Source organism: Ochotona curzoniae, unplaced genomic scaffold, assembly GCF_017591425.1.
Source record: "Ochotona curzoniae isolate NIBS_2020 unplaced genomic scaffold, NIBS_Ocur_1.0 contig_2599, whole genome shotgun sequence".
NCBI classification, from domain to species: domain Eukaryota; kingdom Metazoa; phylum Chordata; class Mammalia; order Lagomorpha; family Ochotonidae; genus Ochotona; species Ochotona curzoniae.
The window spans coordinates 4,424,609-4,496,697 of record NW_024465520.1 but is presented as its reverse complement, the minus strand read 5'-3'; the positions used below and the strand labels follow the sequence as shown (position 1 = coordinate 4,496,697).

The 72,089-nt window shown below is 37.1% G+C and overlaps 1 pseudogene; it reads right to left on the bottom strand.

Moving 5' to 3' along the window:
* Positions 1 to 43,025: 43,025 nt before the first annotated feature.
* LOC121152771 lies at positions 43,026 to 43,127 on the bottom strand (annotated as a pseudogene).
* Positions 43,128 to 72,089: the final 28,962 nt, after the last annotated feature.

The window sequence follows — 72,089 nt, the reverse complement described above, 5'->3', positions numbered from 1 at the left end:
TTTTACAGTTTTAGAAGGATGGTTGCTGAATTTCAGGCCATGAAAATTCGCATTTTTTGATATTTATTGTCTATTGCCCTTCAGAAAAGTTCTAGCAACTTTCAAATATTTAAAACATTTTTGTGAATATTTGTTCTTTTTTTTTTCACAAGAAAATAATTATTTTAGTTAAAAGAATTACAGAGTGAGGGAGAGACACAAAGAGAGAGAACTTCCATCCACTGATTCATTCCCCAAATGTCAGCTATAGTTAGAGCTGGGTAGGTATGACTCTGGCAGCCAGGAGCCTCTTCTGGATTTCTGTCATGAGCACAGAGGCCTATCAGTTTGGGCCATCCACTGCTGTTTTCCCTGGTCACTATCAGGAAGCTGTATGGAAAGTGGAGTAACTGGGACTTGATCTCATGCCCATAGGGGGTGTCAGCACTGTAGGTGGAGGATTAGCTTGCTCTACCACCACATCTGTTGCAATTGTTGATATCTTTTGCTCACTTTGCTATTCAGGTGGCATTTATAAGTTTTTATGAGAGTGCCTTATACGTTAATGATGCTTCATTCCATCATCTAAATTGCAATTAGATTTTTATTTCAGTATAAAAAGTAAAACTTTTGTAAGTTTCACATGTACTGAAAAAATTGGCCATTCTCTTACTTTTTCATTCTTTGATAGTTTTCCCTGCTCTCCAGGTGATCAAAATATTTATTAGATTCCATCTGTTTCACATTTTACACAAAAACGGATATTTATTTTGAGATGTGATTAGTGTCTTGTTAAGTATTATCATTAGTGGCACACTAAGTCTGTAAATATAGAGTGAGTTAAGTTTGTTTCTCTGCAAATACTGTAGAAGAAAGATAAGGGAGTGAGGGAATTCTAACTGTCTCCTTGGTACTGTAGCTGCAGAACACATAAAATCTATTTTTTTTATATTCATAAAAATACCAAAGTAGTAAAATAAATGTTTTATCCCTCAAGATTAACTTGACAAAACTTGGGTTATTTATTCTGGGCTGTACCCTGCAGATGGATAATGGAGGCATGTTTCTGTGCTCCATTGTCTGCCCAAAGTTGGTAAAAACTTGATGTTGAAGTTCCTACTGACATCATTCCTTTTTGTTTGGACCCCAGCAGAAATGAAGAGGGTTTAGCGAAAATCCCTTTTTGGCTGGACTCCATGGATATTACTTCTTGGCTATAACTCAAATTCTTTCTTTGGATCCAGGTTGTTCTTATATCATCACTGGCCCCTTACCTCGGTGTCTTTTTTCTTAGATTTGCCTACAAAGAGAGTCCTGGTATTTCTCTTATGTAATGAAACTATATCAAAGTCATTGGTACATTTGGATATGTGTGAATCCCATCTTGGACTAAGGTTAGAACTTCCATTTGAAAACAGGATAAAAATTTGGAAAAATCTTCCTGTAGAATTGGTTTTGATGTAGGTAACATCTGTTAAGGGAAAAGTATAAGTTATAAAAAGGTGAAAAAAAAATTCCCGTAAGATGTGTGTATGTGTACGTGAATATAAGCAGGATGTCACAAATTTTGCTGAAAGAGATCAGAAGAGTAATGTAAATGAATGAAAACAGGAAAGAGACATCAGGGATGGTGGGGCTCTGTTGAACTGTGAAACATAAGGACACAAGAAAAGGGTTGCAGACAAATACTTTTAAGCAAAAAGGTTAATCCAATATTGAACAAACATCCAGTGCTTCACAATAACCAGGAAATGCTGAATCAGTGTATTATTCCTATTTCAAATACTGACAATAAATTCATGCTTAAAAGTATTTGGTGATTCAAACAGAATAATATTTATAAGCTGGACTTGACCTGTTAGCTATCATTGTTGGTTTTGATTTAACCACATTTCCTGTTAGGCAGGCCAAAATGATATGTATTTATTTGTAAAATTACCAAACCAATATTCATGAATATAAAGTGACAGAATTATCAATGAAGAAAAGGAAATTGCTAAACTAATATAAAATTGTATTAGCAAAAGTGTTGACCCACCATTCTTCAGAAACATTCAGCTTTCAAATTTCACTATGATTTATAGAATGGAAAGAAAGATGAATGGGTGAGAGGAATGAAAAACGCCAGTTTGAGTACCAAGGAAGAGCCGGACATTTATTGACGAGGGACCCTGGGGTCTTCCTTGTGATGCCAGACTCTGGAAGATAAGTTTTCTAATAAATGAAAGAACTTTGAAACAGACTCTCCTCATGTGATCAGCTCCATGGGGTGTCTCTTGAAACAGGATGTGAACAACTGGAACTCAAATGGGGAGACCTTAGAACGGAAATGAAAAAGGGACTGGAGTGCCCATAAATCTAATATTCAGAGTACCTGAGGGGGCTATTTCAATCAGCAAAGATCAGTCTTCCCGAGCAATTTATTGTACTGACTCTTTCAAAAATAGACACTCTGAGCGTAAAGGGAGAGCAAAAACACAGGGTTTGCCTGTCTACTCTGAGACTCAGTAATGAATATTAAAAAAAAAACAAACATGAGTGATCATCATGCACAGGTGTGTGATAATGTCTCTCCAGGACAAACTTCTCCCTTCCTTTCCATCTGTTTCTGTACTAGCAGCCTGGTCTCTCCAGGGGCTGTTTTCTCTTCCGAATGTGGTCTGGTTAGGAATGGAGAAGTGTGCATTTTGCACTTCTAGCTCCTCCCCTTTTATGGGGCACATATTAAGTTCTCCATACATTAAGTCACCGATCTCCATTTCCAAGGGAAAATCCTACTACCCCTCATCCATGTTCCTCTGGACCAGTAGTGGTTTAAAAAAAAAAAAAGTTCTAAAAAATCGTTACTCTGATTCTACCTTGTGGTATGCTGACAGAATATAAAACACTCCTTAGAGACCGTGAAGCCTTTACTCTTGTCTGTGTATGTCATTCTTTTGTTTGGTTTTTAAGGGAGTAAGGAGATATCTGCGAATAGAGAAAGAAAAGGAAGACACAAAGAACACGTTACTGCTTCATCTATCATTTACTAAATGCTTGTTAGGCACAAGAAACGGTGATGAGCATGGAACATATATCACCTTCTTGGAATCTTTGCAAGAAGCGCAGATACATTTTTTCATCTTGCACATAAGTGAGGTGAATAAGTGAGGAATGTAACTAAGAAATCTGCTTCAGCTGGTATGTAGGAAGTCCTCTTTATCCTCAAAACTTTTACAGGCTTAATTACTATAAAATTATTCCAGATTTTCTTTTCAAAGGATCTCAATAGCATGAAATTTATAATGGGTTATGAATATTCTGTCCCTATTGAAAGACTTTCTTATTTATGTGGAAGTTAACAACAAACAGAAGATACATTGTCCTGCAAATTTAGAAGGTCCTTGGTTGGATATTGTGGCTGTCAGAACATGGATATATGATGTATGTGCCGAATGAATTAATGAATTTAAAAATTTACCTTTTTGACACACACACATACACACACACACAGATACTATATTCCTATCTGGTGACCTATGCTGGCAGGATAAGCATAAAACAAGGAATGCAGTTCATGTAGTTTTCCCAAAAAGGGACAGCAGGGAAGTTGGGATTAGGAGGCAGAATGAGGAATCGAACACTGGCATCTTAAGTCCCATCTCAACTCTTAGGGCAAACGCCTACCTCTTTGTGGATTTTGTTATTAAGAACCATCATATAGTTGTCAGCATAGTTACTTCGATGCTTGCATGGACATTGATAAAATACTTTAATAAGTATTGATTTTATTCGAGTAAATGAAACAGTTAAAGGAAGATGGAATCCTCAAACCTAAGGCAGAGGAAGAGAAAGAGAATAGAATATTGGTGGATGATCAGGAACCCAGAACAGAACAAACTTCAAAGGACATTGCTAACCATTTTCTGAGAACAGCAGAAGTAACCTGTGGATATGAATAATAAAAGAGAAGGGTGAGTCTCGGGGATTAACCCTGCCAGCAGGCCCCAAGGTCACTGAAAGTGAAGCAGACAGTGCCTTCGGCCGCAAGAACCACTGGAGACAAGCTGGTGAGGAATGTCTGCTTTATTACACACAGGTTACAAGTAATAAAGGATAAGGAAGGGGAGGGCAGGAGGGATCCTTCCAGCAGACCCCACACCCACCAAAGACACTGTAATTGGCTGTGTGACATGTCTATGTCCCTAGATCTTCTGGTGGTGTCAGAGGTCATGTTTAGGTATACTTCCCTTGACCTTCTAGCCATGTTGGAGGTCACACTCCACATTCAGGCCTGAAAGCTGTGTCTCAGGCCATGGGGAGGTTTACGCTTAAGCCACGCCATCCAGGCAGCAGGTTGGGGCCTAGGGGTGAGTGTGGAAGCCATAATGGTAGTTGAGTGATAAATGAGTGAGGGCATTGCTTTGGGAAGAATCTGGTGAGTGTACTAAATGGGGAAGTAATGAGGAGAAACCCAATCAAACACCAGTTTAGATGCACAATCAAAGGTAGGCACTGGATAATGTTTCTCAATGATTAACATATTGGCAAGAGTGGAAACGAAGAGTATATTCAAAAGATAATTGGATGGGGCTGGTGCTGTGGCATAGCAAATGTGGGGAGCATTTTGAATCTGGTAGCTCCACTTCTAAGAGTGAGCCTGGGAAAGCAGCAGAGGAGGATCCAGTGCTGAGACCCTGCACCCATATGGGACTCCTAGATGTTATCTGTTTCTGGCTTCAGACCAGCTCCAGTCATTGTGGCCATTTGGGAAGTAAATTAGCAGGTGGGAGACCTCTCTCTCTCTCCCACTGCTTTCATAACTCTGTTTCAAGTAAGTAGATAAATATTAAAAAAAAAATAGAAACATTTTGGATAACAAAGAAGCAAATATAAAATGAAGCAATAGGCATCTTCAGGACTCCCCTGTTTATAACATGTATATCAGATTATAGAATCAGTATAGATAAAGTATGTATAAAAAAGAAGCAGTTGTATAAAGAAAAACTGTGACATCATTTATTTGTAAGCAAAAAAAAATCCACACAGTCAGAAAGAGTGGGAAAAAAAAATCTATCAATTAGCTATATATCATTGATCTATCTAACATGGACCTATCTGGACATCACCGAGTCAGCTCCCGAGTGCCCACAGCTGTTGGGACTAGCCAGACTAAAGTTGGAAGTGGGGAATGTGATCCAAACCTTGCACATAGATGAAAGGAAATGAAATACCTGAGCTGTTACTGCTGTTTCCCTGAATCTGAACAATCAGGGAGCTAGAGTCAAGAGCTGGGATTGGAACTTGCATACTCTGACTTAAGGTTCAACTGTCCCAACCACCAGGCTAAGTGCCCACATTCAAATTTGGTTTGTGTTGTGCTTCTATTGCTACACCATTTTCATTGGAAAATAATGTATTACTTAATTCTATGTTAGGGTAGAATGCACACTGAGAATTTCTGCATAATTTTATGAAGCCTTCTGAAGTACAAACATGATACATGATAAAATTCTGTCACAGTGTACGCGGTATTGTAATATTGTCTTTTTCTTTCAATTCAATGTGTTGTTTAGCAATTCTATGTATCAAATTGAAAAAAATGGAGTGGAAATTTAGAAAATGTTTTGTTTCGAGGAGAATCCAGATGGCAGAATAGGGTAAGGACAAGTTTAAAGAGATGGAGAAACATTAGTCAGTGTGAAACAGAGGGGGCACATTCCAGGAAATAGGAGAGGACAGAACAACAGCAGAGGGGTACCTGAAGACAGACAGAAACAGGAAAGCACCGGACACAGTGGTGTGCTGTTGCAGTGACTAAATGAGAAAGCATTTCAGTGACTGGTGATCTGAATGACATTGGCAGCCGAAACTCCTCACTGAGCTCAGTGCTCTGCACTGGCCCCATAGGAAAATAACAACGACAATGGCATCATATGGGTCAAAATAGGTTCATGTGGCCCTCAGACCTAACGGCCAGCAGGTTCCAGTAAGATCTGCACCACCAACAACCTAGCAATATAGGACACCTGGTGTCTCCCTAATCCTGGGACCTGCTCCAACTGCAAATGAGTGGAAGGTTGTAGAAAGGTGCAGCCTCAGCACAGGGTCACAGTAGGTGGAAAGTGGTGAGCCAGGAGCTGGGGCTATGGAAACCATGGTGGAAATCTGACATAAGAACCCAGACCTTGAACTCGCTGGAGAGAGTGGCACAACTGACTGCAAACAAAGAGCCATGGGGCCCCGGCGCGGTGGTGCAGTGGTTAAGGTCCTCGCCTTGCATGCCCGGGATCCCATATGGGCGCTGGTTCTATCCCGGCAGCCCCGCTTCCCATCCAGCTCCCTGTCTGTGGCCCGGGAAAGCAGTCGAGGTCGGCCCAAGGCTTTGGGACCCTGCACCCGCGTGGGAGACCTGGAAGTCTCCTGGCTTCGGATTGGCATAGTATCAGCCGTTGCGCTCACTTGGGGAGTGAATCATCGGACGGAAGATCTTCCTCTCTGACTCTCCTCTCTGTATATCCGCCTTTCCAATAAAAAATAATAAAAAATAAATCTTTAAAAAAAAAACAAAGAGCCATGTATCAACTGCAATAAGTAAAATTGAACTGTAGACCTGTGAGTGACACAGCTTAGAAGCCTGCCCCAGGGAGAAGACTGATAATCAAAAGTACAATGACCAAGAGCAAAAGAAGAAGAGACAAAGGCACAATGAATATTACTGAAAACTCCCCTGCAAAGGAGGAAACCCTTTGCCAAACTCAGAGTTAACTGAGGAAGACATCGAGAGAATGGGAGATACGGAATTCAAAACACTCGTTTTAACACTTGTTATCAACAACGAGAAGCACGTAAAGCAGGTATTCAAGGAATTTAAGGAATATGTCACACTAGAAATGAATCAAATGGAAGATGATATATAGAAATGAAGAATACAGTGGAACAAATTAACAATACAGTGAAGAGTTTCCAAAATAGAATGAAGGAAGCAGAAGAAAGAATCTCCGAATTGGAAGATATTTCCTGTCACTAGGGGACAAACAAAAAGCTGGAAGTAGAGCTGGATCAGGCCAAAAAAAAATATTCAAGAACTGAAAGACACTATTAAAAGGTCAAATACAAGAGTTATGGGAGTCCCAGAAGGTGCAGAAGAGAAGCTGGTTTTAAAAATGCATTTAATGAAATAATAAACGACAATTTCCCTTATCTAGAGAAAGAATTGGGAAACAACATCCAGGAGGGGCACAGAACTCCCAACAGGCTTGACCAAATGCAGCTTCAGCAAGACACATGATCATCAAGCTCTATTCAAATGAACATAAGGAAAAGATCCTTAAATGTGCACCTGAAAAAAAATCAACTGACATTTAAAGGAATGCCAATTAAACTCACAGGAGATCTCTCACAGGAAACTCTACAGGTAGGAAAAGAATGGAGTGACATATTCCAGATTCTAAAAGCAAAAAATTGTCAGCCCAGGATAATGTATTCAGCAAAGCTTTCCTTTGTCTTTGAAAATGAAAGAAAATTCTTCCACAGTAAAGAAAAGTTAAAAGAATATGCCTCATCCAATCCTGCCCTATAAATGATATTTCAAGATGTTCTCTTGACAAAGAAGAATAGAGTCTACCAAAACCAAAGACAAATGCAGCAAACATCCCAGTAAAATGATAACAGAAGACTAAATCAATAATCAACCTATTGCTACAATTACAGAATCAAATTACCACCCATTCATATTAAACCTGAATATAAATGGCTTAAACTCATCAATCAAACATCACAGATTAGTATACTGGATTAAAAAGTAAAATCCATCTATTTGTTGCCTACAGCAGACACATTTTATCAACAAAGATCACTGGAAACTGTATCTCATGGATTTGTTGTTGTTGTTGCTTTCATCTCTTCAAAACACTTTCTACTCATTAAATTCTTCAATGACTCATACATCATACAGTAGCATCATTTTCTTCAAGAAGGTTCTTGAGTTTCTTTTTCATTTCCTTTGTAACACATTAGTCATTCATTTGCATGTTATTTAACTTCATGGTGTTGTTAATTTCTTTTTTTTTTCTTCCTGTTGTTGATTTTGTTTTGTGGCTTTTTATTTAAGGGGATATACAGTAACTGTGAAATGGAAACTAACACATCCAGATGTGAGGATGCAATGCAGTATGCATCTGTACTTTCAAACAAAGATGGACTCCCAATGAAACTGTTTACTATATCTTGACAATAGGATGCTGGACCCTTTCTGTTGTTCATGCCTGCAATGACGGCGATATGACTGTGTATGAAGAACTATATAATAGTAATGATATAGGGGAACTCAGTGAGGAGGGGTGGGACTGGGAGACGGGGTAAGGAAAATCCCAAGGTCTGTGGAACTGCATCATAAAATGATAATAATAAAAAGAAGCTTAAAAATGAAAATGTTTCAAGTTTCATTAAATCATATACATTTGCTTCACTATTAATTATTCCCGTAAAGCAATTATAACGAAAACATAACCTCTCTTTTATTTTAGCTTGTTTTCTCTGTCTTCACAATTCACTAATCTTTTCCTGTCTAAATTGAATTAGTCAAATATATTTGTATTTTAAGGGGCTACTCAGTGTTGATGGGATCAATTTCAAGAATTATTTGCTTTGAAGTAGAAAGTTTCCTTTTCTTTTTAATGTATTTAATATTCATGTTAATTAGCTTTTAAAAAGATTTATTTTTATTCAAAAAGCACATTTACAGAGAAAGAATAAGAAGGAGAGAGAGAGAGCTTTTCCATTTACCGTTATACTGTCCAAATGGTCATATAGGCTGGAGTTGAGACAATCCAGAGTCAGGAGCCAGGAGGCTGCTGTCTCCCATTGGAATCTAGCAGACCAAGGACTTGGGCCATTTTCCATTGACTTACAGTCCACAATCCTGGAGTTGATTTGAAAGTGGAGCCAGCCAGGCCACGAATTAGCATCAGTATGGGATGTTGGAGCTGAAGGCAGAAAATTAACCTGCTATACCATCACGCCAGCTGTGTATTAATGAGTTTTATTGTGTAACAAATCAAATCCAAACTTCATGGATAACTTGCCTTACAGTTCTATCACTTAGCTGGGTTGTTTTCTGGTCTGGGCTAGCTTGATGTGAGATATTCATCTCATCTCTTGTGGCCTTCTGTTCATCTTGGTAGATTGGCTGGTGGCTGAATGCTGCAGAGAGCCTCTCATGCAGTTTTTGACAGAAGAGGCATGTTCTCCTCTGTGGGACTGCTCATTCTGTGGCGGGCTGGCTTACGCTCATTATATAGTAGCCCCTGGGCCTGGGCACAAGATAAGAAGGCAAGTTCCCAAGCAGATGTGCTTTATCAGCCTTCCTATCATAGTTTCTCATGTTTAAATATCTGAAACAAGTCACTGAACAGTGAAGAGGATCTCTAAAGGGGCTTAATATAGGACATAGGTAGAGGGAAGAAATTAATTTGTGACTACTTTGCTATGTGCTTTAAGCAAAATATTTTTCAGATAGTCTATGTGCATCCTTGGGATGCTATCAGACTTGATAATTTGTAGGCAGGTAGGGTCTGTACTTGGCATTTGTAGGCTTAGGGATATTTGCAAAGTCGCAAGCTTCAGCATATGGAGGACAGAGAGCAGACAGAGACTTGAGCAGATGTGGTCTAATAGAAAGAACGTAGTTCTTAGGGACTGGTATTGTGGCACAACTTGTTAAAACTCTGTTGGTGAGGCCTGCAAACTGTATGAGTGCTGGTGTGGGTTCCAGCAGCTCCACTTCTGCTTCAACTCCCTGCTGAGTTTGGAAGAAGGCAGAAGACCGCCCAAGTGCCTAAGCTCCTATCGCCTGTGGAGAAGATGGAGATTTAATTCCTGGTTCTTAGCTGAAACCTGGCCTAACGCTTACTGCTGAAGTCATTTGAGGGGTGCACTGGCAAATGGAAATCTTGCTCTGTCCTCCCTTTCTTTCTGTAACTCTGGCATCCCATTTAATATATAAATGTTTTTCAGAAAGACTATTGGTTTTCTCTGATCTGTGGCAGCTAATGCACAAAGTGCCAAAAGTATTAATGTATGTGAACACAGTTGGTATCTTGAGATTTGCTTATTGTCTACATTCTATTTGCATCTCAATACCTCTGTCTATAGTCTTGAGGGATAGTGGATTTTTACTTATTTTTTTCTGTTTGCTGTTTGCTGAAATATTTACTCAATGCAGTACTAAGTTTGTGATTCCAAAGTGAGCTAAAAATATGCTATTGTAAAAATTAATAAAAACAAAAAGAAGGAAGGAGGGTGGGTGGGGAATGTTAGCAGAAGGGAGAGTAGGGGAGTAAGAATCAGGATGCTCCTAAATATGCAGTATAAAATACGTGCAAAGTTTAAACTTTATATAAATGAAATAAATCAAGACTAACAAGACTATTAGTTAATAACAGATTATTATTATTAAAGAGATTTGGATATAAAGGATACAGCACAAAAAAGGAGCAGAGGAAATAGAGTCACTATGTATATGCTGAAGCACGATTCTGAAGATGAGAACACCTTTGGGTTAGTCCTCTGCTGGTAGCCTGAGATTCAGACCATGCACCATGTGACTGTGGCAATGGGTACATCTGTATTTTAGTGCTGCCTCTGGTCAAGTCTGAAATGTTGGGGTGCCCAGAAAGTTCAACAGGAGTTGATTCAACAACAGGTGATTGCCGCTGAAGGTTCTGGGAAGCTGCCCACATTCCCAGATTCCCTCTGTCTTGTTTAGTTAGTCAAGAATTTCAGGAAAAAGAAAAGTGGAGGGCACCAGAATCAAGAATAGAAGACTCTTCCAATCACACTAGTCACTCCTGTGAACTCTGTTCTCAAAGATTCACATCACGGCAGCTGGCAAAGCTGAAACAATGATAGGACACATCTGTAACAATTTAGGAAATAGATAAATGGTTCATAAATTTGGCTGAAAATTTCCTTGGGGACCCAAATATAAACGGCAGCCTGATAATGTCGATAATGAGTTGTGCACTATGTATTTAGAAAACTTGGTGAATTTTCATGGACAACTTGGTAGTATGTTTTACTGACTGCTGCACTGATTTGCGATTTTTCTTGTGATTTTTATTTTATAAATGGTTGTATTGTCAGCAGTGATAAAATTCTATCCTCACAGAATAGGAAAGTTCATTTCTGTATGAAATCGCCCAACAATGTATATATTATTTAAAAATATATTTTCCCAATTTGGAGAAAAGTTTGTGCATGATTTTGTTTCTTCAGGATATGGGTAATTTAGGGTCAACATGGCCATGGCAAGTGTATTATTATTTTAACATGTTATATTATAAGGAACCCTTATCCTGTCCCTGAAAGTCATAAAATTGTAGCTATGGTGGAAATGGCACCTTAACCTTCCTTTAATTTCTAGATCTTTGAAATAGAAAAGAAGTCCAATTTTCTCAATGTGGATAATCGTTGTACGTAACATCAGTAATAATGTATTATTCAGCTTTAATAATAAAAAGTTAATGTGGAATCCTTTTCTTGAGACATGGTGAGTTAGTGACCAATTGAAGATGTATTATAAAGGGAAAGATAACACATTGGAGAGGAAGACAGATTAAGGAGCAAGAGGGCTTATCTTGTGTCAGCAGGAAGCTGATGGAGAAAAATGATGTCCAAGAAAATGTTCATCATAGTAGAGGAATTCAAAGAAAGTACAAATCATTGCCATAATGACACCAAATTAAGTCATCCTGTCCCTTTCTAAGTACCCGTGTAATTAGGACAGGTTTGAAAAAAAAGTTTTTTTTTTTTTTTGGTGGTGTTAGTACAATTACTATAGAAACACAGAGTTTTAAAAACTGTATATGATTTAGGTAGCTGGTTGCAATTTTAAGTGTATGGTGAAGAAAACAAATGAAAATATTTTTTATATAAGAAGAAGGAGAGTGAGAATTTAGTGATGTTAAAATATGAGTTGTATCTGTAATTATGAGCTCATAGCTGCCAACAAATTTCTTAATTCTAGTCTAAAAATCATCTTCTACCCCATTGTGAGAAGTCATTTGGATTGCTGCAAATTTCACTTAGAGTGTGGATTTTTATCTCCAATACTCTTCATCATTCAAAGTAACCAAAGTTTCTGAAAGACAAAATTCAAGCGGAATTTTCAATAGTTCATGGTTAATAGTTTTTCTATGTCCTAAAGGAAGATAATGACTGTTTAAAAGGTTTATTTTTATTGGCATGTCAGATTTACAGAGAGCAGATAAGGAGAGAAAATGTTCCATTCAATTATTCGCTCCTCAAGTGGCCTCAGTGGCTGGAACTGAGTCGATCTGAAGCAGGGTCCCAAGACTTTGTTGCATCTTTCCAGGCCACAAGCAGGGATACGGAAGGAAAGTGGAGCAGATGGGATACGAACTGGCATCCACATGGGATCCCAGCACATTGCAAGGCAAGGACTTTAGCCACTAGGCTACTCTGTTAAGGACATCTTTTTTTTTTTTATAAATAGAATATGTACATCTAGAAAAAATTTGAAAATTAGGTTTATAATCAAGTGTTGTTTTCACCTTCAAAACCCTTTTGGTTGCAAAATGTTGGGCCCAGTGCGGTAGTCTTGTGGCTAAAATCCTTGCTTTACATGCCCCGGGATCCCATATGGGCATCAGTTCTATTCCTGGTGGCCTTACTTCACAACCAGCTCTCTGCTTGTGACCTAGGAAAGCAGTGGACTAAGGCCCAAAGCCTTGGCAACCTGCTAAGAAGAAACTCTTGGTTCCTGGTATTAAATCAGCACAGCTCTGGCTGTTGCGGCCACTTTAGGATTGAATCTTCAGATGAAAAATCTTCCTTGCTGTCTCTCCTCCTTTCTGTAGATCTGATTTTCCAGTAAAAGTAAAGAAATCTTTAAAAAAAAGTCTTAAAAAAATAACCTGAAGTAAACCAACACAAGAAGCTGTTTTGTTAGCTGTTAACGCAAACATGATATCTGACTAGGTGATGCCTTTTTGGATTGAGAGAGCATTGGTTATAGAGTAATACTTGTTATACTGCAGATTAGGTTCTGTTTTACTGCCCAGGGATTAAAAACAATTTTAAGAATCAGTGATTCTATATATTTTATTTTTTATTTGAAGTTAGTATTTACTGTCAAATATAATAGAGCAATGTTCATGATCTTTTATTTATTTTTTAAAAATGTATTTACATCAATAACAATGAGAGAGAAAGAAAGAATCTCATCTTGTGATTCACGTCCCCAGTTCAGACATGATGGCTGTGACTGGGCCAGTTTTGAATCTTGGAAACAGGAATGCAATGTAGGTCTCTCAAGTGTGTGACAAAAACACAGCTATATGAGCAATCAGTGCTGCTTCACAGGGTCGGCACTGACAAGACACTGAGTCACACCAGGACCAGGTGTCAGACTGAGAAACTCTGAGGTGGGATATCCGTGCCAGTCATACATTTTTTTTTATCTTGAGAATGAATACTGAGAATGAAAGAAAATATTATTTCTGAAGTTTTGAAACACTGGTTTGGGGAGAGAGAGAGAGAAAGTAAAAAGAAGGCTGAGTGTTTAAAGTGACAACCCCGCTCTTGAATAATGAGCCCCATCCTTCGAGAGATGTTAGTTTATCAATGGGAGCGGTCTTCATGACCTAATTATGTCTTTCGTTGTTGTTGTTGTTGTTGTTGTTGTTGTTGCTGCAGACAGAGAAGATTATTTGCGAAGGGAGCAGGTGAACTGGAAAGGGAGAGGGAAGGGGAAAGCATCTCTGGAAAGGAAGCCAGGAGGTGGGGTGACTCTGGAAAGAGGAGGAAGAGAGAGAGAGAGACACCCCTAACTACGTCTTAAAGGCCACACTTCTCAGCCTCATGCCATTGGAGATTAAATTTACAACACAAGAATGGTAGGAGACACATTCACGTTATAACAGTATAACAGTATCTATTTTTTGTTTTTAAAGATTTAGTATTTTTTTTTTTGTTTGTTTTTGAAGCTATAGAGGGAAGGTGATACAGAAAGAAAAGTCTTCTGTCTGCCGGTTCACTTCCCTAGTGGTCACAGTTGCTGGAGCTAAGCTGACTTAATGCCAGGAGTCAGGATCTTCTTCCAGGTCTACCACATGGATGCAGGGTCCCAAGGTTTTGGGTTGTACTCTACTGCTTTCCTAGGCCAGAAGCAGGGGGCTGGATGGGTAATGGGCAACCGGCATATGGGATCTTGACATATGCAAGGCAAGGATTTAGCCACTAGGCTATTGCCCCAGGCTCAGCATTATTTATTATTCAAAAGCATTTCAATCGGTGTTAAGAAGGTGAAAATAATACAAGGTATTAAATCATAACAACCCAACTAAGTTTAAAATGAGCAACTGTCTGTTTTTGTTTCTTGAAGTTCTACTCTTTTTGCGAGATCCGCTTTAAATGTTGTCTCCTTTAGAACCTGCTCTATTCAGCACTAGCGTGCTTGCATGTGTAAGTATTACTTTTTGTAAAGCTAATTACATACATACCTATAATTCTTTCGAAAATCATGAGTTCTAAGAGATCGGAATTATAGTCTATACTGAAGCATTCTCTGATGAATCAGACAATAATTACTGGAAGACCAAATGCAATGAACATCGTTGAAAAGAGAGCATTAGGAATTCATGTATAAGAAATAATTTGTGGTATGCTCTACTCCTCTGCTTCCAAGAGTATTACTGGCTTTCTGGTCTGTGCACGACATGGCAATCAGGAAGTACAGATTTCTACTAAAGGTTAAGAAGTTGCTTGCTCAGATGTTAGTTCACTCTTGAGTGTTCTCCTAAGTGAGGCTTGACCACTCTGACTTTTTCCAATTCCAAAGCCTTGTTTTAATGTCTATATGATGATAATGATGATCTATGACGATAATGTCTATATGACATTAAAGCAAGGTCTTATGGAACACCATTGTGCTTAGTATGTTAATACTAGAAAAAATTTTCTGCATGTGTACTTAGTATGTTAATATTAGAAAAAAATCTTCTGCATGTGTGCATGCTAATCTGACACTATTTTACTTAGTACAAATTTGGAATGCTTGCAACACTCCGTATAAAAAGCAAACGCAGGTAGCTAGAGATAAAAAAGATATGAACAATATACCAGCCCTCGCGTCAATGAATGACTAATTGCAAGTACAAGCATTATCAGTGACCATAATGCTGAGATGTTTGACCAGCATTATAAATGGTATTTGTTGATTTCTTCCTAATTTTCCTATTTCTCTTCAAGCTTTTTTCTCCTTTCCATATTACTCTGTTCACAGCCTGACAAAAAATTTGCAGAAAAAGTATCCAAGTGATGGGCTCCCAGCAGGTGCTGGATCAAACAAGCCTTGTTGTTCGGCCCTTGGGAAGGCTGCATGGATCAGAGGAATCCAGGGGCTGCCCTTCAGATGACCTGTAGTAAAACTGCTGAGGACATGCTCAGTTTCTTTCCATGGATAAACAAAGTGTAGATGAGATATTTTTGTTGGCTCGAATAAAAGAACTTATTTTATATACATGCTGCCTGTCTGTACAGTTGATTGAAAATGGCGTGAAATGAATCTGGTCTAATAGATACTTGTAGAAGAATATTATTTAAATATCTAGCTGTGTGAAGGTCAATGTTTTATCTTTTGATCTTAATAGGGATATGTTGTTTTCAACAGAATATGAGATTTATAAAAAAGCATGATACATTGGAACTGTATGATAAAATCACCAGCACAGTGACATGCAATCTGAGAAGGTCACCGTGAGCCTGCCAAAGTGCCGTGTTAATTTGTATTTTGTTCTTACGGTTTTAGCAGTGTCTGCTGGGAAGTATGGTCTTTGGTTCAGAATGCACTAATATGTATCTTTAAAAATATCAAATGTATTCTAGTTTAATCTGATCTTTTTGAAAAGTATAATTGGATACATATTTATTAATCATCTATTTGTAAGTTATATTGTTTAAAGATTGAGAATGCAATAAATATTATCTCCCTACAACTTAGAATTCATAAAATAACAAATGCTACCAAAAGTAAAGGAAGATAAACCAATATATATATATTTTTTCTATTAAGATGATAAAAGCCTGAATATCTTTATTATTTGGGCAGTTTCACATTCTGTTTATTTTTCACCAAAGTAAAAGGAATACTTGATATTTTCCTAGCCTTATATATATATATATTTTAAAATAACGTTAATATGCTGTCACTTTAAAAAACAAAATAATGACATAAAAATTAGATCTTTACTTTGTTTACATAAACCATGCTTATATATGTATGACCTTCACACAGCTAGATAATTATATATATGTATAATATATGTCTAATATAATATATATAATATATACAACAATAATATATATAATATATAATATATATAAAATAATAATATAATACTATATATAATATATATATAATATAATATAAGCATGGTTTATGTAAACAAAGTAAAGATCTAATTTTTATGTCATTATTTTGTTTTTTAAAGTGACAGCATATTAATGTTATTTTAAAATGACATACTTTGCAAACATTAGAACCATTATTTAGCGCAATAGAATACCTCCTCTTTAGTACTACAATAACTTTGAAACCATAAACCATTAGTTCTTCAAGTTGAAAGGCAGCATAATGATGTTCTTATCGATACTGTTTTACTATTTTAGTTACAGAATTCAGCTCTGTGGAGATGATTGTTTTGTAAATCTCCAAATGTAAGTCTAGAACATACTGTGAAATTAAAATTCCTCTCTTCCTGTGGCGAAATAAGGCTATACACACTTATTTGTCCTGAAGTAGTTTTAATATCTCTCATAATTCTTATGACATATTAACATTGTGTGCAATATTAAGCTTCAGGTAGATTTTATGTTTATTACTTTACAAAACAGTGATTAAATATATGTTGGATATATAGTCTCTTGTAGATATGTGGAAAACTAAGATCAAATGTAGATTAAAACAATGAGGAATGGATAGCTTATATGTAACATGCAATTTGCCTATAATGTCATTTATATTCACTATTTTAAAATATTTTCATGTTTATGCATGCCTCTTCATTTCACTGAAATCATGGCAAAGTGCAGATCAACAGAAAAGTGTAGTGTTGAGTTTTCTCTGTCTTTCAGTGTGAAGAGAATGCATTAAATTTGAGGTGATCTGTGCTTTCAGGGGAATCAAACTAGTTCAAAATGCAGTTTTCAAAGCGCATATTGTCCCAATTCATTTGTTTGTGGAATGATGTGACACATATATGGTCTCAGCATAACGTAAGGTTTGCTATCCCCTTCCGTAATTTCCAGTTGTAATCATATTGAACGAACCTGGAACTGCTTTTAGTGGTTTGCTTTTACAATAAAACTTCCGGAATTCTGCCAACTTTGGAAGAAAACTGCCAGAATGATAGCTCCTTTTGAAATTCATGCCACTCAAAAAGTTTAACATACATAACTACAACTTCAAAAGTATTTGGTAGACTTCCTAAGAAGGTATTTCTGATTATAAAATATATTACACTGTGGGGAAGTATTAAGCAAATGATTTCTTTTAATTAAAAAAAAATTCCTCCTGTGATCTTGGTTGTATCAGTAAAATTTACTTTAAAGATAAGACAAAGTTCAACACAAGACCAATTTTAGAAACATTAGCACTGAATTTAGTCACTGCTTCATATCTGATAGTTAAGCATGCAGAACACTTGAGATGAAATAACGGATCCTTATTTTAAAGATCTACTTAAGTTTCATTATTTCATTTACCGCTCAGGCATAATTCCCCCAAGTGTTTACAGGCCAGACTATCACTCCAACTGATGTGTTCCAAGCTGAGCAAGTTCACCCTCTCGTTAGGGCCACTGATTGTCTGGCTCCTATCTCTCAGTTGGATAGCACAGAGGGGAAGTAGTTGCACTCTGAAAAGGTCTTTTAGGATTTGCAGGGAAGGATGACAACCATATGGAGTTCAGAACATATTCACCTGACCTTAGGATCATGGGGGGAAGAAGGAAAATCTCAAATTTCATACATAGATGAGAGTCTGTAAGTGTGATTTAAAAAGGACAGTGAAGAAATAGTTTAAACATAGAGGTGTATTATCTGTGTTGTAGTTGAGAACTGTACATGAGCGAGCTTTCTGATGAAGCACTTCCTGTGCTTTTTGTTTATTCTGTCTAGGAGCTTTGTACATATTAGAGGATTGTTTGCAGGTTGAAGAGAAGCTTTAAAGAAGTTTAGCACTGGAGTGAAGGATCAAGAAAAAAAAACTTATTCGGAAATAAACTTTCTGGAAAATGTATGCTTAGCTCAAATCTCCAGTTATGAGACATTAACAAGCAGTCTAGGCAAGTAGCATTAGACACCTGTTAGAAATGGGATTTAATCAATTGAAATTAAATCAGCATATGGGTTATCTGTACCTCCATTCATATGGAGTTACTCATAGCTAATAGCTAAGACAGGGAGTCAAGTTAGATGTCTAAAAAATAATAGATTTGTGATTAAAAAATTGAATAAAATTGTTATATATATATTTATACAATATAATACTACTCACATGTAAAGAAGAGTGGAAATCATGGCTTATTATTATTACTATTATTTACAATGAGTTGGATGCAGTTGGAGACCATTATGTTTACTGAAATCAACTGGTTCCAAAAGGACAAATACATTTTTTCCCTCTTTGTGAATACTAATATGCAGGATACAAAAAATTGCAATGTATATGAGCAGTAATTGACATTGTGAGATCCTATTAGTTTTTATAATCCTTACTAACATTCTTGAGAACGATGGGTTTTTCCTACTAACTGCTTATGGCAGTCTATATTTAGTGGAGGGTTAATATCTCGTGATTATAAAGTAAATTCAAATTATGCACTGTAAAAAATTAAAGGAAAATTAAGAAAGGAATAAGGTAGGAGCAAGAGGACTGAGGCAGGTATAGCAGTGTGAGAAGTGTCATTTTGCTTTTTTTAAAGGATTTTTTTAGGATTTATTTTTAGTGGAAAGAAACACAGAGAGAAGGAGAGACAGAGATAAGTATCTTCTGTGCTCTGGTTCACTCTCCAAGTGGCCACAAGCACTGGAGCTGAGCCAATCTGAAGCCAGAAGCCAGGAGATTCTTTCCATTCTGCCATGAGGGTCAGGGTCCCAAGGCTTTGGGCCAACCTCCATTACTTTCCCAAGCCACAAGCAGGGAGCTGGATGGGATGGGGAGCAGCTGGGACATGAACCAGTGCTCATATGAAATCCTGGCACATGCAAGGTGAGGGAGGACTTTAGCCATTAAGCAATCACATTGGGTCCTCATTCTGCTTTTAAAATTGAATTATGAAGTACATAAAATTTGTTCCCTTTACCTAAATGAAAAAAATAAAAGAAAAATACTATAAAATAAAATAAAATAAGATAAAATAAGATAAAATCTAACTAGTTCACTTTACCAGGGACTGAATGTGTCAGAAATTCTGAAGGTTGGCTTAGCAATCTTTGAATTGTCACTTTCCAGGTGATTCTAATGAATGCTCAGGTTTGAGAATTATGGTTCTCTATAATGTGACTTGGACTATGGAATATCATTTATCATGACAATGACACTGAGTAGCTTTATACAGTTTGTTAGGACACTGTGAGGGATATTCTGTTTTGGTGAAGTGCTGATTTGGACAGCAGCAGATTTGCGTTTATTTCCTTCTGAACCATAAAACAAATGCATAAGTTTTCAGTTACTTTTTAGGCAATCATCATCATGTGAGTTTTATAAATATTTTAGAAATATTATGCAGATTTCTAAAGCTTTTGTTGCAGCCTGCACCTTGGTATTTCTGGAACCTGGTATTTCAGAAGAGAAATCACACAGCAGAATTTTTGACCCATTGCCCTTTCTTCCAGATGTTCATGTGCACCCTTTGGGATGTAGCTCATTTCAAGGTCTATATATTAGAAACAAATTGCACATTTACACCGCCAATAATGAACTGAATTCCATCAAGAGCACCCAGAGCCTTTTGTGTTTGTCTATGTTCAGCATTTTGCTACTTTGGCAATGAGATAATAACAGCAACACCTTAATGGTAGTAGAACCATGCTTTCACCATGTGGATTATACAATTTAGCACTGTGTCCTTTAGATACATCTAAAAGCTCCAGCTTAAGAAGATGATTAATGAGGTTAACTTGAACTGGTCATGGACCACGTCATTGATTAAACATTTTCCTTCATCCTGATTGGCATCTTATTCAGGAAATATGTGAAGGAAAAGCCATTCAGTCACAGTGCTTAACTATTAAAAGGGTATATGGAATAAAAGATAATATTGTCAATGTGCCAAGCAAAATTAGACTTATAAACATAAAGTGAAAATTGTTAGCTTTATAGTCTCCAGTCAGTGAAAGTCATTATTTATTACCTCTAAGCCCATTTGATTTGAAACATACTTATGAGTTTTATATGTTGACTTTTCCTTAAAGAAGCCAATAGACTGTAGAAAGATTATTCAAGAAAACAATATTTGCTATAGTATTCATAGTTTTGGGGAAAGGAGAGTGTAAATTCCTACATGGATAAACAAAGAAAGAAAAAGAAGTTGGAAGTGGAGTGGATCAAAATGATTTTGGCTAGGGATAGATATATAAATCACAATCACACCCTGTTCTGTATATGATACAGTGAAAGCTATGTGAGTTAGCTGCAGCATGAGTGGAGACAGCATGGGTCGATTATGTTAATGAACATCTGGTCATTCTGAAAGCAACTGGCCAGTCACCAGTTAGTTGAGTATCAGATGGAATTTTATTTGTTTGAAGACTAAATCCCATCCAATCTTTTAAAAAAGGGCCTCTTAAAAGGATCACTTTGTGTAAAACACAATTAATCATAACTTTGAAAAGGCTTTTGCTGGTTAGGAAAGCCACTGGTGTTGGCCCTGCAAGAAGAGAAAAATCTAATTCTCATTTTGTGACAGCTAGCGTTTCCCATTATCTGATGCTTCCCAGCTGTAGGAGAACCTTTCAATCATTCGACAGAGAGAAATCCCTCAAGGTTATATGATAAATTCTCCTAGTAAAAGTTATAATTAACAGTGGAATTAATGCTGACTGAACAAGGCAAGAGAGTTTGTGTTTTAGGAGAGGTTATTAATGAATTGCTGTTGGTTCTCACTTGAGCTTCAGCTTCTTTTGGAAGAGAATATTTGGGTAAGGGCCCTTTACCATCTGGAAAACAAGACCTCCTCTTGGATCAATCACCTGTCTTTATGTTGTTTGAGGCAGACAACACACCCCACCATGCATCTACTCATCTCTTACCGGCAGTGAAGACTAGAGATTCCACCAATAATTCTGTATTGATAGAGTGCGTGCAGAAGTGGGCTCGTTATTTCTAATCGAAGATTTTGTGGCTTTTATCTCGATTTGCATGTATTCTTTAGTCACAAACTGATCTACAGAAAGGGAGACTTCATGATTTACATCAAAGTGACAACTAGAAACCTATTTTTGTGCATAGACTCGTTGGTTTGTTCACTTAGAATAGGAGGTATGCCTGTTTGTAGTGATGTATTACATATAACGTGTTAACTAAGTCAAGCAGAAACAAGCATGACTACCTTGAGCAAAGGGAACATATTTTAATATTAACTGGATGCTTTGTAGGCTCCATGCACAGCTCGGCACAATCTAGAGAGGATATCTAGCTTGCGGCTTCTTTCTTAGGAAAGAGGAGAGCAGGAGGAGAGCAGAATGCACTTCTTTCATTCTTGCTTTTCACGAGTTCCTTCAGGGAATGGTTCTTGTCTCATTGAAGGGCTGATCCAACTGCAATACACAGGGTGCCTGGGATCTGCAGGTGACACATTGATGCTGATGTGGTGTAGCACCAAAGAATCTGTGGTAGTGTGATATATGCCAGCCAGAATGAAAAATCACAAGTTCCTGAGAAGAAATGGAAAAATATGTGTAATTAGGAAACATACAACATCTCATTGGGAAGCTTTTCTCCTCTAAGAATCCAGTCCATTAAATGTGGCAGAAGTGACTGTATTTCTATCTTTCTTTTTAATTATAATAATAATTATTATTACCATCATTTTATGATTTAGTTCCATAGGCCCTGCAATTTCCCTATGGTTCATGGAAGAAATTCATAAGAAAAGAAAAAAAAGAACTTTTTTTAAGAAATGAAAATTTAAACAAAAGTATCAAATCTGTGAGATGCAGAAAAAACAGTATTGACAGAGACATTTAGAACATCAAGTATTTACAACAAATTGAAATATCTCAAATAAATGACCTAATAATGCATCACAAGGACTTATTTCAAAAGAAAAAATGTACAGAAAGCAAGAAATGATAAAAAAAATCACAGCAAAAATAAATGGAATTGAAGTTAAAAAATCTACAAATTGCAATAAGGTAGAAACATTTTTTAAGAAGATGCGCAAAACAAACTTTTAGCTAGCCTAGCAAAGCAAAATGAGAGAAAAACCAAGTAAAATTAGAGATTAAAAAAGAAAATTTCAGGTTATTTTTTCTTGCTGAATGGATCCTTTGATCATTGTGTGGAGCCCTTCATCTCTTTTAATATTATTTATAGCAAAGTCTGTAATGTGATACAAGAATGGCTACACCATCTCATTTTTCCTTTCCATTAGCTTTCAATATCTTTTTGCATCCTTCCAGTTTTAGGTTTTGCATATCTTACTTGGTAACATGTGTCTCCTGTAGGCAATAGAGATGACGTTTGTTTTTTTGATCCAGTCCGGTATTCTTTGAGATTTTATTGATGAATTTAATTCATTTATATTTACATTTAACTAGTTTCATTTACATTCAAAGTTAATATGGACAAGTAGTAGTTTGGTCCTGTCATTTAACAATGGATAATTCATTGTTTTATTTAGTGTTCTTTTGCTGTTTATTGGGGTATTCTCCATGTTTATCTTTGGCTTTCGTAGGTGCTATTCCTTTTCTCTGTCAATAGAACATCTGTTTTTTTTTTTTTTAAGATTTATTTATGTATCTATCTATCTGTTTATTTATTTATTGAAAAGTCAGATTTACAGACAGACGGGATTACAGAGACAAAAATCTTCCATCCACTGGTTCAATTGCAAGTGGTCACAATGGCTGGAACTGAGCTGATTCAAAGCCAGGAGCCAGGAGCTTCTTCCAGGTCTCCCACACAGAATCAGGTTCCAAAGGTGTTGACCATCTTTGACTGCCTTCTCAAGCCACAAGCAACAGCTGGATGGAAAACAACAGGGCAACTGAGATACAAAGTTTTGCCTTTATGGGATTCTGGTGCATACAAGGCAAAGACTTTAGCCAAGAGGCTGCCCTGCCAGGTCCAGGGCATCTTTATGTATCATTTGTAGGGTAGGTCTGGAAGAGGCAAATTCTTTGGGCTTTTCTTTACTGTGGAAGAATTTTATGTCATTGTCAAAGACAAAGAAAGCTTAGCTCAGCAAGGTATTCTGGATTGACAAGCTTTTCTTTGTTGAATCTGGAATATGTCACTCCATTTTCTTCTGGCCTGTAGAGTTTCCTTCGAGAGTTCAGCAGTGAGTCTGATTGGTGCTCCTCTATTTGTTGACTGATTTTTACATGTGCGTATTTAAAGATCTTTTCTTTGTATTTAACTGAAGAGAGCTTGATTATCATGTATTGTGATGAGGATCTCTTTTGGTTGATCCTGTTGGGAGTTCTGTGCTCCTCTTGTATGTTGGTACCCAATTCTTTCTCCAAACTAGGGAAGTGTTCCTTTATTATCCCATTGAATACATTATAAACCCAACTTCTTTTTCTGTGCCTTCTGGAACTTCCATTTCTCTAGTGTTAGGCCTTTCAGTGGTGTCCCTTAGTTTCTCAATACTTTTCTTAGGTTGATTCAGTTCCTCTTCCAGCTTTTTGCTTGTTTCCCCATTGTGGCAAGAAATGTTCCAGTGCTTTGGCCTTGCTCATTCTATTATTGAGGCTTTACACTGATTTTTTTCAACTATGCTCCATTGTGTCCTTTATTTCTGATAATTTGTCTTGATTTTGCTTCAGTGTTAGTTCCTGTGTGACATATTCGTTAAATTCCTTGAACTCCTACATGTGCTTCTTGTTGATAAGATGCTTTTTAACAAGACTTTAAAAATGTTTTCATGTACCATTTCCTTGATGTCACCCTCAGTTAACCCTGAGGTTGACAAAGGCTATTGCTCCTATGTGGTCGAAGCATCAGTATTATTCATTGTGCCCATGTCTCTCCTTTGCTCTTTGTCATTGTTATTCAAGTTAGATGTTTCTTTTTAGGGCCAATTGCTAACCTGTATTGTCCACTGGTTTTATAGGTCAATTTTGCTGATTGTGTTTGGTACCTGGTTCTTCATTTGCAATCACTTGTGCCACTCCCTCCAGCAAGATTCAGTCCCAGGCTAATGCATAAGGCTTCTACCACAGTCTCTGTTGCCCTGGTTCCTGGTTTACCACTTTCCACCTCCAGGGAATTTGTGCTGTGGCCACATCATTGCCTGCACAGCCTTTCTCCCCTCCTGGTTCAAACAGTGTCCAGGATCATGGAGATGCCAGCTGTCCTAAGTCACCAGGTTGTCAGCCGAGCTAGTCTTGCTGGAACTTTCTGGCTATTAGTTTTTAGGGTCACCTGGAACTATTTTGGATTGAAGCCATAGGATTTCAAGTTCATACTAATTTCTCTGTAAGACCAGTTCAATGAGTTGAGCCAGAGTATGTTATTTCCTTTCTTAGCATCTGTGCAGCTCACTGTTATTCTTTCAGCCTCATTTTCCACAGTGTGCAAAATGGTAACTGATGTGGCAACAGTCAGAGGTATGGGCCTGCTGGCCATTAGGTCTGGGAGCCACTTAGACCTGTCTTGGTTGGAACATACAGGATGCCAAGTTTGTACTGTTTTTCCTGTGGATCAGTGCAATGTGTTGAGTTAGAAATGTGCTGACTCCTAGCTTAGCACATGCTATTGTCCTCCAGCCCCACAGCCTCAGTAAGCAAAATGGTGCCTGATGTGGCACTGGTGGGGGTGATCCATGAAATCCACCCTGTTTCTATAGTCTTGTGCTTGAGCTCTACCACTCTGCTTCTGTTCATGGTCAAGTCAAGCAAACTAGCAGGACAAGCAGTTCTATGATTGGGTTGACCTCCTGAGCACCTAGCTAACTCCCCTTCCCACCTGGCTGCCAGTGATGCTCCAATCACCAATCGCCAAACGCAGTTTGTATGTTTGGTCACTTCAACACTGCTCTGCCCTATCTGCTGCTTCTCCGTGCCCACGGATCTCTAGGTGTCCCTCTGCTGTCAGCCTTTTCTCTCCTACTTCCAAGGATCATGTTTTTTCTGCTTCACCATGACTAATGATTTTGTGTATGTTTAATCATATCCTGACCCTATTCTACCATTTTTTTCCCCACAAATCATAGAATTTCATTTTTAATGGCTGAATAGTATTCCATAGAGTTGATTTACCACAATTTCTTTATCCACTCCTGTTTTATTGGATATCTGGATGATTTCCGTGTCATCACTATTGTAGATTGTGTTGCTGTAAATATGGGATTATGGGTCACTTTCTCATATGCAGAATTTGTTTCCTTTGCATATATTAAAAAAGTGGGATAGCTGAGTCATATGGTCAGTTGTCTTATCACTCTCCATACTGACTTCCATAGTAGTTGTATTAGCCTACACTCTCACCAACAATGAAGGAGGAGAACTCTCCCCCAACATGCATGCCAGCAGGTGTTTCTAGAATTCTGAATGTAAGGAAATCTCACTGGAGTTAGGTGGCATCTCAGTATGGTTTTGGTTTTGATTTGTATTTCTCTGATAGCCAGGAAGCCTGAGCACTTTTCATATGTCTATTAGCTAATTGAATTTGTCCTTTTGAAAAATGTCTGCTCATTTCCTTGCCTATCTGTTAACATGGTTGTTTATTTTGTTGTTGTTGAATTTCTGAGCCCTTCCTTAAATCCTGGATATTAGTTCCTTCTCTGTTGTGTAGTGTGCAAAAATTTTCTCCCATTCTGTTGGTTGCTGATTCACTTTGTTGATCATTTCCTTTGCTGTACAGAAGCTCAGAAGCTTTTTAGTTTGATTTTGTCCCATTTGTCTATTTTGGCTTTGACTGCATATGGTTTTTGTGACTTTTCTAAGAAGTCTTTACCTAGTTCCATCTTTTTCATAATGGTTCCTGTGTTCTCCTCTAATAGCTTAATTATTTCTGGGTGCATATTTAGGTCCAAATTTACTTAGGCTGATTTTTGTATAAGGTGAAAATAGGGGTTCTTGTTTCATAGTTCTTAATAAGATTTGTTGAAGAGACCTACTTTTTTTTCTGAATTATTTTCAGTTCTTGTGTTGAAGATTAGTTGGCTGTACATGTGTTGGCTCAGTTCTGGGGTTTCTATTCTGTTTCATTGATCTTGTCTATTTCTGTACCAGTATCAGACTATTTTTGACTACCATTGCCCTGGAATATATTTTGAATTGTGGTTACTTCAGACTGATGTCTATTCTTCAGGATAGTTTTAGCTATTTGTGTTCTCTTGTGTTTCTAGATGAATTTTCCTATCATCTTTTCCAGCATTGAGAAGAATGTTGTTAGGATTTTGATTGGGATCACATTGAATCTGTGTATTACTTTCAGTTATATGAACATTTTGATAATGTTGATTGATTTTGTCAATCCAGGAGCATGGTAGATTTCTCCATCTTTTAATATCTTCTATTTCTTTTTTAAAAAAATATTTTGTGATTTTTATGTTAGAGGTCCTCCACATAGAACCATAGAACTGTTTGTGACTCAGTGACAGGTTAAAAATACCTAGAATAATGTAGGTTTTTTAAAAATTGTTTATTTAAAAGGCATAGTTACAGAGAAAAAAGAAAGGAAAGAGGGGGAATGGGAGAGAGATATATTCCTATGTGTATAAATGTTGCTGTAAATGCAGTATACTATCAAATTTTGTTTTCATTGTTTATTAAGCAAATTGATACAAGTGCCTGCTTCTGTAGCTTTAGTGATTTTGTGACTCTTTGAAACTTTATTATGAGTGAAGTTCAATAATCTTTCATTTGATTGTTGTTTGTGGCTCTTGCCTGTTTACCCAATGGACTATGGTCTTTTACTTTCTGCTTGTTACATTTAGTAGAATACTAAAGCTTTATTTATAATTTAAATTAAAATATGTTAAGTCCAAAATAACAAATAAAATCTTAGGTTGGAAAATCCAATGTGACTATTCGACTTGGTGCATGCTAATTTGAGGTGCTACCTAGTGCTGGAATAGAAGAAGTATTCTTAAGCTAGTGGAAAATAAGCAGACTCTTTAGAATTTGCAGAATCGCTATGGAGGAATCGGGTTACTAGAACTAATCCCTCCATGTGCAGTCATCAGCATCAAAAAAATTCCTGGGAACTACCTACTTGCCTAGAGAAATTGAAATTTTCAAGTGCTTCATTGAAGCTTCTCAGATAATTATTTCAAGGAAATTCAATATCAATACTGTTACTCTGAGAAGTGATAGGGTAGAATTAAACAGAATCAAGTGGAAGTCCTTCTATTGGAAAGTATACTACGTGAAATTAAAATTGTGATAGAATGAAGCCAGCCTGTGGCAAAGAGGTACTGGGATCCCATATGGTCACCAGATGGAGTCCTGACTGCTCCATTTCTGCTCAGCTCCTTCTGATGTGACTGAGAAAACAGCAGGGGATGGCCCAAGTCCTTGGCCCCTGCACCCAAGTAGGAGACCTAGAAGAAGCTCCTGGCTCTTGACTTCAGCCTGTGGCAGCCCCAGCTGTTATAGCCATTTAATAAATAAACCAATGGAAAACCTTTCTATTTCTATCTCTCTCTTTCACTTATGCCCTCCACCTATTTGAAATTCTGTTCTTTAACCAGATGAAAAGAAATTAAAAAAAATACATGACAGAACATACCAATGACAAAATGAATCAAATGGGAAAAAGATTTAGTGATTCTAAAGAAGGCTATTTGAAAAAATGAAAATGATGGAGAAAAAAGGATCAAAAGTAATGAAGAAAACTTGTAGCAAGAATGGGACAGAAAGGAAATAGAAAACATTGGAGGTGCTGGGATTCAAATGATATTTAAGAGTGTCTAAGGAGTAGTAGGCAAATTCCAAAAGATAATCACAGGAAACTTCCTGAACCTAGAAAGAACACCATTATCTGAGCTCAAGAAGGCCAAAAGTCACCAGTCGTGTTCAAATCAACCAAGCCCATCACAAGACATAATGTGATCAAGAACTCTAAGATTAAGGGAACATTCTCAAATTTATGAAAGAAAATGAGCAAATGACAGACGGAAGTCGGAACCTGCCTGGCTGGAGGATTTTTCAGAAGAAAGCTTATGGTACTAGAGGAAGTGGGATGAGATGTGTCGAAGGGAAAAAAAAAAAAACCTACCAGCCCAAATCAATGCATCTAGCAAAGCTATCTGTTAGATATTAGTGAAAGGGAAAGACATTTTGGGAAAAGCTCAAAGAATGTATGTATCACTGTTATTGGAAACATAGAGGAGAATTCTTGAAACTTAAAAACTTACTAACAAAATAATAGCAGAAGACAGGAAATTCACTAACCAAAGTTACTATAAATCAGTTCAAAATGTTCTAATGATATAAATCACTTGTATGTTCACTACTAAGAACAAAAGTTATAATTCCCTCGTTAGAGATGAGGAAACAACATATGGAGGGGTCAAAAATAACATCAAAACCTCAAAACGTGCGAAAGAATTGAGCTGAAATGCATAGTTCTGTTTAAGGATTTCTTTATCTTTGTTTTACGTTTGTGCTTTTCCATATCTTTTTAATCAACATGAAGTTGTTATTGTTTCAAAATAGCTTGTTATACCCAAAAGTTTTTAAGACTCAGCATAACCATAAAATAAAAGCCATTAATACACTTTGATACATTAATACAACCTTGATTAAAACATGTTGACATTAGTGAGGGTTAATCTCCTTTCCTCAAAGTCCATCAATTGAAATATTATCCTTGTTCAAAAACATATTCATAGAAACTTTTAGAATAATGTTGCCCAAAAATCTGGGCATCATTTTTTTCTATTTGTTATACAAAGTTAGAAGTTCCCTGGTGCTTGAATTGGATACAAACGGCCTTCTCCACCTTAGTCACCTGGCTGTGTGCAGAGTCCTACAGTACGACTCCTCACCCCAGGGACATTTGGTGTAACCTCGTTTTGGTTTGTATATGTGAGACCCACAGGGGAGTATACCATTATGTATCAGAAAGGGCTTGTGTTTCTTTTTCATATTGGTTCTGCCACTATTGCGAGATGTTGGGTCCATTATTTTGAACTTCTGGTCCTGGGCTTCCCTATTCGTAACAGCAGTTTGTTGTTTGCAATGCGTCTTGCATCTTTCAGGTGATACATCAAACATGGAGGTCTAAACAGAATCGATTTGTGTCGTTAATTGGTATGTGTAGTGACCAGGAAATAATTCTTGAAAAAATACAGTCTTTCTTTTTCTTTTTTTCTCTTTTTTTCTTTCCTTTCTTTCTTTCTTTCTTCCTTTCTTTCTTCCTTTCTTCCTTCCTTTCTTTCTTCCTTTCTTTCTTTCTTTCTTTCTTCCTTTCTTTCTTTCTTTCGCTCTTTCTTTCGCTCTTTCTTTCGCTCTTTCTTTCTCTTTCTTTTCTTTCTCTCTCTCTTTCTCTCTTTCTCTCTTTTTTTCTTTTTCCTATTGGAAGGCAGGTTTCCAGAGAAAAGGTGATACAGAGAGAAAGATCTTCCATCTACTGGTTCACTCCCCAACTGGCCGCAATGGTTGGAGCTGACCTGATCTGAAGCCAGGAGCCAAGAGCTTCTACTGGGTCGCCCATGTGGGTGCAGATTCCCAAGGCATTGGGCCATCCTCCACTGTTTTCCTGGGCTTTAAGCAGGGAGTTGGATGGGAAGTAGAGCAGTTGGGACATGAACTGGTGCACATGCAAGGCGGGGATTCAGTCACTGAGCCATTGGGCTGGGCCCAAAAGTAATTCTTTAACTGAGATTGTATATCAGATAAAGCTTAATTTTCTAATCTAGTTTCTAATGTTTTTCATGATTACAGAATATGCATCATGTGACTACAGCCCTTGATGTTTAAAAAAAAGCTTGTGAGAAACTTCAGGTGAAGAAGCAACTTGATAAAGCAATTATTACAAAATGTTAAAACCATTGAACTAGGCCTATCTTCTGTCTACTATTAAAGTCTAATACATACTTTCTGCCAAGTTCGATTAGTATTAATTAAGTTTTAGGAATTAGCTTTTGAAATTCAAAGAAGCTATGGAAGTACACTGTAGATTTCAGTATATGATCTGTTTGCAGTCACTTCAGTGCATAACTATCAAACAGAGAAATGTTTGGTTTCCAATCTATAATACTCCTTTCAGGATTTTCTTGTGTACCTGATTTTCCTATCTAATGCCACTTCTTAATGGATCCTGTTACATTTACTTTTCAAGTTGCTTAAAGTTGATCACAAAAAATAACTATTCATACTCCTAAAATTCAAGTTATTTAAGCAAGATGAGTGTATCTCTTTTTAAAAAAGATTTATTTTTATTGCTAAGTCAGATGTAAAGAGAGGAAGAGGAGAGACAGAGAGGAAGATCTTCTGTCCAATGGATTCACTTCCCAAGTGGCTCACGATGACCAGACCTGAGCTGACCCGAAGCCAGAAGCCAGGAGCCTCTTCTGGATCTTCCACGCAGGTGCAGGGTTCCAAGGCTTTGGGCCATCCTCGACTGCTTTCCCAGGCCACAGGTAGGGATCTGGATGGGGAGCACAGCTGCCAGAATTAGAACTGGCGCCCATATGGGATCCCGCTGGGTTCAAGGTGAGGACTTTAGCCAATAGGCTACTGCACCAGTGAGTATATCTCTTTATGCAATGTGACCTCATCAGAATATGTTACAGTGTGCTATTGAAAGCAATACTAATTATGTGAAAAAGCATTTGGAGCTTTAAAGTTTTGTCTGGTGTTTTAAATGATTTTGTTGTTACTGATGGAAGTTGAAATGGTCAAGTACAAAAGGACTTCATGAAGTCAGAATTTTTGAGAGTTATTTATTTGAAAGACAATTACTGTCAAAAAAAAAAAGAGAAATAGCAAGAGAGAGGGAGGGAGGGAGGGAGAGAGAGAGATAAAAAGAGAGAGAGAGACTTCCATCAGCTTGATCATTCTCCAAATGACAGTCACCTGGGCCAGAGCAGGTAGAGGTCAGAAACCTGAAATTCCTTCTGTGTATCACATATGGGTGGGTGCCAGAGGCCCAAGTTCTTGACTTAGTTCCTACTGCTTCCAAGTGCATTTGCAGGTAGCTGAATCTGAAGTGGAGCAGCTGGGACTCAAAACTGGTGCCCACGTGGGAACTTGACATAATATGTGGTAGCCTAGCCCAATGTTCTACAATACCAGCCACAGATGGTGACATGTGCATAAGAATATATATATATTTAGATTCTTTTAAAGATTTATTTATCTTTATTGGAAAGGCAGATATACAGAGAGGAGGAGAGTATATTTTTAGCAAAAATACAGAGATATTGTGAGTGTTATGTTATGTGAGTAAAGCTGCTGCCTGTAACTTCGGCATCTCCTGCAGGTTCTAATTCAAGTCCTGGCTGTTCTGTTTCTAATCCACTAGCTACTAGTGCACATGAGAAAGCAGTAGAAGATGGCCTAAGTGCTTGGACCCTTGGGTCCAAGATCCAAAAGAAGCTCCTGCCACTTCGCTTTGGCCTAGGACAGTCCTGGAGCCATTTGTGGAAGGAAGCAGAAGATGGAGAAACCTTCCTCTCTCCTCCTCTCTCTGTGACTCTGCCTTTCAAAGAATTAAATTAATCTGAAGAAAACTCCAAACTCCAAAATATGAATACCCAAATGTGTACTTCAGCTTTTAGCACTGGATTTGGGAAGTTCTGTGCTGATTTCTGTAACACTGCCATACTTGGATAATATTTACAACTCCACCCATGGGATTGATTTAGAGCTAGCTTATGAACCACATAAGAAAGTTATTTTTCTTATCTTGTTTCCGTATCTAGTACATTTTCCTTTCCATATTCCTCATAGTTGCTATCTTCCCCATTGCAGCCAGATCACGCACTTTCCTCGTTTTACAATGTCCTTGCACATGAACAGCCGAGAGAATGAAGACCCACTGTGGATACACTCACATGTGCAACTTCAAATACAAACTACAGTGCTCTAGATTGTAGAAAAGGTCTTTCAGGACTGGGTTTCTGGCCTAGCAGTTAGGATGTGTCAGAGCACTTGGACTCACTAACTTGCTCCACTTCTAACGCAGCAGATCTTTGCAGGAAGTGCTGTTGCTCAGGTGGTCAATTACTTTATTACTACATGGAAAACTGAGGTTGAGTTCCCAGCTCCCGGTTTCAGCCAAGGCTATTGTAGGCATTTGTGCGAGAGAATTAAGAGATGAAAGTTGTATTTGTCTACCTGTGTGTGTGCCTCTCACATAAACCAACAAAAATTTACTGAAAGGTTTCCCTAACTGAACTACATATAAACTGTAAATGTTCTAAGTTTAAGCCCTACCAGGGAATTTTTTTTGTCTTAACCTGTTGACCTGGGATTTTTAATGTTTTATTTATTTTTCCTTTAGAAAATCTGGTTTTCTCTAAGGTGTAGACCAAAGAAATACAAATAACTTACTGTTGATTCAAAGAATCATAAAAATGTGTAGTTTGAATATAAGAATCATTGTCAAATGATGGATGTACTATTCTTTGATTTTTTTTTTCTAGTCTTTTTTCCCCCCTAGCTTCTTTGTGGCTCTACAAAGAACAATAATGATCAGGAAAAGGGAATGCCAACTGCTTCAGTTTGCGTGTATCTATCCAGGTCATGCGTTTCTCTGTCTTATATTCCATTGAGGCAATATCGCAGCATGGATTCTGGATGAAACAGGCAAAAGATAACACAGAACACATCAAACTAGAATAGGCCAATTAAAAAAAAACCTTATTAACAAGCAATTAAAGCTCAGTAGCTTTTTCTTTGGATGGATGTGTGTGTAGTATTCAGTGAAGAGGTTGGCAAGTTGAACTCATTCTTTCCCCAGCTGACATTTACTGGAAATGCCTGTGGAACCCTGGGAAAGAGTCAGAAGCCAGCAAACAAATGGTGTCAATTCATCCTGCGTTATAAACTAGTGGCTTTTCTAATGGATATGAGTCTTAATTCTGTATTTGGTTAATAAGAAAGCCTTGGTATCAATGCATCAAACCGTAAAGTAATAACTTCAGAAATGGTGTGTCAAAGGCAGGGCACACTGTGCGAGTGAACCAAAGCGAGCCTTATTCATAATGGGCTGGTCTTATGGAGAACCCGGGTGGGTAAACTGCTGTCTGGAAGTAGACTGTTCAGTCATGTGAGCTAAATGAACAATTCCCAGGCACCGGGGTACTATTAGTGCATGGAAACAACGTATTTACTCTGGGCATCCTGGTGTCCTAGCACACCCCACATCGCTATAGCATCACACATAATAAAATCATATGGTGCCAAGAAACCAGCTCTTAAACGTTTCGGCAGTAGCCCAGTGAGGTGGCAGGGATGCATGGTAGCTCAATCAGCTGATGTGCTACTGCAGTCATAGCAGAAATGGCATCCTTAGTGTATGTAAAGCAGAAAAAGGACAGCGAGTTAATCCCTGCTTACAAGTCCCCCAAGTCTTTTACACGTTGTGTGATTTTGTAGACATACTCCTTATGTTTTTTTTAAAAAAGATTCGTTTTATTTTTATTGAAAGAGAGGAAGAGAGACAGAGAGGGAGGTCTTTCGTTCAATGATTCACTCCCAAAGCGGCCTCAACGGCCGGAGCTGTGCTGATCCGAAGCCAGGAACCAGGAGCCTCCACCGGGTCTCCCATGCAGTTGCAGGGTTCCAAGGCTTTGGGCCGTCCTTGACTGCTTTCCCAGCCACAAGCAAGCAGGGAAATAGATGAGAAGCAGGGCCGCTGGGGTTAGAACCAGCATGCAGATGGGATCACAGTGTGTGCAAAGTAAGGATTTTAGCTGCTAGGCTACTGCACCGGGTCTGATTTTGTAGGCATACTTCTTAGTTGTGGCAAAAAAGGAAAAAACAAAGTAAAAATTCCCTTTATTCTTGTAAGTCAAAATCAGGGAGAAATCGAGAGTTTATCAAGGTAGCCCTTATTTATTTTGTTTCTGATAACTTGCTACCTAAAATGTTTATTAATAACAAATTTAAAAAGAAGCAAAGATTCATAAAAATAAAGAATCACGGGTTTTGGACCACCATTGTGGCATTAGCAGGTTTGCCACCACTTGCAAATTTGTATTCCTCATGGGATGTTCAGGTCCTGGCTGGTGCAGTTCTGATGCAGCTCTATGATTTTGCATCTGGAAGAGCACCAGGAGATGTCCCCAGGACCAATGTGGGAGACTTGATGAAGCTTCTGAATCATGGCTTTGGCTTGGCCCAACTCTGGTCGCTTTGCCAATTTGTTAATTTGCCATTTGGGGAGTGGACCAGTGGATGAAAGATTCATATATTCTCTCTCTCTCTCTCTCTTTTCCCCCTGTCTCTGGTCTATAACTTTGCCTTTAAAATAAATAAACTATATCTTAAGAGAAAGAATCAAAGTCTTTATATATCATGCCCTTACTGACCAACTACCTATTACATTTTTTAAAACAAATTCTTTTAAATAAAGCTGATTGTGTTAAGAGAAAAAGAGTGCATGGAATAGAGACAAATGCATGGCAGGCTGAAAGAGAAACAAGTTATATTTGCTAAGAAAGAAGGATTTATTTTATTGCCATCTTGACTAGTTGGATAATACTCATGCTGATTGTATTTTCTATTCTCTTACAAAGTAAAACTGAAATGTAACTCACCCTTGTTTAGTTTCATGTTTAGAGTAAGCCAAATTTTATTCGTAGCCCTGCTTGAGAATGCTGGGCATACTTGAATTTTAGGATATGCCGTAAAAATAGCACAAGAAATGGCCTGGCATAAGCAAGCTCGCTCTGTTCAATAAAGGAAAATCACAAGTCATGTTTTGGCTTTTTATTATGAAATGGTTTTATTCATCTGATTCCATGGTTTATGTGTGAACTTTGATCTAGCTAAAATTTAAATGTTAAAAGTAGTATCCAAATTTGTCTCATCGGTAGATAATTTCTGCATGAATAAGAAAAATATATTCATATATTCATCCTTGAAAGATAGTTCAAGACAAATGTTATAAAATTATGTTGGCTGAACTACAAGATGCACACTTTGGGATTCTTTAGAGCTGGGACATGTTAGAAGTAATCATCTTGATTTTCTGCTAAGCACTAGTCATGCTAATTTCTGCCATCAACAAATTTGATTAAATTCAAAGAGGGTAAACAATTTTTTTTTCTAACTTGCAACATTCTTAATGTTTAGAAACAGAAAATTTGTCAACCAGAAATAGGTTTTCCTAACATTTCATTGCAAGTAAATCTTTTAAAAGATTTAAAATAAAAATATTTTTGTCCACATTTCCTTCTACTTTCAGGCAGGTGCCTGTGCTACTCATCTTAAGTTCTTCACTTTCCATTTTCTGTTGTTCAGATACAATGGCCTTTTTTTCTTGTTCACAGGGATAATTATATGCGTCCCATCCAAATCACGTAGATTCTAAGACTTGTGCCAAAACATCTGGTCCGGAAAGTTGAAAAAAACATCGGTGTCAAGGCTTATTAAATTTGAGTAGATTGACAAAATATTTGATTTTTATTTTGCAAATTAAATTAATAAATTACTTTTGTAGCATTTTAATTTGCCATATTCCATTGCTTATCCTCAAAATCAAAAATACGCATTACTCAGTGTTCATTTGGAATGGTCTGTGGAGGCCATGTGTGTGGAATACTCCAACCTGTGCAGCGACAGACACACTCAAGTGGTTTGGAGGGCCGGATGTGGAAGGTATTATTTCTGTGTCTGAATTGCTTGAGAGCTGCTTATGGTAGACAGACTTTTGAGAAGAAATCTGCAACTCGAATGTTTTCAAATGATGCTTGTATGTAATTTAATACATACATCTTTAAATTTACCAATGACATTTTAATAAACACAGACTTCCTTTTTTGACATTTAGTAAAATTCCAACAGTCAGAATTTGGTGTTACAACTGAAGAAAAGATAACAAATATGTTTAAAAGATTTTATTGGAGAGTTATATTGAGGCAATTTACTTCTTTCTGCTTAAAAAATAGTGCTTTATTATGTTAAAATCTATACCAAAAAATAGACACCATCATCTCCTCAAATAAGCAGGCTTGGAAAGGATAACGCAGACGTTAGCTGCAAAGCACATTTGCAGCCAATACAGTGTGATGAGAAGGAGAATTCAGGATTATGGGATGTGCAATCGAAGCCATTAGCCATATGGTGCTGTGTGAACAGGGCCTCTGTGACGGAATAACAGTTGCATCTTTTCTGGTTTATTAAATAATTATGCAATAGCAAGCTGCACTTTAAAAATTATTGGCTGTTTTTTTTTTTAACACATTTCTGTTCATCTTGATGCGTTTACCTGGTTAAGGGATTTATACTCCATCAGTCCACAATGTCCCATAACTGCTTTGTGGATAGGATGAAAATGGACTGCCGTGTTGAAGATTTAGGGCACATTTCTCCTGTCATGCAGTGTATCCTCAGGGTGTGCCATTGGGCATTTAGAAATAGAGGGGCGCATTCCTTTTAGAGTTGGCTTCCCACCTGCCACCTGTCAGTGCAGACCCTGTCTGTGGAATAGAGAATGTGCAATTTTTATGTTACTTCCATAGAATGAGATAGGAGAGCATTAAGGCATTCAAATGAAAAGCAAAAAACTCAGTAAGTATTCACAAATTGCACGCTGGCTCTTATTTGGATACTTTATTTATTTTTAATTACTAACATTGCTCTAACACATTTCTGCTCATAGTAATTTTTTTTTCCTCCAAGGGAATGTTTATTTCATTCTTTGTCTACTTCTAAGTTATGTGGCTTTGTCGGGTTACCTACACTGTGTTAACCGGTCAGTCCACCCTGCCCTACACAGGATAGGCATTGAGTGTTGATTCTGCACTGTGGGATCACTGGAGGACATACAGCAGTAACATCATTCATTCAGTGAAAAAGCTGAGGTTGTGAAGTGTCGTCCATGGGGTGACAGGGTAGCGGCATCTGCCACTGATAGGTTGTTTCAATAAAACACATTAGAACAGCAGCATACTTATTCTTGCATAAGCTCACTCTGTTAGCTAATGAAGATATGACATCCTTTTAAGAAGTTTGTTGCCTTCATACATGATTATTTTGAAAACATTCTCATTTTTAAAAACATTTATTTATTTTTGTTGGAAATTCAGATATGCAGAGAGGAGGAGAGACAGAGAGGAAGATCTCCTGTCCGATGATTCACTCCCCAAGTGACCACAACGGCTGGAGCTGAGCTGATCTGAAGCCAGAAGCTCTTCCGGGTCTCCCATGTGGGTGCAGGGTCACAAGGATTTCGGCCATCCTCAGCTGTTTTCCCAGGCCACAAGCAGAGAGCTAGATGGGAAGCATGGCTGCTGGAATTAGAACCAGTGCTCATATGGGATCCCAGTGCGTTCAAGGTGAGGATTTTAGCTGCTAGGCCACTGTGCTGGGCCCAAGCACTAGCATTTTCAAAGTATAATTTAGGTTGTAAGGATAGAAAGATAAAACCACTGAAAAGTAAAGCTAATCTAGGTACAATATCAACAGTGCAAATAGTAGCTATGGGTCTTACTGCAAAGCTCCATCAGCATCTCTCTGCCTGTGTATATAGTTAAAGGTTGAGACAGTATTATTACATTCAGAATATCTCATTTTTAGGAAACCGATTTTATTATTTTAAAAAATGTAACCGCTTAAGAACACTCTTATTTTCAGTCATGCTTGATTACATTCAAGGAGGAAATATAAGACATATTAAAAAGCAGTCATTATGTTGATTTGTCAGTATTCCAGCCCCCATGCCACAAACACATCATAGAACTGCATTTCCTTACATCCTGATGTGTGTTTTGACTACTGCCTTCCTTGATGATCATTAAGGCAGATGTTTTTTATAGCAGAAATGTGGTTCACTGCAGTGTCTTTGGACTGATGTTCGTTCAGCCTTTGTATGGGAATGAGTCCTTCATGATGTGCTCCGGACAGCATCTAATGTACGATGGTTCCATGGCACAAATGAGAATAAGTCTTTGCTGTTTTCAGCCATACTTTCTTGAAGTTGTTCATTATTGTTCATTAATAACCAACAGAAACAGAACATAGTATCTGTGAAGTCAAAGATCTCAGTAATGTGGCATTATAATAAAGACTGGTTTTGTGGTTAAGTCTCAACTTGTTATACTGGCATTCAACATGGGCACTGGTTTGAATCCCAGATGCTCCATTCCAGGATGGACCGAGCATCCAGGCCCCTGACAATTAATTGGGAGAAACTCTTGGATCCTGCCTTCAGTCTGGCCAACCCCTGGCCCTTGGGATCATTTGGGGAACAAAACAGCAAATATAATATCTCTCTCTGTCTCTCCCTCCCTCTCTCCATAATAAATCATTTTGAATAACTAATTTTAGGAAAGTCAGGGTATTCAAAGATTCTTGCCTGAGTGTGAGTCTGATGTGCATTGTTGAGCCACCGAGTGACCCCCTCATCCCACAGAGGGGCTGAGTGGCCTTGAGACAATCCTGTCTTGCCCTGATTTCTTGAGTCATATGAGTATTATTTGGTAGTTGGAATAAAGTTTGGCAATTACCATATGTGGTGTGCAGACCGTGTATATTAAGGACAAAACTTTTAGAAACATTGATTTAGCAAAAGCATTTAAGAAGAAAGTAAAAGAAATTTAGGACTTCTCATCTCTAAATAGGTCCAAATTGCAAAATGATGGCCCATTTATGATATGATTTGCCTTGTACACTAATTATTAATCCATCAATTGATTTAGGCAGCAAGCTAATAAAAATGTTTCAGTGTCTACTGTGTATTAAAGGAGCTATTAAATATAAACAAGATTTACCACAGTGCAAATAAATTCATATCCAACTATAAAAATAAACCAATATGCCATTTTCTTTATACACACTGGGTAATATTTACCTTCTAAAATAAACTTTAAAATTAAAATGAAAAATAAAGTGGTTTTAAAAGACGAAGAAGTCATTGTCTTACTGTCTGTTAACAACCAAATTTCAAAGGAAAAGGAAGTCAAATAAATTACAATGCAATATAAAAAATGGTATCAAAAGTAAATTCTGTGTTCCAGGAACTATCCTGCATTCCTCTACAGAGCTCAGTGAAGTGGATACTACAGTTTATCACATGTAGAAAGAAATACTGATCCTTGGAAAGCTTAAATAATTTCCTTCAGAAGTCCTCTTGGTTTAAAAACAATCATTGAAAAAAGTTTTTGAATCTAGTATTGTACAGGAAAATATATTCAAATACACAAATGTAGTCTTTGTTTCTTTCAACAGAATTCCTTCCAAGATTATATGCCTCATGTCCACCAGGAAGGTAGGATTGTAAGATGTTGGGTTTAAATCCATTCTTATACATGTCTTTCCATAGTAAATCAGTGGGCACATAGTTATTTATATATCAACGCATACAAAAAATTCGGAAGGGAAAATTATTCTGATAAATTGTTTCTTTTTCTCTTATGGGATGAAGTTGAGAGACAGATAATAAAATTTGAGTTTGTGGTTAAAATAGTTTTTCCCTTAATGTGAAATATTTTTCAAAGAGAACGTGTATGCCTTAAATATGGATGGGAGGTTGATTAAAACAAATAATTTTTATCATGCTGCATTTTTTCAGTTATTTTGCCTTAAAAAACCTTTGATTCTAGGTTAATGAAAATTTCTGACATCTTCATAACCATTTTGCCATATTATTTCATCGTTTGTGAAACTAGGTCATGGATTATGTAAGGTTATGTGGGAGCTTTTGTGTCTTCATGCTTCTTTTAGGTTTCTGAAAACTTGGAGCCTCTAACTGGAATCTTATTATTACTGTACAGGTACATACAAGTGGAAACTGAGAATACGTGGGACTAATTAATTTTTTAAAAAATTTTAAGTGATGTTTACATAGCTGATTATAGTGGGAGGATTGAATTTTAAGAGAAGGTGGGTGTGATCATTGTTTCCAAATTTTCTATTTCTTCTTCCTGCTTCTGAACAGTGGCACAGGACAAGGGGAAAAGCCATACCCAGCCTCTCAACCACCCCAAACCCAGGGATGTGGAATGGCCACCAGATATCAACCCAGGGTCCCTTGTGGTGCACGCTTTGAGGGTTCTGTCCAGGTGTTTTCAGTAGTTCTGAAATGCTATCGGTCTCACTGCTCCAAGGAAGAAGAAATCCTTTGAGTGTCTTTTGGCTGACATATTCGATCTTAGAGTCTCCATTTGCCCAGGTATTTGCTGTCATCATTTGGCTGGGCTGGTTGTCTAATTTGTTCTGCCCTCTTTCTTCTGGCAGGGTACCATATGACATCTGTAGGCCTCAATGGGTTGCCATATCCTTCATGTGGATCTGGGTAAGCTGTCCACTACTCCATCTTTTCCACAGGGGAGGACCAGTTCTCACAGGTGGGCCCAAGGACCTGAGCCAGGCGACTTGACCCCAGTGGAAACCTCACTCCCCTGGGCTCACCGATCCATGTATGGGGCTAATTTTAAGTTCATGTTGACAGCATAAAATCAACAGCAAAACACTGCCTTTTGACTCCCTGTTTCAAAGGTTTCTTTTGTAAGGGTATTGAACTATCATTTTTCTGATTGAGATACTTTCAAGAGACTTGAGAGTTTATTTCTCAGATTATAGCATATTGTTTAAAAATATTTAAGTTGCTAATATCTAGCATATTAGCATTCATTTTCTGATTATATACAGTGCTCGATTCCATGTTGATTCCTCTATCTGCTGTTTCCAATTGTGTGTGTGTTTATGCGTTTGCATATGTGTGCATGCGTGTATGTATGCTGATATCAGGTGCATATGAATTTCTCTTTCTTGGATCAGGCATTTGGTTTAATTGTCAGGATTTTTAAACCCTATTGGCATGGCTGAGTTCAAGTTCCAGGTTAATTTCACAACCTGCTTCTGTCTAACAGATGTCTGGAGGAGCAGAAGCTGATGACTCACCCAGCTGATGTCCTGACATCAGGCGAGCAACCTGGACTGTGATCCTGGCCACTGTAGCGCTTCTGAAGTGGACCAACAACTGGGAGACTTACGTCTCTCTTTGTCTCTTAGATAAAACAAAATGAATCAAATCTAGAAAAAGAATGGAAGCATCTTAAGAAAAAAATAAAATACCTGACAAAGCACTAAGGGAATGTGTATGAACTACATAGAAATAAAGTTATTTATAAGAAATTCTAAGTTAATAAAGTAAGACTGCATGCATAGCATCTATATTCTTACGTTTCCTCACAGTAGTTCCAGAAATTAGCACCCAAGAGTGATATTTGGTGTAGCACACAAGAAAAATGTCTTTATTCACACAGTATGTTTAAGTCATGTTAAATGTAGAAATAAGAACAATTTAACCAAGGCAGAAGTTCCTGACTAGTTACATAAAGATTCTAGTGATGGCAAATATTTACATTCTAAATCTTTTTCCTCTTTATACACAGCCTGATTTTCATTGGTGAAAGCAGCTGGCAGGCTGCTGAACCGGTTATTTTATCAGGCATTGCTAGCATAGATACCACTTTCATTTTTGCCACCATTTGTAGTGTAAATGAGGAGCAACCTATCGTAAAATAATGCCAAGAAGATCAAAGGAAGTAATACCAACTACCAAGCTAAATTCATTCTGGGAAAATGTTTTTTGATTGTAGTTAATGATGTAATGAAGGCAGAAAGCTGCCTAGAAGTTGAGTTATAGCTGAATGGCTGCTAACATTACAGGGTACCTCACTGGTAGTAATAGGAACGTTATGGACATAGGAAAACAAGGGGCTAATAAAATATTTACAGAGAACCCTATGTTTTTGATGAGCGTGCTATGCATATTTTCTCAGAAGAACAAATCAGTGTTGCAACCAGAGGTTTAGAATTGAAGCATAAAATAAGGAAGTACAAAAGGGAGACGAGCCAAGGGATCATTAAAAAAAAAAAAAGTCTTTGATTTCATTCTTTAAAGACCAATTACATTTCTGTCCCTTGTGGAAGTAAAAAAAAAATTGTCTTCTTAATAGCAAAATCATTTTAAGACTTTTCTGATTCATTTTATATTTAGCAGATTCGAGCTTTAGTCATCAGTGGAAAAGAGCTTCACAAACAGACCTGAAATCATGTCCTTTGATTGTAATTGACAGAAAAAGCATTTAAGGTAAAGAAAAAAAATATTTTATTCATCTTTGATTACACTGTGATGTGATTTGGTGACATAATACAGCTGGGAACTGAGGCAAGAAAGGCAATAATTCTACTTGAGGGTCTGACACGCTGTAGCCCTTTAGCTGTCTTCACACCAATGCCTCCAGTTACAATAGTCGCCTTGATGGTGGCTAGACAAATAGATACACAGAGTATTAGAATGTGAAAGGCAAACAGCTCTAAAGAAACATGTCTAAAGGCAATGTATTTCAGCACTAAATGCTTGACAACTGCACATTTGACTCGACCTAAAATTAAATCTATTCAATTTAAACACTTTCATGGTACAAAAATATCCCCATTTAAGCAACACTTTCTTAAAATAATGGGAAATAAATGGGTGTATACACAATAGCTCTTTAAAGAAACCCATGCCCCCCCTTTTTTTTCTATCAATTACTATGACAGTACACTCTAATCCTTCATTTTGAGTTGAGGTTTGGCTTGGTAGTCCTTTGCCCTTCTCTTTTTGACTTATTTGCTTTTCAAGTAGGAGATTATTATTTCTATTTTGTACATTTGATATAAAAGGTTTATGAAAATATATCTGTAAGTATTGTCAAACTGTAATGTAATGCATACAGCATAAAATATTTTTGTGTTAGGATATTTAGATAGTACACTTGATCTTAGCCAAAAGGCTGAGAAGCGATTATTCTAGAATATTTAGAATGACCTTGAAGTTCAGTCTGTATTTTCAGTGTCTCAGCAGAAGTTTCCCTGTATTAATTTCTAAATGATTTCCTAATCTTCCGATTATTAAATCCTTCACACCTAAGATAGAAAAGACATGGCATTTCATGAAACAGGGAAAATGTTAGAAAATGTGTAAAAGAAAATTAGAAAGTTAGTTTAATGCAGTTCCTTTGTAATCAGAAATTTGGAAAGTGTATATTTATAGCTAAAGGCCATATCAGATCTGCAACAAAACCTATTTGCTTAGCATCATTTTTTTAATTAAGAAAAGATCTCTTGAAAGTATGTGTGAGTGTGTGTAGCTAAAGAGAATTAAATGAACATCCACCTGAGAATAACTTATGCTAGAGTTACATTTTCCAAAGGAAGGTTATAAATTGTCAGTGCATGATGATATTTATATATGTAAATCAACTGTTTGAATCTGCAAGTTAATTGTGTCTAGAAATGTCAGACTAATTATAAACTCTTATGCTGCATTTACCGGAATGCCCCCAAAGCTGTTTAAAACTGAGGATTTCAATTTAAAGAAGGTTGCTTCAGCTATTGCAAATGGACTCTATTAATCATACCTTTAAGAGTAGTGTGGATAGCTTTTCCACAAACATCGGTGCAAGCCTGAAACTGTTCAACCGCCCATGGCAAACACGTCAGTGGTCGTCCAGTTCAGCTCAGAGTTCTTGAATACTTTGTCAATGAATCCAAGAGAATATGCTTTATTGGAGGAGTATTTTGAATTATTGTCTAAGGGATAATAATAGAGTATAGATCAGGCTATGCATGATAGTTCCCTCCATGGAGATCAATTTATATTTTATTCTCTATATTTGCTGTTAAATAAATAAATTATGAGTATCTCCGTCTCTCTTTGAATTGCTTTAAGCATCAAGGTTTTATTGGTTTTGGTATTGCTTTCTAATTGTTAACATCACATGGAGCTTTCAAGGCTCCGTGATTATTTCCATGATACCCACACTGTATCCCAGCATTCAGAGGATGATTATTTCATCAAGCCAGTTGCACATGTTCTTTTATGAGACTGTTTTTCAACATTTTAACCTAAGTTTAAAATAAGAATAAAAATTGTTATATGTGACAGAGTCAATGTCATAGGCAGGTTAACGCTAACATACTTTGTGTTTTTCAAAAGATTCTCATGTTTTTGTGAATATAAAAGCTGCACTGATGTACATGTAATGAATTTTGTAGTTTAGTATTTGTTACAGAAAGCTGCCACTGAAACAGCCCTTAGAAATAATTGTAATTATTGCATATATAATTATAATTTACTATGATAATTGCACTTCCTTCCAATAATAAATTGAACATATTTGCTGTCATTTACAGTATTAACAACTGAAATCAATTAAATGGAAGAATTGGAAACAGGAGTTAAAATACCCTCAAGCAGTAATTGTTTGTTTTCCTTGGTATATTTGACTTCTTAAGATCAATCCATATAGACTCAGATGGCATGATGCTCAGAAATACACAGAATGATTTATATAGAGGCATTCTTCACTTTAGAAAATATTTTATTTTGTTTGCATTGAGGTAATAATACATAGATTATGTCTGAGAATTAATAATATGAATTATTAAAAACTGAATTTTCACAATAAAAACTAAATTATACGGTTAAGTTAGATTCAATTAACATACCTTCCCAAAAGGTTTTCCATCCTAAAATAAAATACATACTATCATAAATATAGTAAATGATATTTCAATTTTCTATGTGACCAACTTTCAGACAATAATTAAGTGAAGAATAAAAATATGGTGAGTGACAAAACATCATTTGAAAATCTGCAACAAATTACTGCTGTATATGCTATATATATTTTGCTCTTTGAAAAAGTGCAAGAGAGTGTGCATAAGAAACTATAAAGCTGTCAGCTGGCACTTGTTAATTTGAAAATATTTCTCAACTTTTCAATTTTTAAGAGTTATTTATTTTTAAGTCAGATTTACATGGAGAAGGAGAGACAGACAAAAAGATCTTCCATCCACTGGATTACTCATCACGTAGCTACATCAACTGAAGCTAAGCCAATGCAAAGCCAGGAACCAGGAGCTTCTTCCAGGTCTTCCATGCAGGTGCAGGGTCCCAAGGTTTTGTGTCATCCTCAACTGCTTTCCCAGGCCACAAACAGAGAGATGAATGGTAGTGGAGCAGCCAGGATATGAACCGGCACCTTTTTGGGATCTCAGAGAATACAAGGTGAGGGTTTAGCAACTACGTCATTGTGAATGGCCCAGAAATGTTCAAAAATCTACCTGGAGATTAATGTCATTTTTCTCAGATATCTTCAATCAATTTCAGAGTGTTATTTTCTTTCTAAAAACAAACAATTGCACAAAAGAACCCAACATATCTAGTCCACAGAATTTTAAATTTTTTTTACAAAAATTATGTACTGTTCTACTTTTAGGATACTATATCATCTTAAGTTATCATAATAAAATGTATTGTCATCCAATTCAGAGGAATAATATCTGGATCCAAAAGTGATTGGCTTAGTTTATATTTAAACTTTTAAATTACCAAGTTTATTGTGCAAGTACTACACTGTCAGGATCATTAAAAATAAATTCTTGAACATTAAAAAGATAAGTTATGGCTATAAAATGAAATTCTTAAAATTACCATTTGAATGATAGGCAATTTTGTGTATAATTGTAGTTAACACTCTGCATTCAATGCATTTTGATATATGGATAATTACTTCTAGTAATATCCTTTGGTTGGATTTTTGCAATAACAATAACAATTTATTGCAAAATTAGTTCATTGGCACGATTTAACATGTAGTGATGTGAAGTCAAAATGAACTGATTTTAGTAAAGCCTACTTATACTCTGGTTTCATACGTTCAAGTACTAATTATTTATTATAGGTCACTTTGGAACCTAGTTAAAAATATATCAAATTGGTTGCAAGGTGCATTTAGTAAAACCAGCTTGATATTTTCAGCCCTTGGGATATTATTTAAATAAAAAAAATGGTGAAGTAACGCAATCATCTTTGGTTATAAAAGTGATGGATGAATTGAAAACATTTTTGAATCAGGTCAATGGCGCTGATGATTAGTGCATTGTTAATCAAGTTCCTCAGATTGCTATCAAATGCTGTAGCTCTTTTGCTCAGGCTGGTGAGAGGATCATGAATATTAAAGAGATTCAAATAGATGTTCTCTCATGTAATATGGAGTATCACAAATGAAAAGACTAAATGAGGGCAGTCTGTAACTGTATGTACTGATATATCGCTTAAATAAAGAGGAATACCTAATCAATTTCTACACTCATGTATAGCAGACAAACAGAATTTCTTCTTTGTGTAAATTAGCTTTTATTAACATTGAGAAAAAATGAACATGATGCATACACATATTTTAAAAGGTGAGGTTTATGGATTAGTTAATAAGGTGTGGTTGGCAATAGCTAGAATTTAAAGGAAGATATCAATTAAAAGTTATGTTAAAGTGCATAGTAACGTGGTTTGGAGAGAAAAAACTGAGACTGAGTTAAGTCTCCTTAAAGGAAATAAGCTAATGGAATATTTATTTTTTTCGTTTTTAACAACAATCCTCTTATGCTTTTAAGAATATGACAGTATATCTTCAAAGTTGCCAATTGTTTTTATTTATTACTAAAACCAAAATTTTAATTTTTAAGCCAAAATTAAAGAAAGCCACCAGCTTTACAAATATTGCTAGATATTTAGAGTTTATATAATTCTTAGAATTTATGCTTTTTTCAGTATGACTATTTAAAATCACATGGAATTATAAAACATTTGTAAATATAATATTGCATGTTTATATACAAAATATAAATAAAAGAAATGCATTCAAATCGGCTGAATTAATTTTTAACAAAAATCTGACTGAGGCTGTGGCATGCTGAACATTTAAGTTAACAAAGTTTATTGTCAAAATTGGATAGACACAAATAAATCTCTGCATTTAATATAATCATCTTATTTAGAAGCAGTGATGTATTTCCTTTAGAACCTTCCAACTCAGAAACGATTGAGTTAGCTTATTGTTAATAGGAGGTGGGAAATGATGAGCTTAGCATACATAAACCTTATGGATTTATGTAGATGATGCTGAGTAAGTTGATGGGCAACAGACAGCGTTGCATATGTGGGTTTTCAGCTGAAAATGAGAGAATGGGGATGCCCAGGCTGATATTGATGAAGTACAGATTTTAGATTTTTCTAGCTTCAGACTTCCAAATAGGTACCAACTGTGAGTACACATACAATCATATCTTTGTACCCTGAAAAACTAGTTAATATGCAAATTTTGGACTGTACATAGCTCAATTCTTTATTAGAAACCCAAGAACACTGGATAATTATTGCAGTTTCAGAGACGTTATAACAACATAGAATGATTTGGTTGCTGAGCCAAAGATTCTGAAAATGAGTCGTTTTTAAACCATGAAACAGTGAGATTCCGAGAAGTGAATTATCTTGTTTATCCTGTTTGTCTCTACTTCTTAGGTTCAAAGTTCTAGCTAACCAGTACAAACCTATATACCTCACAATGGAAACTAGCATTGAGGGTGAACTACAAGGACTCAACGATTAAATGGAAAGAATTAAACCAATGGTAAGCGATTGAGTTTATTTCCTATATGAAACCGTGCATGGATCACCAAAGAAAATTTTGGTAGAAGGTGCAAACATAGCACTGCTAGATACTGATTTTGGTACTTACACTTTTGTAACTTGTTCCAATTGTTCCACTCAGAAAGTTTGGGAAGTCTAAGAGTTCTGAGAGATTACATTTCCCAGTACCAAGAGGTCTTAAATAAAGTTGAAGCTCAATATAAGACTCACCCAGCATGGAACGCAGATATATAAAATGAAAGGACATATAAAGAACTGCCTGTTCATGCACAAAATTGTCTGATTTATTGAAGATGGGCTTCAAATTCCGGTTAAATCGATTGGTGTGAGAAAATCCAGAGAGTTCATGGTTCAGCTCTCGCAGGCAGTACCAGCAACACAAGAAACACTCCTTGAGACGAGGGAAAAATCTTTAATATTTCTTTATTAGCTGCACATTAAAGACATTGAAGTGAGTCTTAAGCCCTTCAGTGGCTCCCAGTTTTCTAAGCTGGGTGGCTGTTGCAGATACACACTTTAGCTTATTCCAGTGTCGGTTTTCCTTGACTGGCATAGTTGCTGAACAAACTTTGCTCCTGCTCCTCGGGCTGCTATGATTTCTTTCACTGTTTACTGATACAGTGTAATCCGTGTTTGAAATTGAAAATAGGGTTACTTTCAGTGTAGTGTTTTCTCGTTATTGTCATTAGGTGTTATTGGGTTCTGTCCCTGTTAGATGGTAAGACCAACTAATGTAGTTTTGCGAAAATATGTTTATATTCTGACTGTTGAATTTTGTCATTGTAATCTTGCAGATAAAAGAATGGTGGAAAGATAGGAGTTCTGTAGACTTTTGTAATGCTATGAAATCTGTTTATTGTGAACTATATATTTTCTGCTAAGACCATTGCAAAGTTGAGCTTTGGCAGGAAGGGAGAGAGAGATATTCACAGGTCCTTTAATTGGTACACAGAACTTATTTCTTTCCATAAGTTATTTAATACTTTGAACATCTAACGAATTGTCCAAAGAGGAAAGACTTTTCTCTCAAACAACCTTAATGATAAGTGAGATTAGTTATTAAAAGATTTATGTGCTGGTTGGTGGATTTGTTTTAATTTCAGACTTTAACTCTGAAGTGTATATCTTCCCCTTTTTATTGTATGATTATTTCTAAATCTGTTAGATTGATTTTTCAAAATTGTGCCTGTCAGTATGCCTACAAAATCATCTGTAAGTGTCCAAATGAACCCAATATTTAGCCATAATTTTAATCATGCCTTCATTTCTTATTTTTTTTGAAGAAGAAGAGAGATGTTATTTTGACAATTAGGTTACTTAACACACTGTGTTATTAGATTTTCTTTCAATGACTTATTTTAAATGTTTAAATTAGGTGCCACTTATTTTATCATGCCATCAATAGCCGGTTAAAAATAAATATTTCTAATAAAAAAGATTCTGAGAAGTGAATTATCTTGATTAACATAGTGATTTGGCAAAGATTAGAATTAAGTTATTTTAATCTAAGTTGCAACCTCAATACTTTCTTACGATTAAAGTTACGTAAGTCTTTTTTTTTAAATTTAAATATATATATATTTTTTTATTGTTGCTTACGTTGTATTATGTAGTACAGTTTTATAGGCGCTGGGGATTCCCCCCACCCCTCCCATACCCCTCCCCCCATGGTGGATTCCTCCACCTTGTTGCATAACCATAGTTCAAGTTCAGTTGAGATTCATTGCTTGCAAACACATGCCTAGCATAAAGTTCAGCGTCTTATTGTCCAGATAAGTTCAGTGGCCTCTTGGGGAGACTTTCTATGGTCTGAAGATAGGTCTAACAGAGTAAAGATCCAGTCAGTTAAAAGCCCCAACAAGGCCTCAGTATCAATATACAACATTATGGAATTAATTGACATAGTATTGGGTAAACAATATGTTAAAAATAATGCAAGTTCCCTTCTTCGAAACATCTGGGTTGAGACAGTATCAATGAAAGGTTCAAAAAATAACAAACAACCAAACATAAAATTACAGGTTAAATCAAGGCAAACACGTGGTATCTAATCTTTTGGGATTCGCTCATTTCCCTTAGCATTATAGTTTCCAGTTGTGCCCATTTAGCCACAAAGAACTGCATTTTGTTTTTTTTAATAGCTGAGTAGTATTCCATGGAGTAGATGAACCAAAGCTTTCTTATCCAATCTTCTGCTGATGGGCATTTCGGTTGCTTCCATGTTTTTGCAATTACTGATTGTGCTGCAATGAACATAAAACTTACGTAAGTCTTAAAGCTAGAAGTTGAAAGTATACAAATATATAACTACAAACTTTTATTTATGTACTGAGGAAATGTACTATATGAGAGAATGTAGCAGAAATATAATCTTATAAGAGTTGGGCCTAGCATGGTGGCACAGTGGTTAAGGTCCTCTCCTTGCATGCCCCAGGATCCCATATAGTCCCAGGTTCTAATCCCGGCAGCCCCGCTTCCCATCCAGCTCCCTGCTTGTGGCCTGGGAAAGCAGTTGAGGACGGCCCAAAGCTTTGGGACCCTGCACCCGCTTGTGGGATACCCGGAAGAAGTTCCTGGATCCTGGCTTCGGATTGGCTCAGCTCCATCCGTTGCACTCACTTGGGGAGTGAACCTTTGGAAGGAAGATCTTCCTCTCTGTTTCTCCTCCTCTATGTATAAACGCCTTACCAATAAAGATAAATAAATCTTAAAAAAAATAATCTTATAAGAGTTGTAATTTCATAAATAGAAAAGACCTAACGTAGAAAGCGATATTTAAGTGAAAACTTGAAGATAAAATGCTATATTTAAAAGACTCATGAGACGTACTATTAATATTTAGTTCCAGTTTCCACAATTCTTTTGAAGCTTCTGGTAGAACATAGGCTGAAAAAGAATGAAGAAAAAATGTTAGAGGACTTGAATACTACAGGAAAGATGCCTTATTGTGTTGACAAATTGAAAGGAGGCCAGAATGTAGAGTGTAAGTCTTGGAGTGTTGAGAGATGAGGTTGCAGAAATCTGAAGGGAACAGTTCATAGAGACTAAAATAAGATTTAGAATTTCATTTTAAAAGCACTGAACACCCATTGAAAGGTCTTAAATCAGACTTATTAAGTATTCTAATAAGATTTTTCAAGTTTTCAACTGATCATTGCAGAGTAAATGGACTGCAGAGTGAAGTCATTTACTACTTTTTTGGACTAAGTTGGTGCTGAAATAAATGGAGTGGAATGACGTAAATTGAAATCTATACTGAAAGTTAAACCAATGTAAGTAGTAATTAGTTGTGATTGATTGAAAGAGGAAGTAGTCACCTAATGCAAGGTTTTTGATGTTGAAAGAACTCTATGTGAAGGAAGGTTAAATTATGGCAAAATCAATGATCAGAAAAGGAACAAATTTAAATAGAAAAAAAATCAAGGACTGTTTTTAGATATATTATCTTTGACATATAATGAACCATTTAACAGAGAGGCCATCTAGGTAGTTGGATAGAGGATCTGAATCTTAGAATAGGTATTTGGATAGAGATGCAAATGGGAGTTCTCCTGAAATGCTGAGCACATATTTGATTGACTTTGGGATGAGTGTAGAGGAAGCTGAGAAAAATGTTGGACACAGCAAAATGAATAGCCAAATGGAATTGGAGAGTAAATAGGAGGCAAACCAAGGGAGGTTGGTGGTTCAGAAGTGAAAAGACAGTTACGCTTAAGATAGAGGTTAGAATTTTTGGATTGCGATTAAGAAATTATAGTGAATTGAATTGAATTGTATTCTTCGGAAAGATATGTATTCACCAGTGTTTGTGAATGTGACTAATGAAAATAGGGTGTTTGTAGATGTAACCAAGTTAAGATGACATCATACTGGTCTGGGATGGGCACTGCATCCAATGTCTGGTATTCATGTCAAATGAGGAGATGGGTGAATATTTGCAATGGAGTGATATCTGCATACCTAATCACCTTCTGCCTTTAAAGTACAAATTAGCAGGAAGTTGGAATTAGGACTAAGTCTACTGAATTATTGGAGCCAGGAGATGAATCTGGGTACTTCGATTAGGTATGCATTTTTATTGGAAAGGCAGATATACAGAGAGGAGGAGAGACAGAGAGGAAGATCTTCCGTCCAATGATTCACTCCCCAAGTGAGCGCAATGACTGATGCTATGCCGATCCAAAGCCAGGATCCAGGAACTTCTTCTGGGTCTCCCACGCGGGCGCAGGGTCCCAAAGCTTTGGACCGTCCTCAACTGCTGTCCCAGGCCACAGGCAGGGAGCTGGATGAAAAGTGGAGCTGCAGGGATTAGAACTGGTGCCCATACGGGATCCTGGGGCATTCAAGGTGAGGATTTTAGCCACTAGGCCACACCGCTGGGCTCTATCAAACCATTTCTTAAGGAAAACATTACCTGACTGTGAGTGTACCTCCAGAACTTACCAGTCTTTGTGCTGAATCACAGTGTAATCCACATTTTAAAGAAAAGAAAACAGAAGCCAACTGGTTAAGGAATCAAACATTCCATTTGTGGTTTAAGGAAACTGAACTATTTAAGATCAACAGGAAAATTTAAAACAAATAATGGTAATAGCATCTTTTCTTTGAGGATTGGAAGATTAAGAACTTGGGAGAGGGTAAAATAATGAATTGGAGGAGGATTCTTGCAGTGGGATGTTCTTGGGAGCTAGGCAGTGTGCAACTGGAGGAAAGTAAAACACAGAAATGAATGGGAGTGAGAGTTGGAGCAAATTGAGGGCAAGCAGTGGAGAATACTGAAAAAACTCGGACTTTCAACATCTTGTTTAAAATCTCTTACAAGATCTATGAGTACCTGAAAGCAAGAAGGCAGAATGTGCTAACCTTTAATTTTGTAGCAAGGAAATTATGCATTTTTGAAAGCATAGTTTAAAAAATGTACAGGAAGGAGACACTCATGTCCCAGAATACACTTTTTCACGTTGAAAACTTTACATGATTGTATTTAGTTAGTAGATTTATAAAAAGTAAAAAACTTCAAAAACCAAAAACACAAAAACATGCCAGTTGACTACTGACATTAATCATCAGTTTGGGAGAAAAATCTCCTTGGATAGCTTAATAACACTCTGATGATTTTTTCCATATTCTTAATATTGAGAAGAATCAGGGCTTCCTTTAAGAAATGTATGTGGGCTTGCACTCTTATTTTTTTTTCTCTCTTTTAACATGTTGGTTACTCAATACCATGTCAACTAATTCCATTATGTTATAAATTGTTACTGATGCAATGTTGGGGCTTTTAATTGATTGGGATGATACTCTCTCGGCTCTACCTTCAGACCAGAGATGGTCTCCCCAAGAAACCGTTGAACTTATCTGGACAATAAGATGCTGGACTCCATGCTTTGTAGATGCTTGCAATGGAAGACTCTCAACTGAATTTGAACTGTGGTAATGCAACATGGTGGAGGAATCCACCATGGGGGGTGGGGTTTGGGGAGGGGAGAGGGGAATCCCAGTGCCTATAAAACTGTGTCACATAATGCAATGTAATCAATAAAAAAATAAATTAAAAAAATAGTTGCTGTTTTTTTTTAAAAAAAAGAAAGAAATGCATGTGGGCTGCAGAGGAGTTAATGGACGGAGCCTGAGTGAGTTATCCCCTGTAAGGGATGACAATTTACCTCAACTGGATCGCAGCACACCACTCATTCTGGAATATTTCCTGCTTGCTTTCTTGTTGGAAGCTTACTGATTTAAGTGATTTATGATGCAAAAGAAATGTCATTTATCATTTAATTTAGAAAATGACTTAGATGAAGTTTCTTTAATTGCAACAATAATCTTCAAAAAATTTCATTACAGAAAAGTCCATGAAGTGTCAGTGAAATAAATTTAGTTAGTGTGTGATAGATTTAATATAAATTTAATATTAAAAATAATGAATATTATGAGGCTTTGCTTTCAAAGTGTGGTGAATTCCCTTTTTGCGTAGGCTACTGGGAACTGTAGTGTAAAATTGGCATATTCTCTGGGCGTGTCTATGTTACTCTGTGGGAAGTAATTTGAGCAGAATAATTACATTAGGACAAACTAAAATGCATTATGGGAATAGAGTATGAAGCTATTTGGCATTTTCAAACTAACGCATGACACTTCAAAGACATTTTGGGATTAGGGCTGACATTGGCTCCTTTCTGCCTTTACGGATTTTTGCCTGAGACTGGCGCTAAGAAATAAAATTTATAAATCACTTCAAGGGAAGGAAATCACAGTTTGACACTTGGAAAGGGTTGTTCTCAGAGAACCCATGCTTTTCAGTGCAGAAAAAGGGTCAGCCATTGACTTTTGCATGAATACAACTTAGCAAAACTAAGCAAAACAAAAAATTATTTCTTGGCATATGTATGTAACACAGTCAAGTAAGAGAGACAGAACAGTTGCCTGGAGCTAAAATCATGGTTCATACTGGCTGTGCTAAACCCACTTCCTCCGTATTTGTCTTGCCTACACTACTTTACCAACTGACTCAGGCAGTTAGTTCAGGGAGCAAGAATCAGGCAAGTTAAATGGCTTCTGTACTTTTGAGTTTTAGAGTAGGCAGAATTTTCATTAAAACAATTTATTATGCACAGATATGTTATAAACAACAAATGTTTTGTTGGAATTCCTAATGGGAAATACCAATACCATATGGGAGGGAGAATAAATTTAGGTTTCCAAAGGCCACAAGCACTCTGTTGATGCCTCTTTCTTCTTTCCCATCCTTCCCTCTTTTTCACTTGTCCCCTCTCTTCTTCCTTCTTCCTTCTCTCTCTTCCCTATGTTGTTATTCTCTAAGTGCAATAAGAAATGCAGGGAAAATAAAGTCCTTTAAATGTATCAAGTGCTTGCAAATATTAAAAAAACATTTTTTACACACCATTCACATGCTGAAATTCTTAAGTAAAGATAAAAGTCGTTCTTTTGTTATTTAAATATATTTAAAGAAGGTTGGTTACCTCAGAAAATTAATATGAATTTCCTTTTTCCAAATATTAGGACTTTCGTAATCCCATCAAAAGGGAATGAATTTTCAACCTTCTTAATTTTAACAGGGTTATTATTTTGCATTGTGAGCAATTCATGTAAGTCATCTTCAGCCTGACAGGCTGGCACCATTAGAGAGACTGGTTAAATCAAATAATTCTATGACCTATAATTTTAAGAGCAGAAGAATTCTAGTTGTGATTTACAAAGCTTTTCTCTATCTTGTCTTCCAGGTAATTTTCAACTCACAAAAACGATGTCGGTTGCTGTCAAGTCTTCCTTTCTTATACGATCTCTGAGAATTAATATGTATCCCCCGAAACCAGAATCTGTTATTAACGCGCTTTCTTCTTATTGCACAGCATTACGTGGATTTTTCTGCTCTTAGCCATTTGTGTTCAGGAAGATGTTCAGTCACATGACATAGAGCTCCTTCGCTGTCCCCACCTCTTTCCCTCTGAAGCTGGAAAGGAATGTGGGATGAATCATAGCTTCCATCTGCCTTCCATGCCTCAGCACCTCGCAGCTTCTCAGACCACACGCCTGGGTTCTTCCTGCTCATCCATGAGTCCTGCAGTTTCTACCATTCTCTCTAACACATTTGTCATTCTATCTCTTTCATATTGATATTTCCATTTTCCCTTTCAACTTCAAAGTTTCTCACTTACAGCTTGGATAATACTAGTCAGAGTAATGTTAACGAAAAAGCAAACAAGTCAGTTTCTTCTCCCTGGAAAATATGCGGAAGGTGTCCTGCTTAGCGACAGGCCATTTTTTCCCCCTTGTGTTTGTGGTATTAATTTTGATTCTTTGATGAGAAAGATACATAGATAGCTTATTAGAACACGTTACTTCCTCTTGCACATTCTTTTCAGTTGAAAATTTGTACCAGGGCTTGGGAAAAAGTGTCATCCAAAAATGGAAACGCCTTTGGGAGCCACGCGTGTTGTTCTGGGTTCTTCGATGGCTCTTTCTCAGTGACATTTTCCAGGCTCGTTCTCTCCTCCTCTCAAGTGGCCTCTCTGAAGTTGCTCTGGCAGACGTTGTGGGGTTCCCTTTATCTATAAAACAGAAGACTTTGGCGGGGGGGGTGACCATTACTTATCTGACATTGATACTTAACATTTTGGGTTATGTTGAAACCACTGACTCTGTTTTCTTATTGTTTTCTTTTCCCATTTTTAGTTCCCTTTTATTCACTCTGACACTTAGTGTGGCCATTTGTCAAGGTTTTGTGTTTTCCTATTTGTTTTTCCTACAGTTTTTCTTCGACTGGTACTTATCTGTTTGTAGCATCACACTTGTTTCTTTAAAAAATTCATTTATTAGGAAAGCAGAGTTATGAAGAGAGATAACAACCGAGACAAAGAGATCTTCCATCCTCAGGTTTACTCCCCAAGTGCCTGTTGCAGCTGAACCTGGGCTGATCCAAACCCAGGAGCCAGGGACTGGGAGCCTCTACTTGGTCTCCCACACGAGTACAGGGTGCTAGGACCATCTTTTGCTGCTTTTCCAGACACGTTAGCAGAAAGAAGGATCAGAAGTTGAGCAGCCAGGTCACACCATAAGGGATGCTGATGCTGCACATGGCAGCTTTACTTGCTATGCCACAGCACAAAGTCTTTAACTCCCTAAAACATCTTTCATGGGGTCCAGCTACAGTGCAAGCATACCATATGGGAGTTCTGGTGGCTCTGATTCCAATGCAGCTTGCTGCTAACACAGCTGGGAAAACAGAGTAAGCCTAAGTGCCTGGGCTCCTGCCTCTTCTATGGGAAAGCCTGATGGACTTGTGGACTCCTGGCTTCAGCTTTGCCAGACCTAACTCTGGCAAACTATTTGTGAAGTGAAATCAGAGAATGAAAGCTCTATCTCTCGCCCTCTCTCTCTTTCTCTGTCCCTCCATCAATCTGTACTCCAAACAAGCCTTTCAAAATAGTGTTTAGATTTCTAATGGCTTTGATATATTCTCCATGTACATTCTGCTGCAATCTTAAATTCAGAGTATTTTCAAACAACTCATATCCCACGATCCAATTTAAAAACCCATGGTTTATCTGTTGGTGTCACGTTATTATTTGTGATACATTTGTTAACTTCCATCCTCCCAAATTTCCCAGTGATTCCTGAATGCCTGTTGCTTCTCTCTTACCGTGAGCTAGATGTTCCTTCCTGAATGGTTTGCTTTATCAAGTTGCTATCATTACAATGTCTTCTTGGTTGTTACTTATGAAAATCTTTCACTTTTTCAAATTTCAGGCAGTTTTTAATCCTTGATTTTCATAGTCAAATTCTGTTTTGCTTTTTAAAAGGCTGGTTACTAAAACTGTTCTTATGACAGCAAAGAAAACTTCATACATGTGGAGTGCTAGCTTTGCAAGTAGATTTCATTGATATAAGATGCACATTTTTATGGTAATTAATTTTTCTTAAATTCAAAAGCAGTTAACTACAATAAAAACTATTCTAGATTTAATAAAATACTGCATTTATTGTGTCATAAATTGTCAGGGACTATTTAAAATCTTGTCCCATGTAAATATGTTTTAATAAATACATGTGCTATAGAATGTACTTATTTTTTTTAAATTTCTGTATTTTTAGTAAATACCTGCTAAATTAACACATGACATTTTTTTCTAGTCTGCAAATTCAAATCAAGGTGTAAGCATTATCAAGTGTTTGACAAGAAGAATTTGTCAAAGATACCTTTGCTGTTCAATTTTGTATTTATTTGAAAAATAGAGAGAAAGAGGGAAAGAGAGGGAGAAATAGAGGTATTTCCCATCTCTTGATTTCCTCTTCAAGCATTCACAACAGTTGGGGGTAGACCAGGCAGAAATCAGGAGCCAGGAACTCAATCTCTGGGTCTCTAGCTCGAGTGACTTTGCTTACTCTCCCATAGAGAGTGTATTAACAGGAAGCACGAACTGAAAGTAGAGCCAGTTGTCAAATCCAGGTATTCTGCTAAGAGGTAAGGGCATCCCAGGGGCATCCAAACTGCTAGGCCAAGGCCTCCCCTCTAAGGCTGGTTTAAATATACTTTCATGTAACTTTCAGAAGACATTATAAAATACACTATTATGTTAACTGAGACTCTTATTTATCACAATTGCTTATATTATTGGTAATATAAGACAATGGGAAAATAAGAGTCAGAGGTTTCAACATGAGCAAAACTATTAAATATTAATGTCAGGTAGGTAAGGACAAGAAAAGTCTCCTGTTTGATAGATAATTATTTATATTAATGATTTCATAATTATTATAATTTGTTATCACAATCATTTTCTAGATAATTATTTATCATAATTATGATAATTATCATAATAACATAAATGAAACTGATTTATGAGCAGTAAAACTCACTGATCATAAAATTTAAAGTCCAATAACACTCTGGTTCAAATAAGATTAGATTCGTTGTTTAAATAAAGTTTTCCCATATTTACTTCTTGTTCTTCCTCTGTGTCTGGGCATTGTTGTCCTACAAATTGACTTCAACCTCATGAAAACTCTATTTTATATTTTCTGGTCTTTCCAAACTCTCATTGTCTTTATTGAGAAAAATGTCTTGCAAGTATTGATTTTCAAGTATTCCATCAAGATTCTCAGACTTGAGGAGGAGCTCTGTTGGAAGAGCATTTTTGATGTCCATAGTCTCTACTTGAGCACCTGGGTTTCATTGCCGGCTTCCCTCTGAGTTCTGCCACGAGCGGTAGTAGTAATGGCTCCAGTTCCTGCCACCACGGGGCAGATCTGGAATGGCAGATAGAGACAGAGATAGAGCTCTGTCCCTTTTTGTATCTCCCTCTGTCTTTCTCTCTGCCTTGGTATCTCTTTCTTTAAAAAAAAAAAAATCCTCTGAAAAGTCCTCTTTATGTAATTGCAAAATGTCAAAATCAAGCTTTCTGAACTCTGGGGATTTACAGAGAGCTTACAACAAGTTAAGAAAAATTTCTTTAACATAAAAAGGTCTCAAGCCATGTAAGAACAGTGAGCTTCCTAGCTTGCAAAGATTTAACCCACAGATTTACTGATTTATACTTTACTTGGAAGGCGGAGAGATGGAACGAAAGAGAGAGAAATGAAGTAGGTAGAGACATACCAACACATCTTTCATTTTCTGAAATGAAATTTCCCTAGTCCACACAGCACGAGGGCTTGGACCAGATGAGAGCCAGGAGCTTGGGACCCAAACCAGATCTCCCTGATATATTTGTAGATAGCCAACCTCTTGCACTCATGGCTTCCAAGGATGTGTGTTAATAGGACGCTAGATCTGAGGCAGAACTTGAACTTGAATCAGGCTCTCCAAAATGTGTCCCAGATGAAGTCTTAACCACTGCGCTGAACTCTTGCCCTCTTCTTAGCCTTAAAATGTGTTCTAGTTTCATCTCCCTGTCCCCAGAAGTTTGATTAGGCTTGAAAATAACCAACGTTAAAACAACGGTAGGATTGAAAATCAGCAGATTATTAGCCATGGAGAAAAGCTGGAGTGAGAGCGCCTCCAGAGCATCATCCTAGAGAACTGTCTCTGGCTGGTCTGGCACCTGTTTGGACGAGGAATTCTAAACTACAGCACAGCATTCCTTACAGCTTACACTTGCTTGATCTCACTCGGAGATTCCCTCTGTGTGAACAGCTCTGTCTCCCATCACACCAGTACCAGCTGGGGCTAGCAAGAAGCCAGTGATCCAAAGAAAAATAACAACAGCAACAAAATGAGCAAATGGAAGTGGAAAACGAAAAATTTTGGCTGGCATTAAAAACTTACACCATTTCAAACCTGCTCTTGGGCCCTATAAGATTTGTATTTAAGTTATTGTACTTTTGGTCTTTATCATTTCTATTTTGTATTTAAATTTTTATATATATATATTCCTTTTTTAGTGAAAATTATTACTTTTTAAAAATTTTTTCAGATTTTTTTGATCTTTAAAATATGTTTACTAACAGTTATACTATTTTATCTGTTTTGAAAATTAATCAATATTAATTAATTTTGTATTTTGAAAGTCAGAGTTAGAGAGATAGGTAGAGACAGAGAGAGAAGTCTTCCATTTGTTGTTTCACTCCCCCAATAGCTGAAAGAGCCAGAGCTGAGCTGGTACTAAAGCCAGGAGCCAGTAGTGTCTTCCGGTCTCCAACATGGATGCAGGGGCCCAAGTCTTTAGGGCATCCTTTGATGCCCTTCCAAGGCCATGAGTAGGGAGCTGGATAGGAAGTGGAGCAGCTGGAAATAGAACTGGTACCCATATGGGATGCTGCTACCGTAGGGGTAAGATTAGCCTGATAAGCCACCACGTAGTCTCTAGAGTTACAGTCTTTGTGCATTAATTTCAGATCTGGCCAGCTTCTATTAACTGGTACTCACTCTCCCATATACAGGCTCTATGTTCTACATTTACATGGAGCATTTTTTTTTGTCACTGGGAATTTACTGTTGCTTTGGTTATTACTACTCTTTACTTAGTTTTTAGTTTCTTTCCTGGACTGTTTCTTTAAAGTTTGTATTTGTTGTCTTATATAACCATTGAGGAATGTTGTCTGTTAGCTTAGTGGTCTAACAATGAAGCACCCACCCTTTGTTTTTTAAATTCCGTGAATAAGTGTCAACAAATTTCCATCCATGTTGAGGCATAGTAATAGTGCTTCTAGTTACAAACTATGCCCTTTGCTTTTAGTTGCTTTTTGTACAAAGCCTCAGTGTTAGCCTCTCTGCCGCCTTTTCTGTTTCTTCCTCCTTTCTGATTCTCAACAAAACCAAAAACCAAACCAAACCAAAACTAAGACATCACTGTTCTCAAGCAGTTGTACTCTAATGATTGTAGACATAACCAAAAAGACAGTGCAGTTCAAATATAGCGTGTGCTTGAAGGTGATAATTACGAAGAGAAAAATAAATTTGGGGACATAGAGAAGGAGTGTTTGGAAAGCAGTACAACATTTGCAAATTAAACTGAAGTGTCCAGACATTTTTTTTTAATGAAATTGATGAATGTGCAGAGAATGAGCTGAAGGAAATCGGAGGGTGACTCACAAAGACCTCTGGGAAAGGCTCATTCTAGCAGAATGGAAAACAACTGCAAAGGCAGTAAAGTTGACTTATGCTCCTTGTGCTGGAAAAAAGGCACGCAGGCCATTGTGGCTGAAATAGAGTGGGCGTTGTTGTTCCGGTAGAACATAAGTTCAGAGTCAATGGTGGCCATATCATGTGAGACTATCATGTAAAATTTTTAGGTGATCAGTATTTCACTTATTTTTATTTTTTCAATTAATTGATTCATTATCAGTTAGTACCTTTAATTTCACTTTACTATTTGACAATTTTTCTTGAAAAAAAATTTCTTTGAAATGTAAAGAGATGGAGAGAGATGGGAGAAAATAAGAGAGAGAATTCAAATTGGCTGGGTTATTCTTTGAATTCCTGAAGTCGTTATGACTGGAATAGAGTCAGTGCCAGGGGTTGGAAACTCAACCTGGGTCTTCCATGTGAGTGGCAAGAATCCAACTGTTTGAGCCATTGTTGCTGTTTGTCGTGGTCTGTATTTTCGGGCATCTGGAGCCAGTCGGGTCAGTGGCAATCTTACCTAGCAGGCTTCCTGCTCGACTAAATTCCCGACCCCAGGCAACCACAATCTGAGAGTAAATATTTGGGGCTCTTATATCACTGGAGAGTGATGTGGTTACCTGTTTTGTTCATGGCAGAGGGAGATCAACTCTTGTTAAGTTCACCTGTCTGTTTTTCCACACTTCCACACTGTCCTGTTCCTTCAATTCTCTTCTATATTCTGAATTCTTTTCAGTGTTGTCATGCTGTAGTAGCCCATATGCTGGGGCTCTGAAGATGTCATACTTCAGTCCAAATCACAGGCTTAGCTACGTTTATCCAATCCAATCATCTATACCAATGTGGATGGATCAAGCAAAGTAACTTGTAATGGTCAGTTGTAGAGCCCATCTCACTGGATCCCCTACTGATTTAATTCATTTGTTCTGTGTAATTAGTATGGTTTTTCTCTAAACCAAATGGATGCTGTAGTGTGCCTCTTGCAAAGGTGCTTCCTCATTGCTTGATGAATAGGTAGCATTCTTATGAGAATCCAAGAAAACGTTTCTCTGGGTCTGTACAGCCCTTTCAAGGCAGAATGAACTTGTGCTGGATTTCGGCTCTCTCTACCTGCTCTATGGTAGATGCTTTGTTCAGGGCACAGTTAGTGGATGCTGCTGGCCTCTAACATGGACATGCTTGCTTATATTGGAAGCCTTATATAATGATCCATCTCTTGCCCACTCTTCTTTCTAGGGGTCTCAGGATGCATCTAACTCAGAAACAAGACAAGTCTTTTACATTTGAAATCCAAAATGAATGGGTATATTGTTATATAGGTAGCTTTTGAGAATCTGCACGACTTCCAACTAAATTTCTTTTTGAAAATCTGTGACCTGTTATCTTTTAAAGCATTAATCCAGTAAGAGATGTGTGTTCTTACTCTTTTCCTGTGTGGACATACTATTTAATATTAATCCATGCACTTTCTGCTTCTTTGTTGGTCTTGCTAGAGGTTTTTTAATTTTATTCATCTTTTCAAAGAAACAGATTTGGGTTTTATTGATATTCTCTATTGTGTTTTGTTTTCAATTTTATTGATGTCTGTTCTTGTATTTATTATTTCCTTACTTCTGCTTTCTTTAGGTTTCTTTTTCTTTTTTTTTTCTTAACATGAAAGCTTAGGTTATTGCTTTGAGACCTTTCTTCTTTCTAATATAAACATTTAATGCTATAAATTTCCTCTAAGGGCCTGCTTTCATGGCATTTCATAAACTTTTATGTATTGTATTTTCATTATTATTCAGCTTAAAATATTTTCTAATTTTTTTGCAGACTTACTCTTTGATCTCTGGATTATTCAGTAGTGTATTGTTTGATTTCCAAGTGGTTTTGAGCTTTCCCTTTATCTTTATGTTATTGATTTCTAGTGCAATTCGTTATATTCAGAATATACTTCGATTTAGATTTTTATCATTTCATAAAAATGTGTTTTGTGCACAGAATATGTGCTATATTGGTAAATATTCTGTGTGCTTTAGAATGGAATGTTTATTCTGTTATTTTTGGGTCAAATGTTCTGCAAATATCATCCTGATTTCCTTGGTTGATAACGTTGTTTGGTTCTTGCTGTTTTGTGTGTGTGTGAAGGCAAAGGGTCTTTACAGCTCATGGGTACCTGGTGAAAGAATTCCAAAGGATATACTTCAAGAGGAGTAAAAATGGTGATAAATGAATATGTTCAGTGAAAGAAAAAACAGGTTAAATACAATATACTGTAAACAAAGAAAATCATTGAATATACAAGTTATAAATATATTCACACCTCGTAAAATACTGAAACATGCCACTAAATAATACTAACTTCAGATTTTTGTTATCTCTAGAGAAAACAGAGATAGATGATGTGGGGGCATTAACTATATTTTAATTTTCTGAACAACAGTTTTTTTTTTTTAATTTCACCCCGCTCCAATATTGGATTCCTCCATATTGTTACAGTAGTACAGTTCATGTCCAGTCATGATTTCTTCATTGCGAGCATGTACCATGCATAGAGTCCAGCATCTTATTGTCCAGGTAAATTCAACAGTTTCATTGGGAGACCATCCTTGGTCTGAAAGTAGAGCTGGGGGAATATCATCCCCCGCCCCCAATGAAAAGCCAGAAAACAACTTCAACAACAATTTACAACATCATGAAGTTGATTGACATGATATTGAGTGACCAATATGTTTGAAAATGCAAATTCTTAATCACATCCTGTGACTACTTCATTGACATTTCAATATTAGTTTATACACAACTGAATATTAGTTTATACACAATTAGTTTATACCTTAGAATGGCTATAGGGTACTATTTAGCTCTCTCGTGTCTATTTTCATTTTTATATTTAGCAGCTTATAGTATTCAAACATAATTTTTACTCTTTTTGAACTTCGCAAATTTTAGGACAGTCCAAACAGACTTATAATTCAAACATGCCATATGTTAACAATTGAGGAGCAGAACAGATTTAGATGGGGTGTGCAGAGAAATCTTCAGTACCTTAGTGAGGAGTAACTGATCTTTGTGCCCTCCTCAGTAAGGTATATGTGAATCCAAGCTGACTGTTCTAAGCTTTCCTTATTGGTCTCCCTCTGTCTATATGATCTAATTTGGGGGAGGCTCTGGAGCGACCCTGATGGTCGTTGCAAGAGAGGGTGGGGAGCCAAAGTTGGAACTAAGTAAGGACCAGAGAAAGCTCCTCTCCTGAACAGCAAAAGAAGTTGACTGTTCCTCTGTTTCTGAGGACCACTCAGGGCTCCTGGGTGTTGTTCCCATGACATTAGATCCAATGAGGAAGTATATGGGCTTCTTCCATTCCATGTGGGAGATCCAATAGGGAATGGATGACCTCAGAGTTCTCGGCCTGTGAGGACACTCCAGTTCCCCATGGTCTCCTTGGCAGTTGGGATATAGTCCTTGGTATCCATACTGATAGTCCTTGGTGAGGTACCAGGAGTTTCCAGGGTTGGCATTCAAGCTGCACCAAGTGCAAATACTATTGTATTTTGTGTCTTTTCTGTGTCCAAAGATATTGTTATGGCTAATAATAATTTTTCAAAAAATAGTTCAATCATGGTACTCAAGCTCCTTAATTCATTTAGGGTCTGAAAAGTGTTTTATATTCCGACACACATCACACTTAGTTTCTATTCCTGCAAGCAAATATGTGCCCGTTTCCTTTGTACTTGCTAATAGTGGATCCTTACATCATTTTGACTAGATGTCAAAGGCGTTTCCTATCCTTTTGTGCCAGGGTCATTTCTTTTGTTCCGAGCATCTCTAATTGTTTGGTCTGTATTTTAAGCTATGTCACACACTGAGTAAATGACTTGATTTTTTTTTTTTTAAGATTTATTTTGTTTTTGTTGGAAAGGTGTATGTACAGAGAGAAAGATCTTCTGTCTGCTGGTTCACTCCCTAGGAGTGAACCCCATGGCTGGAGTTGAGCTGAAGCCAGGAGCCAGGAGTTTTTTCTGGGTCTCCCATGTGGGTATAGAGTCTCAAGACTTTGGTCCATTCTCTGCTGCTTTCCCATGCCATACACAGGGAGCTGGATGGGAACTGGAGCAACGGGGGCATGAACCAGTGCCCATATGCAATCTCGGTGCATTCAAGAAGAGGATTTAGCCACTAGGCGGTTGAACTGGACCCATGACTTTGCTATTGAAACAGATGTATTATTAAATTTCTACTTTTAATATAGTTTAGTTTTGTACTACAATGACTATAATTAGCAACTTTTTTCTTATATTATTGCCCATTTAGGAATTGTTCTATTTAATTTGTTGGAAAGCCTACAGTGAGTTCAGAAGGTAAAATTTCTTAGAGCACCTACGTGACAGCATTATGTGACGTTTTCTGTTTTGTAGATTCACACCAGGATAATCTATTACCTGTGCCTGGATTTCCCCCCTCCCCCGTTCCTTAATGAGAGAGCTTTCAGAGAGGGAAAGGATGACCATCATATTTGTATGCGTATTTATTTTTACTTGACATCCTATGATTTTAGTAAAAGATATGTCTATTACCCTCTTGGCATCAGTCATGAATATAATCTTCTCCTACCACACCTAAAATTTTTGTCAACCATTTCTTTCATCTCTCCCATTTATGTAATATCTGTGTTTCTCTGTCTCTTCATCACCCCTTTCAACTATGATAGTAGTGTTTTTTTAGAAATATCTTTGTTAGACACATTATTGATCTTCCTTCACTTGTTAATCTGTCTCCTTCAACAGTCTCTGTTTTCACACTCTAGTTTTCTGTAGTGTTTTGTAAAATACTCTGACACCTGGCTCCCTTCCCAACAAGCATGAAAAAACAGTTCTTATCAAAATCATCGATATTGAACAACTACTTTCCCCCTATTTTTATAGTGATTTATCTAAATTCTTACTCTCATGTGATAGCATTTTAATATCACAGAGTCAACTTTCTGAGTTTATGTTTTATTGTATTCCTTTGATTTTACTCTTTTCTATACTTACTATCCACTTTGCACTGTTTCATTTCAAATGGTAGTGATTTTTAGGTTCATAACTATCAGTTATACATACATGACTTTCAAAGCTATTTTCTAGGAGGGAAAGGAACAGAAATGGGGGGAGAGAGAGAGAGAAAGAGCATTTCAAACGTGATGTTTTTCAAACTAAGACCATGCTCATTCTAATTTGTCTTTCCTTCCCTTTTCACTGTGCCAGTGAATCATACACTCCTATGTTGTTCAATCCTGAGTACCGTCTAACAATCCTGGTTAATGTGCAATCAAATCACAATTTAATTAAACAACATATATTGTTTAGATTGTTGAGAGAAACGCATGTCCATGTGGGCCTCTGATCAGGGTGGGGAGGGATGAGGTCTAGAAGAAGGTGGATGGGACAAATAATCAGTTTCTTTCTTTCTTTCTTTCTTTCTTTCTTTCTTTCTTTCTTTCTTTCTTTCTTTCTTTCTTTCTTTCTTTCTTTCTTTCTTCCTTTCTTTCTTTCTTTCTTCTCTTTTTAAAAATGTTGGTCTGCTAGGGGCTAGGGGCTAGGGGAGTGGAGAAGGGGACTGCTTCTTGTCAAACTGTATCAACACACAGGAATGGAGGACATTTAATGATGCCTTGGAGACCCCATTGTGGGGAGGAATGCTCTGAGGGTGTTACTTAAGTGATTTTGATAGTTTTGTCCTCAGTCCTAGCTCTTGCCAGTTGGTACAACAGAATTGCCCAACCTGGCCCATTCCCAGCCCAGACCTCTTGTGAACTGGAAGGTGTTATGGTCCAACTCAACCAGGCCTACACCATGCCCTGGCTCCAATTCATGCCAGTGTCTGTTCTTGCTCCTACTTGTCCCCAGATCCCCTTTCTTGAGTCATCTTTCTTGTGTGGAGGCTGTGGTGACATTTTCCAGCTTTATCTTCCCTGCCTTCCCTATATATCTTTTTTTTTTTGTCTAAATAGAGTAGACAATTGTGCTGACACACTGATATTGTTAGCACACATTTGGCATTCACCAGGCCCAGAATACCTGCCAGCTATTGGCTGCTTTTCTACCAGCAGTGTAACAGTTGGCTAGGTACAAAGCAATTGAAGCAGTTGCCTACAGCTGGGGTGAATTATGCTTTTAATTTTTTTTTTTTTTTTTACTTATTTGAAAGCCAGAGAGGGGTGGCAAGAGAGGTGTGAGAGAGATACACACACACACACACACACACACACAGAAAGATCTTTTATCCTCTTGTTCAGTCTCCAAATGGCTGCAATGGCCCAAAGTAAATAGATCCAAAAGCCAAGAACTAGAAACCAGGAACTTAATCAGGGTCTCCTACAAGAGAGCACAGACCTAAGCGCACGAGTCTTCCTCTACTGCTTCCCCAGGGCATAAGGTGGGAGCTGGATTTGAAGTGATGCAGCTGGGACAGGAACTGGCATCCAAATGGGATACTGGTGCTACAGGTGTAGGATTAGCCTACTATGCCACAATGTTGGCCCCTCACTTTGTATTTCTATTTTTCTCTCTTTAGATCTCTTAGCTCAAAATTGCCAGTTTGACTTATCTGTGTTGTGAACTCTAAAAAGGTGCTTGTTAACTATTGCTGTGATTGCACTGGTAAACACTTTGCTTATTTAGTTCATATTATTGAAAGGCTTTAAATACTTTTCTTAGAAATTAAGTTTACCAAATTCATGTTTATTTCCCTTAAAGAGTTTATAAATGAAATTACCATTCTGTTGCCAAGTGCTAGTGTTCATCAAATTTGAACCATATATTTATTTAAATATATCATTTGTTTTGAACAATTTGCCAATTATTTTAAATAATTTAAGTATTTCAGGAAATCTAGAATATCTGTACTAAAATAAAGTGTCATTTTAACAAGATAGCTATTGTCTACCACTGATTGATCCATTGGTTATTGATTCTAATGATTTAACATAGTGTTTAATGTAAACAAAATAAATGCAATTTTTGGAAAGACTGTATTTCTTTTTATTGAAAAAAAAAACAGTTTTACAGAGAGAAGGAGATATAGAGAGAATGATCTTCTTTCTGCTGGTTTGCTCCGCAAGTGGCCATAGTAGCCGAAATTTAACTCATCCAAAGCCAGGAGCCAGGAGCCTCCTCTGGGTCTCCTCTGGGTGCAGTGTCTTAAGGCCCATCCCACACTGCTTTCCCAGTCCACAAGCAGGGAGCTGGATGAGAAATGGAGCAGTTGGGAAATGGACTGGTGCCTAATGGGATCTGGTGTGTTCAAGGCCAGAATTAAAATGTCCAGGATATCACCAGAATTCTGTGATTTGCTCCTTGAATTTTTCTGCATAGTTGAATTCATTTCCAATATGTTTATTCTCATTTAAAGGATTTAATGTAAAAGTATAGCTATGTAAAAATGCATACATATTTTATTGTAATTTCAATAATCCCCACAAAATATTAAAAATGTGACATACTATTTCTTTTAGGAACTCACTAGCTTTCAATACTATAAACAGATATTGACAAACGAATGATGATAAGAGGCATTTTACATTTGTTTTGTAAGTTAATCAGCATGTGTTTTTAATGTTATGTTCATTGGACTTTGAACATATTTATAATGTTTTTTTTAATATTTATTTTAGTGTGTCAAAGACAAGACAAAGTTAAAGAAAAATGTGGGAGATGGAGAGTTTCCATCCGCTGTCTCATGCCTCAGATTTCCACAGTAAGTAGGGCTGGGCAGTTCAAACCCAAGAACCAGAAGCTTCTTTCAAGTCCTCCACGTGGGTGAAGGGGCCCACAAGCTTAGCCTAGCTTCTGCTGCTTTCCCAAGCAAATTGGCAAGAAGCTAGATAGTAAGTTGAGCAGCCAATTCTCTAATATGGGACTAATGCACTGTGGGCCTTTGCAAAATATTTAAATCTCACAGTGGACTTAAAAAATTTGTTGATGCATTTTACGTGGACAAAATGTAAAATCTAAAAATCTGGGAGACAAGCTAATAACTGTCAGATACAGGAAACATGTTTTGTAAGTGATGATTCATTAATGTGGAAAATTCCAAAATTCTTTCATATTTTTTGTTGTTTTGAAAACTTTTGTTATCACAAATGAAATATTAAAAAATGCAGTGGGGACTTCTGTTATTGCAGATAGTGTCAGCAATTATTTGAACCTTCTGATTCTCAGTTGACATAATTGAGGTTCAGAAAAGTAGTTAGAGGCAGGACCAAGACGTAGGACATCTGACTTTCTCTATCAGAGCTGTTTTCCTAACACCTGTCTATCCTCTAGGGCTGTTTCTACTGACTTGAAAGGCTGTAGATCAGTAATACTGTTGCACACACTGTAATAAATCATGCCAATTGCATGATAGTAATTACTAGTGAGTATTTCAAAATTTGAGAGTATTTGCTCCCTTTGAAATCAATAAGAATCACACAACGAAAGCATGATGGCTATTATCCAAAGCCTGCATACAGGACATTTAGTTGCATTGTTGACAACCTGAAGGTCTTTAATAGAAATGCGTAGATGTATGCAGCATCTAACATGGTCTCATAAGCCTGTGTTTAGGAATAAAGTTTGAGAGTTCAGAATTTTATGCTGTGGAATGAACTTTAAAAGGTTATGATATGTTTTGAATAATGGAAGTGTACCTGTCACTTGTATGATTTTTTTAAAAAATGATTTATGCATTATTACTGGAAGGCAGATTTACAGAAAGAAGGAAAAACAGAGAGAAAGATCCTCTGTCTACTGGTTCACTGCCAAAGTGGTTGCATCAGCTGGAGCTGAGCCAAACCAAAGCCAGGATCCAGGAGCTTCTTTCAGGTCTCCCTCATGGGTGCAGGATCCCAAATCTTTAGCCCATCCTCAACTACTTTGCCAGGCTACAGGCAAGAGGGCTGGAAGGCAAGTAGGGCAGCCAGGACACAAACAAGTGCCCAGATGGGATCCTGGTACACGCAATGCCACTAGGCCTAACCACAAGACCATCACACTTTTCCCTGTTATTATTTCTTGTCAGGATTGTAACAAGAGTGAGATAAGCTTGTATGAGGTCTAGTCCCAAGTAACATAAGAAACGCCATGATGTCATAGTTGGGTGAACACCTTCATTCTGAGCCCTGGGAGCCTGGCCAGCTGCCTGGGGCACGGAATGCAGAATGTGCCGCAAGATAAACACCACCAGACATAACTCCTTTCCCAGATCTCTGGCCAAGGTCTGGGAGGAGACATGTCTTACGTGTGAAAAATAGTTGGTGGATTGGTGGGTTGCCGCCTTTGTTTGGAATGTGCATAAAACGAGTAATAAGACCAAAGTCAGCAGCAGTCACAGAAGATACAGGCTCGTGAATCATGTGCTAGGGGTTGTGGTGCTCTTTTTACCCACTGTGCCCCGTCGCGTTTGCCTGCTGGATGGTGATTTTTTTTTCTTTCACATCTTACATCTTATTATTATCATTTCATGATACAGTTCCATAGGCTCCTGCCCCAATCCCCCCCACACCTAGTTCCTCTATATCCTTACTAAAGTATAGTTCTTCATGCACAGTCATATGTCCAACAATGAGGGCATGGACAATGGCAGAGAGTCCAGCATCGTATTGTCAAGCTGTAGTAAACAGTTTCATTGGAGTCTATCTTTGTCTGGATGTAGAGATGCATACTACATTGTATCCTCACATCTGGATGTGTTAGTCTCCATTTCACAGCTACTGTACATCCCTTCAAATAAAAAGTCATAATACAAAATCAACAATAGGAAGAAAAATAGAAATTTACAACACCATGAAGTTAAATAACATGTTACTAGATATGATAGTCTCCATTACACAGCTGCTATACATCCCTTAAATGAAAAGCCACAAAACAAAATCAACATCAGGAAAAAAAAAGAAATAAACAACACCATGAAGTTAAATCACAGGCTACTAAATGACTAACGTGTAGCTGAATAAATGAAAATCAAGAACCTCCTTGCAGAAAATGATGCTACTGTATAATCTATGAGTCATTGAAGAATTTAATCAGAAGAAAGTGTTGAAGAGATGAAACTGACAGAAAACATCAAAACCCATGAGATATACTTTCCACTGATTTCTGTTGGTGAAATGTGTCTCTTCTAGAAAACAAATTAATTCAGTCTACTGATCTATGACGTTTGATTGAGCTTAACCCGTTAACATTCAGGGTTAATATATATGGGTGCTAATTTGGTTCTGTCATTTTAGGAATGGGTTGTTCATTGGTTTAGTCTTCTGTTGTCATTTTACCAGGATGTTCTTCCCATTTGCCTTTGATTTGGGTGGGTGTTATTTCTCTTCTCTGTCAAGAGAACATTTTTAAGTATCATTTCTAGGGCATGTTTGGAAGAGGCAAATTCTTTTAACGTTTCTTTATTGTAGAAGAATTTTATTTCATTTTCAAAGACAAAAGAAAGCTTTGCTGGATATGTTATGCTAGTCCGACAATTTTTTCTTTTAGAATGTGGAATATGTCACTCCATTCTCCTGTTGTCTGTAAAGTTTACTGTGAGAGATCTCCTGTGAGTTTAATTGGTATTCCTTTATATGTCAGTTGATTTTTTCATGTACACATTTAAGGATCTTTTCCTTATGTTCAATTGCGTAGAGCTTGATGTCGGTGTTGTTTTGACCCGCTACAAGGTGTTGTTCTTACCCGCTGACACAGTGCTATTCCCAGTACCCCAATGTAGCAGAGCCTTGGCACCAGTGATGAGATTGGTGATGGCCTCAGATTGGTAACTAATGCTGACTCCTTTATCTCTCCTGTCTTTGTTCTTCCTCCCTTGATGTCTGTTGGCCTTGTATATTCTATGTTCCTTGCTGTTACATTAAAAAAAGAAAACGATTTATTCATAGGATGGTAGATTTACAGGGAAAATAATTTAAAACATTAAAAATTAGTAGCATTGCAGGTCATTTTAGGGAGTATGATTAATCCACCTAGTCAAACAGCAGTCTCAAGGGTGGATCACTGCTGTAAGGCTGTGCTGTGCCTAGCAAACATGTAAAGATTCATGCTTTTAATACTGGGGAAAAATGAAGCTTCGATGCTTGAGAACCTGCCTACAGAGAGTCAATGATGACCCTGAATGTGCTTTGCTAGTCATTCTTTTTTTTTTAAAACATCTATTTTATTTTTATTGGAAAGGCAGATATACAGA